Raw genomic sequence first — 72,089 nt, 5'->3', positions numbered from 1 at the left:
TGTGCCACTATAATCTTTTTGAAGGCAGACTGAGAAAACTGGTAAGATGAGACCAGGTACAAATTATTACTTGCTGTCTTTCACAGCAAGTGAACATACTCACTTAATTCAACTTGCCTTCATGTATTAATACAAAATATTGAACAGTTTATCCTTCCCCACATCTTATTTGACTTAAACAAAATAAATACCTCCTGCATTCTCCTTTCAATCTTAGCCAAAACATTTCCTCGAAGGTTGCTGCTTTAAAAATCCGACATTCAATCAGTGTTTCTGCTTTTTTATCTCCCTGTGTTCACAGCAAGAAGGGAAGTCCTTGCCAAACACCCGACATCAGAGACTTCCCAACACAATGGGTGTGAGAAATTTATCAATTACCAAGGCAAGTTAACAATATGCTTATTGTCTACAGTCTTTGGGGAAAACAACTTCATTGTTTAACCACTAGTATATTAGCAATCTTTCATCTCAGTGCTTTTTTTATAAATTTGTGTGAATACACTTTGCTTTAACACCCCACCATTTAAAAGTGGCTCTTTTTTCAAATGCTATCTGTGCAAAATTGGTCAAAAAATTCCAAAATGTAATATCAGATAAACTGATTCCCTATATGTTCATGTGTCCTCAAGACACAGGGAAACCGATTTCAATTTTTCTACTAACTATTGAGTCTATAGACTATTGAGCACATTGTTATTCCTAGTTCTTGTAAAACATAAAAACCAGAGCAAGGTGTTGGTATCCTTGTTTATCATTCTTCACACTTGCTGCATCTGGTTAAAAAGGACTAAAGATGACCGACCTCATGAGAGTACTCTATATAGGCTAGTCATAAAACTAAATTTTAAGAGTCTCTTAAAGGGACAGATACCTCCATTTTGATTTGTGTAGCCTATGCATTGTGTGTGGAGAGTAACTTAATTTGAAGAATTGAGAATAGTACACCTAAAGCTGAATTTCCTTTTTAAGTGGTCTATTTTACTAGCAGTAATTCAGACCACTGCGTTGCCTCTAAGTTCTGTAGCTCTTTTTTCAGGGAAAGTCTGTTATAAAATGCCTTGCCTTTGAGGATCTATATTATTAAATGTCATTGAGACTGTTAAATACTTTATTTGATCAGTCCTTCTGGCACTGCAAATCTTGTAGTCCACTCCAGTTAAGTCCCAGTCTTTTCCAGCCACAGACTCTCAAACTTTAGTCGTGAGGAATGTTCTGCAAAGCAGCACCCACACTATAGTATACTCATGAATATTAACGCAGGTCAGTCTATTCTTTAGCTCTGAATATTTTCAACAAATACCACACATAGTTTGTGTATTTATCCATTTGCTTAATATGCATATACTTTGCAATAAACATATAAGTATGCTTCAACTCTTCTTTGACTTGAGATATGACAGCCACTCTCTTCTACATTAAGTGGGGACATTTGATGATAGTCTTTCCAGCTACAACGACATTGCTTAAAAACTAGAATGTGCATTAAATGTTTGTATTTTACGTCAAATGATGTAAGTGTGACAAAAATATACTGAGGTCTACAGATATTATGAGTGTAAATGTATGTAAATTGAAGGTTAAGCTATTAACCAAATTGCTATATGTTATCTCACAGCTCTGTTGTGCTAAAATGCTTCGCCCCCCCTCCCCCCCCGTTTTACTCAAACTGCTAAAGCAGCTACCCCAGTAATGAGTGTTGATCTCCATTTCAGTGGAGGCATTAGCCTTTCGTGAATCCTTATTAAACAAATTAACAAAATTGCTTATTCCTTGCCGTACCTCCTTGTTTAAACATTCAGTACATCCCTGCTAAATATTATACCTGGGCAACATTCCCAGTGTTTACAATTAAATGGGCAGCACTTAAAAAGCACCTAAAATCAGTCAAACGAATTTGCAGTAAAGACAGGAAATGCTGACGATAGTTTTGCTTCTCTATACAGTAATCACAGACGAGAAAGACTAATGATACAACACAGCTTATAGCGATCAAAGGTGGATCAATCCGCTTTGAGGAGTAATTAACTATTTGCTAAACTTGCAGAATTGATTTCCAGTTAAAGTAAAGAGAGTGGCTCTAAATGAAGACCAATTTCACGGCTCTTATTAGGGGAGTGGAGAGTCGAAGTCAGTAGATACATTGCATGATAAATTGGGAGCTTTTAATTGGGAGGCAAAAAATGGAACAAGAAATAGATATGTAAAACCCAGTTCTGCTTACCACATCCGACATCTGATTGCTTACTAATGTAATTATATACATAATACAGGCAAATTGATTCCTACTTTGGAGGGAAATAGATTCTCTGCAACACAATAACTGAAAGCCACTAACCAGAAAAGCATTTTGAATTAAAGTCAGAGCCAATGTGCCAAGCAAATGGCATAAACTCTGATCTCCCTTGAACACCAGTGTGTAAATGTATCAGTTGAAGTAAGTGACTCATTGGTGGCGTAATTACGTTAGGGACCAATAAGGCTGGTTGAAAATCAATTCTAAGAGGCCAATGTATTTGGTAGAAATCCATGCAGCCAATTCAGTACTACATTAGTCTAGAGGGTCTCTCACTGACCTCTGGGGGATTAGGGTTGACACTCCAGTAAGGGGTTCGTCCAGGAAAGGACAGAAGTAACAGAAGACTGTTATCTCTTCTAAATTGGATTACCACTATCCACTATTTCAGTTTGAAGATGTTTGTGGTCAAGGATTTCTTGTCCCCGTCTCTCTCTCACTCTTAGCCTTTTACCCATCATTTCCCATTGCTTGCTGTGCTTATGGTTTTAACTAATGCTGTGTGGACAAGTGTATTTGTCCACACAACAAACGTTCCATTTACACGGAGGGTTTAATTTGGATCAAATCCAAAATATGCGCAGGTGTGTTTTGTGTAAATAGTATCAATACCGTTGATTTTAATCCAGTCTAATTAATCCTGTAAGAACCGCACTGATATTTTTGCATGAAACCAGGAAATACAACAAAGGTTAAAATTTTTGACTTCATTCAGATAATATTATGACTGAAGAAATGTTCTGAGGTTTCATAAGTAAATATAACATATCTAAAAGCTTTCAGACATTGAAATAGTGGGTAGTTAAACTTCCCAGGCCACTACGAGCTCTGCATTGCACTGCCTTTGTTTACTGTGGCAGAGAAAAAGTACTCAAATGAACTTACTCTGCAATCGGTTGGCCTAATGGACAAAGAAGTTAGTTCTTTTGAATTATGCCCTCTTTTACTTTTGAGTTGAGTTTGATATTGTCATATGAAAACATACTAAATGATGTAAAAAAATAAATAGGGTATGTTAGAAAAACCACATTGATGTTTGTACAGTGACTTTGGAGACTTTGCTAAATTATGGAAAAACCTTTCTACATTCAGCTCAAAAATCCAGTCTATCCTCTGGTTCAAATAGAAACACTGGCAGGTATCTATTACTTTTATAATATTCAACAATAAAGTCCATTCAGAAAACCCTTAGCGGACATAAAGTAAAAAATGCATGTAGTTTGTAAGCTGCTACAAAACGTTATACAAAAAGAATTAGATTAGATAAACATGTTTCATCGAAGCCACTTCAATGCCCAAAGCGATCCAAAATGGGCCAAACTGGTTCTATTTGCAATTAGCCAAATTTCCCTGTTTTGGAACAATTAGGGCTCTTCAAGGCATATGCTGTAGTTCAGGTAAATGCAGTTTTTGTTTTTTAGCAGATAGCAGCCCGAAAAATGCATAGCTCAGCTTTGGTGAAGGATTCCAAATCTGACTCCAAATTTCAACGAAGTTGAACCTAATTCTTTGCATCCCTGTTGCAAAGTTAGTGTTGAATCATTTCACTTCATTTCAATCATCAAATGAGTCAAACCAAAACAATATGGCGTAGAAATTCAATGGAGCTTCACCTATTTTTAGAAGCAAAACGGGTGCCTAAGCAGACCATATTGAGGACAGGGCATGCACACTCATTATGTGGTGAAAATGCAAGGCCCACCATATTGGACTAGCTGTTGCATAGGCACCCAGGGTGCATGCCAGGACTATTTAAAATAATGAATGACCATAATATCACCATCCTATTACCTTCCTTCAGTCCTGCCTTATGGGTCTTGCCATCACTTCCCTACAAATAGAACCACCAACACCAAATCCATACTAGAAAATAATTCATCCAACAACTCAATTCCTTCTGTGTATAATTTTTAACAGGAATTATTAATAATCACCCTTGTGCAACCCCTTAGTGCTTGTGTTGTGTTCTCCTTTTCCTATCCTAGTGCTCCTACAGCTATCCCCAGTGGCTACAGCTTGGAAGGTGGAAGGTTGCTGAGCTTCCATTGAGAACACTTCAGATGGCCATGGTGGGTGATCTCATGCAGCTCTTGGCCTTGAGAGTTTGACTCTAGACTGCAGCATCTGCAGGCCTAGGGCAGGGTGGACCAGCTGGTTGTCTGGCACTATCAAAGGCACTGGCAGAGTGGGTGCTTTGGGAGCAGGCATGCTGTCGTCCAGAGAGAGGACAGCAGGTGCGAAGGCCACTCTCCTGGGACTGCATCTCATTACTCCTACAGCTCTGCATGAGAACAGAGTGTAGGAGTGATGTGACGCTCTGTAAGACTCTGTCAACACTGGCCCCCAGAGCTAAGATGCCAGCCATCCGAGTTGCCATGGAAGCTGTCCGAGCTGTCACCAGAGGCTCCATCGTGGTGGCCGCCACAGTCATGTTCATGGAGCTGACCACTCTCTCAATGCTATACAGCATGGTCTCTATGCTCTGTGTGAAGCCCCGACACACGTTGGAGCTGGACTGCTCCATGCTCTGAGCGATTGCACGCAAGCTCGCTGGCAGGCTGCCAGTGTACCTAGCATTTCCTCGTGTATGACCACCGGCCTTCTTCAGTAACCTGGGCCCTCGTGGTCAGCGTCCGAGTCTTCCACTGCAGAGCTAGTAAGCGATCTCACCCTACGGCGAGCTGACACATGTAGCATCCACTTCCCCAGCCCTAACTCCTACACATTTGTGGCCGGTGATTCACCATGTGAAGACCCCTCCTCTATCCTACCCTCTAAAGTATGCGTGGTGCCAATCTGTGAACTGGTGCTTTGTAGGGTGAGATCAAGTGACGCTGCATCTTCAGGAAGGCTGGCCTCCTCTTCCTGAAGAAGCACAGAGACCTCAACATTTTCAGCACCTGAAATGAAAGCGAGGGACAAGGGTTAGCTTTTAGTGCGAAGGGAGAGCAGGGAGAGATTAGTGGCTGCTGAAAGCAGCTGCAGGTTGTCATGTAGAGTGTGTAGGGTGAGACAGAAGTGAGAAGGGGAAAAGAGGATAAGGTGTGAAGAAACCCTGTACAACATCTCCTCCAGTCACCCTCCCCGTGATGGCCAGCACGTCTTCCTCTGGAGACGAAAGTGTGTAGAGGCGGGCTGTGCCTCCTCTAGTGGCAGCCTCTTGTCTCAGGTTGTGGGCAACCTTCTCCTGCAAGAAAGAAGGATGTGTGTTCGTGAGAGCCTTGTGAGCTGTTTTGAGAATGTGCCTGTCATGGTAGAATAGCTAATCTGCAATATGTCAGGTGTTAGTTGTGGGAAGTGAGGGAGTGGGAGTGAAATAGTGGAGAGAGTATCAACTGCAAAGCGGATGAGTATGAGGAGAAGAAGAGTATTGAAGTGTAGTGCAGTCATTGTAGCAGAGGTAAGGGAAGCAGGTGAGGGGAGTATTGTGAGTAGTGAGGCTGGAGGTAGTGGAGGTGTGAGCAGAGAGTAAGAGCAGGTATTGTTACTTTGACAACTCTGGTCAGGTCATTGAACTTCTTTTGGCATTGCAGCCACATCCTGCGAGCTAAGCTCTTGGCATTCACTAGCTCAGCCACCTCTTCCCATTGATGGCACAGGTGTTGTCTGGACAGCGTTCTGCCCTCAGAGGGGGAAGACAATCTCCCTCCTGTTGTCCACCGCCGGTACCAGGGCCTCCAAGGTGGCGTCACAGAATCTGGGTGCCCTGTTAGTGCATCTTCCAGCCATCTATTTGTTCTGAAGTGTTCCTTCCTTCTGCAGTCAGAGTGCACCTCCACTTTAAGAAGTGCTGGCTGCCTTTAAGTGGCATCAATTGAGCCGAATATCTGCCCCCCACCCCCCACAAACAGGCATGCAGCCAATGAATAATGCGGGAAGCACTGACTGCACGCCTGCCACATTATAATGAGGTCCCAGCATAATTGCACGTACTGGTTGGGACCAGACAAACAGGTGCGTGAATCGCAAACCCTACCCCCTGCATGCCCGTTTCTGAGTGTAATCGAATTCCTAGGCTTATGACTCTTTTAACACTCATATTGATCATTGCAGTTTGGTCATCTCTTGTTATCATATTCAGTCTGTCAAACATATAAAGCTGGCAGCAGCATTAGAAATATCCTTTTTTTAAACAAAAGAAAGACAAAACCAAAAAATAAAACAAAAGGAAAGGGATCAAAGAAATGAGGAAGGGATATTCCTATGGCAAAGAGAAAAAAAAAGAAGTTAGAAAGGGTGGGTGTCGCAAAGTTTCAACACAGATGAGAAGGAATTTAAGGATTAACTCAAAAGTCAGGGCTATTCACATCAGCAGCGTTCTCATTACTCTATTCACACTGAGGTTTAGTACGAAATGCTTGAGGTGTGTTTGCTGTCCCCTTTATATCACAGAACTACTTCAACTACAAGTGGTTCTGTAATACTCTAGAGCTCCTGGTGCTATAGAATCTGCCCAATTATATCATGGGGTGCATTCCACAGCACCAGCAGCAACAGAAAAATAATTGTGTGTGTCTGCTATTAATGCAGCCCTGTAATGTAAAGGGACCATTAAATGCAGCTTAGTATTGGTTGGGTGCAGTATTTTAATGTAGAATTTGTATGACATAAAAGTGAGTTCTGTTATGGTCTGGTGTAGGAATGTGCATATTTGATACTAATATAGATTACTAAGAATTGATTAAAGCATAAATGGCAACTAAATAATTAAAACTTCTATTATACTTAGTTGTCAGTATGAAATTGGCACTTCATGCCAGTTGCCTGTATTAAGGTATTTATTGGAATGGCATCTTGACCCCAGTTTCAGCAGCTATGCTGTGGTGTAAACAGTTCAAGTCCTTTTGTTTTCAACTTATGAATCCTCTTGTAGTCAATACATTTAATGGCCCTTGAATTTAGTTATTAGTTTATCAGGCATGTTAACATATATAAAAAGCAAATTGTTTGAATATCATAGATAATGTACTCACTTACTTGACTTTGCAATAACTATTGTTGCTGTTTTCCATAGACTTCTCATAAGTCAGCTGGCTGATATCTTGCCAAATTGCTGGTTATATTGCACTACAAGTCTAAGACTGGTAACTATGAAGTGAGAAATGCACTTGGCATCACCCGAATTATATCGTGGACTGTGAATCGCAATCTGCCACTAGGAGAGCGCTCTGCTGATATAGACTGGCAATGAACTGCCTGAGCAATTTTTAGACCGAGCTTTACACTGGAATTAGATTTCAAACTGTGGTCAGTGAAAGACAGCGTTCCAGAGACAGGGTTGCACTCCTTGACTTTAATACTTTCTGCAGTAGAGCAAAACTTTTGCAGCCAAAACCCCTTAGTATCAACCCAAAAATGGTTGGATAATAGCAACACAAAAGTTTAGCTCCAGCCAGCTTAAACAAATATGGGGGTGGCACTGGGGCCTTTGTAGTATATTTCTGACCCTGGTTTTCAGAGCAGCTTGGTGCAAACATTGATACTAAGTCTGCTTTAACGGGTTTATTAGTCATCTGGAGGTCTCCATTCCAGTAGTGAACTTTATAAACCTCTAAAATCATGAACACCAAATTGTGTAATGGTAGAAAAGAGGGCCACATTAAGGGTTGATTTCGCATGCAGACTGAGTCAAATGAATGCAGCATAATTGGTGTAGATCCACTAATCCACTCTCAGTATTTCCATATATTGAACCTAAGTCTCAGTATAATTGACGTATGGAGTTATTACTATGTAGTTCAGACTTTCATGACATGTGGTCCCTTTAAGAATTCATGGAGTACCACTTTGATATTTAAATTAAGTTTTAAGAACACAGGGCTCCATAAGAATTACTGCCCACTGGCTAGCCAATCAGATCAGCAAGTTTTAATTAAGTATGTAGCAACATGACATAAGACAGGATAAAATGCATAGAAATGAAAAGGAGATAGTTTGGTGTTTTGGATAAGTGGAATGTGACAAACTGCCATGATGATAAGCAGGTTACATTGCACCAGTTAAATTAAATAAAGCTATATCTTTAGAAATGGCAGAAGTTGATCTGCCTGAAAAGTGTCTTTGTTATTCCGGTGACATCATTGCTCCACCAGCAGAACAAAACTGATGGGGTTTCACTTCCAATTACTTTCCATAGGAGGTAAACCTCATTCACAATTATTCTCAAGGTACAGTACTTGCAGCAACTGTTTTTTGCAGTATAGCTACTGTACCAGGTAACCTCATGGAATTACTTAAAACTACATTGTAACTTTACTTAATAGGCACGTGTGATTGTTTAGTATATTTCAGGCAACAGAGTTGTGACCTTATCTGGAAAGCTCGAGCAAAAAAAAACTTGGCACTGAAAACTGCAATAGTGAATGTCAAGTTGGCTGAAAACACTTTGAAATTTTTATACAACAAAAGAGCAGAATTAATCACAAAGGTCCTTAAAAAAAAACATCCATGGTTATCACCAGGAGCGGACTGGCTATATGGGAAATTATCAGGTTTCCCGAGTGTCCCCAGGAATGGTTCCATAGCGATATATTATCGGTGCCCCCTCTTTACCTGTGAGAATCCCGAATAATCCTGCACCCTTCCGGGGGAGCCAGTCTGCCCCTGGGTATCACTCCATATAGAATGAAATAAAAACAGAAAATGATGCAGGATGTACACCTGTAACATTAATTTATCTCTTCTCGAGTCAGATATTGACATATTTCCAGCATTTTCTGTTTTGATTTCAGACTTCCAACATTAATGTTTTTTTCTTTTCATCATTATCTACAAAACAGTTTGTTTCCTTGGTGTGTTACATTGTATCTGTGTGATCTTCAGATCTTCCAAAACTATAGCAAAGATGCCTGCAATGTAAGCAAAAGGATGGCTGTGGCTTTAATTGTTTACCCAGCACATTCTCGTATATGTGTTTTATAGATACTGGAAGCCTGGTTTCATTCTATTTATTTAGGCTGCTGTGTCTTCAAGTTTGTTTGTTTTTGAATTTTTCCTCACCCACATGTTGTTGTCTTTTTTTAACTTCTATTTTATTGATCTCATTAACTGCTATTATTATCATATTATAATTTCCATCAGAATACCAGCTGATGCTGTGTGTTTAATTATATGTTTTACAGGTGCATAATTTCCTCATACAAAAAAAAGTGAATAGTTTTCAAGTAAAGCGATATCTGATTTAAAAAATATGTAGTCTGGCAGCATTTTTGTGTGTAGGGAAAATAGCAAAGTATTTTCCAGTTTATTTGATTTTTAAAAATGCACACACAATATTCTACATCCAAGAGATTGTCCATAAAATCAGAATGCCTAATGTAGACTGTCAGCTCACCCTCAATAATAGGGGTCTGCTTTTAAATTCATTCAGCTCTGACCTGGAGGTTTATTTTATACTCTTATTTCTAACATCTGAATATATTGCACGGCTAGTTTGGGATGAGAATTCCTCCCAATCTAAGGTTGTTAATGTTCTATATTTTTTTAAGTATGTAAACAAGGCCACTTTGCCCATTGTCCTTTTGTACCTATTAGGTGTAGCTTTACAGCCCAATCTTGTAGGATTACAAGAAGCCAAGGAGTCATTAATTTTTATCTGTGACTGTCTGTAGGTTTTAATGCATCCTCACTGCTTATGGTGCTACCAATTACATGTCATAAGTGGTTGTATATGCTGGAGCAGCAGTGGGGCTGATGAATCACTGCTGCACCCATGATTAGTATGCACAAGGCTGCACGCCACTAAAACATCTGGCATTCCAATGACCCTGGGCCTGCCTGGTCAAGAGGACTGGACAAGAATTCAATATGGATTGCTTTAATTAAGCGCCTAAGCACACAAATGCCAAGAAACAACTCCATCATTTAGACAAACTCTGAAAAAAATGAAGTCTGCACGGCAAGAAGCATTGAAAAATAGAAATTGAGTGAGAGAGAGAGACAGCAGGAAAATAATTTCATAGGCGATTCCCCTTGAACCCTTGGAATCTATTTTAATACAGGTCTTGTTACTTCCTTTGATGGTTACTGCTGTAATCCCTTTAACTAGGAACAAACTAAATTATTTAAGTAGACAATGCTATTTCTGTAACATCTTGTACATATTTATAATACCTATAATTTAAGCTTGTTTCCTTAAATGCTTTGAAACATTATGATATTTAAGGCTGAGAAACCAAAAGTCAGACAGCTCCAGCCTGGACTTGTGGGAGTTCGATTTTCTCCTGTACATCTGAATTTAGCGTCTGTCAGTTACAAAGGCACTGAACTTGTCTTTAAACATGGGTAGAATCCAGTTAGTGGGTAATACACTATAATAGGCTGATCAATACTCATTATGACCTAAATGTCTGACCAAAGATACAACTGTATATATTGGGAATACAGCAGCCAAAGCTAGGTGGCTTATTTCACCTGCTATTCTTTATTTTGTGCTGCAGGCCCCTATCAATGAGTGGTCATTCTTCATTAACTCATTACTAACATGCAGCGTTTGGGTTGTCCGTACCTTTACAACCACTGCCTTTCCTTGAATGGAGCCAGTTCCATATTTTCATATAGTCTGAAGTGCCTGCCTGTTCCATCTGTAGCCCATTTAAGTGTATCGATTTTTAAAAGCCAAAATATCCCCTTTTCATTGCTGTGGAAGCCTGTTCTGTTAAGTGCATCACAAAAGGATCATCTTGATTTAAGTGTATAGTTTTGCAGTAAATACACACAATGCACATTCAAGCAGCAGATTAATGGGCCACATTCCCACCTTTGCTAACACTAATCCTCTTATTGTTTGTCAAAATGCGTCACTTTCCCAGTGCTTATGTCACTTAACCCTAGAGGCTATGCAATGTTAAATTCTTTAATATCCTGCGTATACTTGTGCTGAAAACTTGCATTCATTTTGATTTTCCAGCAAGGTCCCAACAACAGTAGAAAAATAAACACTGGGGTCTTATTTATTCTCATCATATTTCAGAGTAAAAGGTCCTGCCTCTTCCCCTCAGCATGGTTTGGGTGCTGTGAAAGAAGGAAGTTTGCATAATTCTAGTATGGAAACAAATTATATGAATCTTGTGGGTTTAAACTAGAAATTAAAATTCAGTACATGTGTCAAGCAGGCAATTCAATAAAATTTAATATCTCCCCACACACAAACTGAGGGCTCAGAGCAGAACTCATAGACCAAATTGAATGCAATCTCTGGGGTTTGTAAAGTATAAACAGGACTTAGAATGTCCTAAAAGGGGCATATTTTAAAATAAACAATGTTGTTTTTTGTAGTCTGTATTTTTCATATAGATTTTGCTGGTGGATACTGAAGCATTACCATAGCACAGTGGTATTCTAATTCCAGCCCTAGGGTCACACACAGTCTCGGAGCCTGGTAATTGACCCTCAAAGCTCAGATCTATTTACACTTATATCTGTATTTCGCTTCTTTGTCTTGGTTGAATTTAGTGGGCGTGGAGATTTGGAAAGGGCTGTTTGTAACATTGTAAATGAAATTGGCGGATGAAATCTAAATCTGAAAACTAAGATCTGTTAATATATCTCTTGAGATATATGCAAATTAATTGGAACATGGATTAAACTTCAAATATGGTTCCGTGGGCTCCATGAGACATACCTAAGTAACAACAACAACTTGCCTTTATATGGTGCCTTTAACGTAGTAAAACGTCCCAAGACTGGAGCGTTATCAGCCAAAATTTGACACCGAACCACAAAGGAGATATGAGGACAGGGGACTAAAAGCTTGGTCAAAGAGGTAGGTTTTAAGGAGCTTCTTAAAAGAGGAGAGAGAGGCAGAGAGGTTTAGGGAGGGAATTCCTAAACCAACAAAGACAAATAGTTTTGAGACCCCTTCACAGAATATAGATTCTAGAATATTCGTTTAATGAGTGCATAAAACAAGAGGAACAATCAGCGATACACTTAAGAGCAGCTCAATAGATAGGTGTGCCATACAGTATGGTACTCAACCATGCAGATCTGCAAGATCCCAGATTCGATCCCTGATTTGTGCTGAGTTAGCTGATTTTTTTTCAACTGCGAAAACCATATGGACACGCATGTTGACTTCAACACCCCTGGGCTAGGGAGGGAGAAAATTAAATCAACAATGGTTTCTGAACCTGATTGCTATCCATTGACCCTCCCAACCCCCCCCCCCCCCCAAAGAGATTGAGAGAGGCCAGGATTGAGCTCTCCTATGATTATCCATACAGTCAAACAACCTGAGGACACTATCTGTATGGACTCTTGCATGAAGAATGGCCATTTGGGTGATGTGCCAGAGGGATGCCAACATCTGTGGGACTCTATCTCAAGAAGAGCAACATATTTGAAGAGGAGCAGGAAAAAGTCAGAATGCAGTGTCTTTTAAAGATTCCAAGTAAACCTTTTAGAAGCAGTAAATAATCTCAGGAATAAAATGCAAAATGCAACAATGCTTATTTTCTATTTTCTATACCCTGGTGTATTACCAGTGATGTTACTAGTATTCCAAAATCTGTCTTTATAGAATGGGGGAGGGGAGTGTCTGGCAGACATTTATTATGTATGAGGACAGTATCTCATCAAATTCCATAATGTGTTTTTACATTTTCTATATGGAAGTCATATTTCCATACACTGAGTTATTGGTGGCAGGACACTGTTTCAATAAAACATTTTCCATGTGCAATAAAATTCAACTGGTCACCTTCAAGAAAGCTGTTAGTGGCGATGCAGTTATGTCTTAATTCTGCACAGGGAAGTAATATCATAGTACTGCACAGGAAACTGTTAAGATAGAACCTTTCACTAAAACCACCATGGATTTATCTTATTTCACTTTTGCCTTGGTTATTAGGGCCTTACTGCTCCTTAATAAGGGTACTTTCCTCTAAAAATTATACTGAACAATGGCTTTTATAGGATTCTTTTCACAGCTATTTCATTAGTATTAAAAACATGGAGGGTTACCGGTTGGGAACCCTTTCATCCCTACTACAGACAGGTATATATAGGATAATCTGCATGAGGAGCTCAGTGACGAACAGGAACTGATTGAAGGGAGCAGCCTGAGTGTCGCTGTGGCAGCGTACTGGCTGTGTCCTAATTGCAGGGATATCATGTGCTTCATACTGGAGCATTACACAGTTTAAGATTAGTGTCTAATACTGAGGTATAGAATGCCTTGGGTATATGATGTGAAATTCAATTTCTGCATTCTGTCTTGACTAATCTACTACAGCAGCATAACATTTCAGGATTTTTTTTACTATTTTCACAACAATCCTCCAAAACTAATCAAAAATTTCTATAAATCATTTTTTTCTTTGTTTATTTTCAAAAGAAAATCTTTTGGATTGATAAAAGAATTAATTTGTGCAGCTATCCCCAGAGATGCAGAAATCCTGTTGTGAATGCAACAACTCTTCGGCCGCAAAACCCAGGGCTCATTCGGTGGGAAAAAAATGTTCTTCCCATATTTAAGTTGATATAAAAAAGAACTTTATGAAAGCATTCCCAACAGAAGGATTAACATTTAGATCCATGCAGCCTGATGTGGATGTAACACATATGGTAAAAATTGACAGAAATAGGCAGTATGAGAGGAGGCCTATACAAACACTATGAAGCATTAAGTGTTGAAGGGCAGAGTGGAGTTCTAGGTCATTTGTGAAACATACCAATGTTTTTATACCAAAAGATTTTGTTGCACACCGTATTTGTACGTCGAGGTGCACTCAAACAATTTAACCTCTCCTGTCGTTTCAATAGATGTTTTATTTTAATATTAAGCTGATACATGTTCTTTTGTTCAAATATGTGGAATACTTAGGACATTGCATGTTATGCGGTGGAATCTGGAATTTATTTCACCCATGAGTGCCTGTAGTCTTTCTGGCTCGTGAAATACATGCAGATTCCACTGCCTAATGTGCAATTTCCTATATCTATTGTCATTCAACAGGGATCCGCATATTCTCCTGCACTAGCTCTCAGAGGACAATAGAGGGGACAATTTGGGACACACAATTAGTAGATTCATCAAAGGGACGTGGGATCAATCACAACCGAGATTCTGAGCAGCAATTCAATCTTTGCCTATTTATTTGATTCTTTGTTGGCAAATTGAAAGCTACATTATATTTGATTTTAAAGTCTCATGCAAACATTTTTGCTGGCTATCCTAAATTGCTGAAATTAATGTGGCCTACATTCTTAAAAAAATTCTAAGGTTATGTCAGAGCAGGCCTATGTCTTCCACTAGCTTGCCGTGTGACATTCACAGAGCATTCCAGTTCACAGTCATCATTTTAATAGTGGACCTGAGATATGTTTCCATGTGAACCGACCATCACGTTTCTATAGCAACAGAGAAGTAGCACTACATGGATGAATTTTACAGCAAAGCCTTGCACCTAAGCACTAATGATAAGATTCAGCAGTTTTATTGCATAAAATTAATGTAAACAAGCATCAAATAACCCAAGACACTTTCATAATTGATTAATGCAGCCTGCAGAAAGTTCCATTACCTTTTGTTTAGCTCAGGGGATCTGACTAGCTGGAATCCATTGCTGAAACTAATTACAACATATAATTAAACTGTGACATGAAGATATTATACCGTTAGTTTACTAATGACACTAGTAAACCATACAGCAGCTCAGGACAGTAATTATGCCTCATATATTATTTATCCTTTTGCTAAATGAGACCCTGACATTTTCAAAAATTACTTTAGGCTTGTTAATTGCTAGAAGCCGTCCTTATGCTAAGAGTCGCATAGTTATTTACTCCCTAAAAAAATCCCATATGCTTTCAGAGACTTGCAAAGCCCACCTTTTCCTAATTAAGTTCACACTTATACTAAACAGTCATTTTAACACTCCTTTTATATGACTTTTTTTTTTCGTTCACCCATGATTTTAATCCATTACAACAGGTGCATTTTACCCAGGACAGAGCCATAACCTTTCAATAACCCCAACAGTAATGTTATCTGCCAACAGTCATCAGATGCACTGGAAGTCCACTTGAGACGTATTTTAATTTCTTATGAGTGTAATGGCATCCAGGTTTCATAATTATGTTTTTCTCCTGTACTGATCAAATACAGCTTTAACAGCTTGCTGATGAATATTCTAATGCTGAGTGCTCAGCCAAACTCTGTAACAATAGAAGGGACAAAAAGCCAATGTCACCAAGTGAGAGTTGAAACTTTATTCTAATGCCTTTGATTTTTCATACAGTGCTAAGGATGCTTAAAGTAGGTTTTCTTTACTGACATGCATTTTCTTGCCTAAAATTACAAAAAACTAGATAAAAAAATAGCAATAATTTTACCCACGCATATTTGATGCATTGAAGTCAATGGGAGGCTGTGGTATAAAGGTCCCCTATATTGTCATCCCCACACACAGCATGGAGGAGGGACATGACTATGGCACCAGTTTAGCAATTCCAAACTTGCCCTTTATTCATAAATATTAATTTCTTGCTTGCAAACAGGAAATTCTCAACAGCGCTAATATTTTAAAAGGTAAACTAACCCCATTTTTTTATTATTTGTAATCTGCTTCTGTTTGGCTCACATTCTCTTTCTTGATCTTGGGATACGTAATCACGTACAGCAACTTCTGGTTCAGCCCAATTACATCAATCTCTGCTGCGTGAACCTTGCAAGAAGGTTGTTTTTGGAAGACATGCATTGTTCACGCAGAATGCTCCATATAGCTGCAGGTAGAGGCACAATCACAGAAAAAATGCAGGGTGATGGAAAGAGGGAATAAAAGGCAGGGAGGTTTAAATTATAAGTTATTGTTAGGTATACAGTTGTTGCTTTTTTAATAAGCTGTGCTTCTCATTGAATTGAATGGAAAGTGGAGGCTCATCAGTTTTCAAGTGGTAGTGTCTTGCTGATGTGACAAGCACACAGAATTCACATTCCAACCAGTGTTTATTTACAGCCATTTGCGGCCACTGATTTGTGATGTATAGACTCTGGAAAGTCTATGCAGCAATAACCTATTACAATCATTTCAAACTAGCTCAAAAATACAAGCACTTTGCTTCTTGTTGAAAAGGATGAGGAGTAGATTCTCATAAACACTAAAGCAGCGGTAGCATACTGATATCACCAGTATACTAAAGAACAGCCCCATTTCTCACTCAGAAATCTCATCATTTATCTTTCAACTTCAACAGTTACTAGGAAAGTGAACCAACTTAGATCAAATGTTCTGTTGAGTCGGAAACATACTATCTTAAACCCATTGAACCAAATATTAAAACCAAGTCATCAAAATTCCCTTTCCTTTGTTTATTAATGAATGGGGAAATTATAGGTTTTTAGTTGTAGATAGCAAGATGATGCCGATGCTTGTTTAAAAGTCACTGTTGTCCACCCGCCCCCTCCCCCCCCCCACCCCACCTCAGCTACATACAATGCCTTCCATCAATTATAGCAGTTTTTCATCACTGGTCATAAGGCATTCCAGCTGGCAGTTGAGTAATGGTGCTGAAATGAAGCAAACTGTAGAATAGGGCTACAATATTACAGGAGTGTTATTGACTGTGAAAAATGCACACAGACACAGGATAACCTGTGCTCAATAACGTGGAGAAACAGTTCATTTTCAAATCGTAGAGTGAGTGGCACTTAGTTATGAGCTGGGCGAAAACTATAATCTGCCAGTGGTTAAGAGAAACAGTATATTGTAGAATGGCATATCGAAATTGTGTATTATTACTGACAGACCAAGAAAACACATAAACATAGAGCTAACTTATACTTAGCAATGCAGAAAAATGTTTTCTTTTTAGAGAGCAATGATAAGTGATATTGGCAGCTATGTGACAGCAAACAATGAACATTGATAAGGAATGGAATATTGGATACTAATTTATAATTCTCTTTTTTATGTATTAAAACTTTTTGTACATGTGCGAACGCTATTATTGTAAGCAACTACCTGCATAGTTCTCAATATGTTAACAATGATACCTTTTGGTACCAGTGGTAATGGCATTGTGTTAAACTCCTGTTCCTCATTTCAGTACATTTCTTAGTATCATCAGCCACAACTCTAAGATGATAGCAACATAAACTGGGCATTTTTATTTCAATATAATAATCAATAATGAAAAGGTACTGGACAATAGATCTCTTTTGGTTCTAAAACCCGATTCATAACCAGTATTCTTCACAGAGGATACAATATAAAATAGTGCAGGAAGGAGATGTGGTCTTTGTTGCAGTACAAGGGGACTGGGTAGTAATGGTGGCGGATGGGACAGTAGTAACGGATATAGCTGAGGTATAAGACGAGTTTAATAGTCAGAGGAGGGAGTTGGAAATATCCTGAAAGATAGCAGCCTCACAAGAAGCAGCATAAATAGACTCAGGTAAAATGCTCAGTAGATATAACAAGAGTATCCATGAAAGAAATGGTAACAAGAGACACAGCAGTACTGCTGCATGACTTTACTTTGGGACTCCAATAGTATTAGCCTTAGGATCATCAGTAGTGGAAGTAATTTTTGATGTGTCAGTTTGCAATTGTATTTTTGATTGAAAAAAGATTTATGAGGAGGTGGTTCTGGCAGATGTACTATTTTTCTTAGTGGAGCTGGAGGGGTTGGGTGGGAGTAGCAGTGGTACTGGGACATTTTGATCTTTATAGGTGAGGTTAAGAGATTTTGTCTTTTACTACATGACCTGCTCTGGTCTGTGCCCCTTTGGCTGCTCTCAGGATTGCAGATTCATCAATACTGCTGCTTAGAGGGGTGGGGGAGGGGAGAGAGTGGGGTAGCTGTTCCATGTCTCTTGCTTATTTGTCAGTGTTTGTATTAAATAAAATGCAAAGTCTGCACTTCATAAGGCTTTGGCTAGCTAACCAAGTGATTTAAATAAAATCCAAGCAGCTTGTATTTCATAGCCAGTCAGGTTAAAACAAACTAAATTTAAAATAAGTACAAGCTACTTGGATTTCATGTCAATCAAGCTAAATAATACTACTGTTAAAATAAAACCCATATAGCCTGTACCCAGCAATCAGGCAAGCAAAAACACACCCATTTTAAAATAAAATCCAAGTAGTTCTTTGTTATCTATCAGGCAGGATGAAGCATACTATCTCAATCTAAAAAGTCTGTAATTCACACCATTTGAAAAGAAAAGGTGAGATTTTAATTCCCTCCGCCTGGCAGATATGGGGCAATAGCAGCGTTAAAACCGAGATGGTCTACTTACCCGCCCTGCTCCCATTCTGCTGCCATCTTTCCCGGGGCCTTCCGCTGGATGGCCCAGGCTCCCATCTGATTCCTCAATCCATGCAAATCGGGGTCCTATGATGTATATGAGACCCTGATACAATTTTAACAGCCTACTGGGCAAACCGTGTGCTGTGGACGCCCTGCTCAGCAAAACCTGGCGGGCAAGAGAAGGTGCCCAAAAAGGTAAGTGTTGCAATTATTTTTGTAGGGCCAGGAGGTATGCCCCTCCAGGCTCCACACGAATAACGTGGACTCCTGCCTCCCACCCCCGCCACAACAATCGGCCCCCTCCCCCAAGACCTACCTTCTTACCGGCTGAGGCTCAATATTGCAACAGCCTGGAGCTGGCAAGCTGCAACGGGATGCCTTTTGAGGGTGTGCAGCTTGCTGGCAGTGTGTCAATGGGGCCAAGCTATCAAAATGCATCTGGCTTCTCGCTAGAGGGATCGGGCGACCGATAGTTAAAATCTACCCTAAATGCCTTTTTTTTTCTGCCCCCAACTGGAATTGTTAATAATTTCGAGAACAAGTTCAAACTCAAATAAAGGAGACTCTTATCAGTTTTGCACTCCAGACAGCAGAAATAGCTCCATTTTCTTGTCAGGGCAGGTCTATTTGGCCAGTCAGGGATTTGCACAAGATTTATCTTCAAAAATCCAGGAAAATCTTTTTTAAAAAGTAAATAATTTCAAGAATGTGCACTGCTTGATTACAACATGCAATACTAGAAAAGAATGATTATCTGACTACGTATGATTCCTTGTCACTGTACACATCAGGGTGGGATGTGGGAATGAAAAGCAGGGAAATCGAACAAATTTTTAAAAGGAATATATTGCAGACTCATAGGAACATAGGAACAGGAGTAGGCCATTCAGCCCCTCAAGCCTGCTCAGCCATTTGATAAGATCATGGCTGATCTGTGATCTAACTCCATATACCTGCCTTTGGCCCATATCCTTTAATACCTTTGATTGCCAAAGAGCTATCTGTCTCAGATTTAAATTTAGCAATTGAGCTGGTATCAATTGCCATTTGCGGAAGAGAGTTCCAAACTTCTACCACCCTTTGTGTGTAGAAATGTTTTCTAATCTCACTCCTGAAAGGTCTGGCTCTAATTTTTAGACTGTGCCCCCTACTCCTAGAATCCCCAACCAGCGGAAATAGTTTCTCTCTATCCACCCTATCCGTTCCCCTTAATACCTTATAAACTTCGATCAGATCACCCCATAACCTTCTAAACTCTAGAGAATACAACCCCAATTTGTGTAATCTCTCCTCGTAACTTAATCCTTGAAGTCCAGGTATCATTCTAGTAAACCTACGCTGCACTCCCTCCAAGGCTAATATGTCCTTCCAAAAGTGTGGTGCCCAGAACTGCTCACAGTACTCCAGGTGCGGTCTAACCAGGGTTTTGTACAGCTATCATACATAACCTAACATACATAGTTTTTGCAGTGCAGATGCCAGTAATCTTTTTTAATAAAAAAGCATTATTATTATTCATTCTCGGGAGATGGGTGTTGCCCATCCTTAGTTGCCTCGAGAAGATGGTGGTGGTGGTCGGCCATCTTCTTGAGCCGCTGCAAGCGATTAGCGACACTGTGTGGCTTGCTAGGCCAATTCAGAGGACATTTAATAGCCAACCACAGGACTGGGACATATAGGCCAGACCGGGTAAGTACAACAAGTTCCCTTCCCTAAAGAATATTAGTTGAACCAGTTACGTTTTTTCGACAATCCAACAGTTTCCTTTTTTTTATTCGTTCATGGGATGTGAGCATCGCTGGCGAGGCCGGTGTTTATTGCCCATCCCTAATTGCCTTTGAGAAGGTGGTGGTGAGCCACCTGCTCTTGTAGCCACAGTATTTATGTGGCTGGTCCAGATAAGTTTCTGGTCAATAGTGACCCCCAGGATGTTGATGGTGGGGGATTCAGCAATGGTAATGCCGTTGAATGTCAAGGGGAGGTGGTTAGATTCTCTCTTGTTGGAGATGGTCATTGCCTGGCACTTGTCTGGCGCAAATGTTACTTGCCACTTATCAGCCCAAGCCTGGATCCTGTCCAGGTCTTGCTGCATGCGGGCACAGACTGCTTCATTATCTGAGGAGTTGCGAATGGAACTGAACACTATGCAATCATCAGCGAACATCCCCATTTCTGACCTTGTGATGGAGGGAAGATCATTGATGAAGCAGCTGAAGATGGTTGGGCCTAGGACACTGACTTGAGGAACTCCTGCAGCAATGTCCTGGGGCTGAGATGATTGGCCTCCAGCAACCACTACCATCTTCCTTTGTGCTAGTTATGACTCCAGCCACTGGAGAGTTTTCCCCTGATTCCCATTGACTTCAATTTTACTAGGGCTCCTTGGTGCCACACTCGGTCAAATGCTGCCTTGATGTCAAGGGCAGTCACTCTCACCTCACCTCATGGTCACTTTTACTGATACCAGCTTTTTATTTCAGGTTTTTAAAAACTGAATTCAAATTCCTGGTGAGATTTGAACTCACAATCTCTGAATTATTAGTCCAATAGCATAACCACTGCTCTACTGTACCCTGTAGGTAGCTAATCCTGTTAAATATACTGGGCAATGAAATTGCTTGGTCCTCAATCACACTATAATAATGGGTAAACTAGTCAAAAAAAGAAAATAAAGACTTGCATTTATATAGCGCCTTTCACGACCTCAGGATACCCCAAAGTGCTTTACAGCCAATGAAGTATAGTCACTATAGGAAACATGGTTGCTCGAATGGAACAGTTATGAGGAGAATCTTATTGAAGAGGCATCAGACCATCCCCGCTCACCCCATTTGGATAAACTATTCCACTGTTGTACTTAGCTTGTTGGCCTTGGAGAGGTACATTAGATAACATTACTTCACTTATGCAAGCTTGGTTACTCAAGAATAACAGCAACTTGCATTTATTTAGCACCTTTAACTTAGTAAAAATAAAGATGCTTCACAGGAGCGATTGTCAAATAAAATTTAACACCGAGCCACATAAAGAGATATTAGGATCTTGGTCAAAGAGGTAGGTTTCAAGGTACGTCTTAAAGGACGAGAGAGAGGTAGAGAGGTGGAGAGGTTTAAGGAGGGAATTCCAGAGCTTAGGGCCTAGGCAGCTGAAAGCATGACCACCAATGGTGGAGCGATTAAAATCGGGGATGTGCAAGAGGCAAGAATTGGACGAGCACAGACATTTCAGAGAGGTTACAGAGATAGGGAGGGACGAGACCATGGACAGATTTGAAAACAAGGATGAGAATTTTAAAACCGAGGCGTTATCGGACCGGGAGCCAACGTAGGTCAGCGAGCGCAGGGGCGGTGGGTGAACGGGACTTGGTGCGAGTTAGAATATAGGCAGCAGAGTTTTGGATGAGCTCAAGTTTATGGAGGGTAGAAGATGGGAGGCTGGACAGGAAAGCATTGGAATAGTCAAGTCTAGAGGTAACAAAGGCATGGATGAGGGTTTCAGCAGCAGATGAGCTGAGGCAGGGGCAGAGATTGGTGATGCTACAGAGGTGGAAGTAGGCAGTCTTGGTGATGGAGTGCATATGTGGTCGGAAGCTCATCTCAGGGTCAAATAGGACCCCAAGGTTGCGAACGGTCTGGTTCAACCTCAGACAGTGGCAAGGGAGAGGGATGGAGTCGGTGGTTAGGGAACAGAGTTTGTGTACTCTCACTGTACACAAGCACTTTTGATTTGCTCCAAAACTCACATTGCCCCACTGTATTCACAGTCACATATGCCTTCCCCTGTAGCATCCATCATGTATGTGCCTATTCATGTGCAGCTGGACTCTAACTTTTGGAGGAAACATTACTGGGGCAATCAGTATTATTGGTATTATTATAGCAGAGCAGGCTCGAGGGGCCGAATGGTCTACTCCTGCTCTTAATTCATATGTTCGATTGTATGTTAGCACAAGTTGTTGATGGTATGTTCAATATTCATATTGATGTAAACTGAGAAAAATTAGAAAAGTATAATTGGCTCTGGTCAGGTCAGTTGGAATTGGAGAGCCATTCCCAAGCTTTTCAATTGAATTGCCTCTCCCTGTTTCTCACCATGGATTCCCTTGGTGGGCCTATTCATTACAAGGAAATTCCTACCTAAAATAATGCCGAGGCCATAAATACAACACAATCTAAAAAGCTTTCTTGTACACGTTATTATTTCAAGATGATTCTAAAGGAACATGTAAGTTTACCAGATGAGGATTTACTAGCAGTGGTTTATGACTGGCAGGTGTCTTTGGTGCTATTGATGAAACTCTTTTAGCACCAGTCACATCATAGCCTCTGATAGTCAGGCAAGCACCTCTTGATATTCCTTGCTCCTCTCTATTTCTCTGTTCTGGCTTTTCTCTTCTCAGTGGTGCTCTATATTCCACTTCCTCTTCTATGAAGCTCTCCGGCGGAACCAATGAACTCAAATTGAGTTTGCAGTGAGACTGACCACGCTGCCAATGGGATCAAGCCATTTCTAGACAGCAGTTAAAAAAGAACAAATAAAGGAAACAATTTAAATGTTTTAGAAATTGCAACATTCTCTGATGTCTGGGGAGAACAGATTAGCAGTGAATAATGGAAAAAAGTCACTTATGATGCAACCAATGTAGTTAGATTTACAGTTCTTGAGAGTTACTGGGTCTGTCCCATTCATGGGTATATTTTCTGTAACTTACCCTTTCCCAATGTACAGCCTCTATAATCCAAACTTTTCTTTGAGAAGAAAGTGGTAGTACTGGCTGATGTTCCAGTGAGGTCTGAATATTGCCATGTGCAGGAAACCTTAGATTGAAGAGATAAAAGTTCAGAAATTTCAGTATTGATAATAAAAGGCTTAACACGTCTATTGAAATAATAGACAATGCAATGTCATACAAATGCATGAAACATTCGTGCACCAATATCGCAGTGCAATTTCAAGGCTAAAAGCCCTGTTTATGTGGCAGGTGAAAATTAACACCAAGGGTGCAATTTTCATGTAGCGCCTAGACTTAATTGCACTAGCGGGAGACCCGAGCTATTTTCACACCCGGGCTTCATCTGTTTAATACTGACAAGCTGCAAGCACTAGACCAGCTCTCTCAGGGAATTGGCTGATTGGGGTGGGTGGGCAGTGGGAAATCTGGCAGCTCGTTTAAGGGGAGGGAGAAGCAGTCGTGGGGGTGGAGAGCGGACGATACAATAGCGGGGTGAAAGATTTTTATGGGGCCAGGAGCAGCTTTAATGGTTTTCGTGGCACCACAAAAATCTTAAGAAAAATTAAGACTTACCTGTTTCCAGAGTGACCTCCAGCAGCCCCTTTAAGAACCCCTGGTTAGGTCAGGGGACCACACCCTCTGCCCTTTGGTACATGAAAGTGGCATTGAGGTCCAAAAGTGGCATCAGACCCCGCTAAGGCTCCTGGATGTTTCGGTGGGAGCGCTGACTGCCCATTCCCAAGTCTGTTTGAATATCAAGTCGGCTGGGACTCAGATGGGAGCTTTTTTTTAAATAAGATTTAGTCTGCTGACCACCCCAATTTTCACCATGAGCGGAGCAGTAGGCAGATGAAAATTGCCCTCAAATATCATATTTCCCACTGATTCTTCCTTAACTCTCTACTAAATGCTACAGAGATAAAATATCTGCAGACATGTGAAAACCCCTCTTCTTACCATGACCTGCATTTGCAGCCGCTCTGCTGCAATTTGATTCAGCCTCTGGCTGTGTAAACCCTCCTGCTCACAGATTAAATCTAAGGCCCAGAAACCACAGCCAACTGATTGAGAGGTCATGATATAAAAGAGATTCGTAAATCTAGTGAAATCTTCTTAATCCTAGGCCTAAACAAATTGGGGAACAGAATGCAGGTTAAAGGAATGAAGTGTTTTTCCAGACATATTACCTTGTGCAGATGGAAGGTGTATCAAGAGTAGAGGAGTAAGCATCACCAGCAATGAAATTACATCATCATATTGAATACATTTGGCATTTTTTTTGAAAATCTTAATCAAAGGTCAGATTTTTTTTCATTGGAAGGGTTTGCAGCGAAGTAGATTCCGTGCCTCTTGTACTCCAACTTGCTGTGGTGGCCAACGTTCTGTTGCAAACCGTTGAGTTTCCAAGCAGACATTTTCTGGATGTCCCAGGAACTGAGCTTGTTAAAAAGACTTAAAACTTCACTAGCTTGAAGCCCTTGGTACTTTGGAGTGCAAACTATTTCATTTAGATTTGTTTGGGTCTGACCTTAGAATAACTATATCATATGCAATCATAGAATCATACAGTACAGGATGCCTTTCGGTTCATCATGCTTGTGCTGGCTCTTTGAAAGAGCTATCCAATTAGTTCCAATCCCCAGCTCTTTCTCCATAGCCCTACAAATTTTTCCTTTTCAAGTATTTATCCAATTCCCTTTTGAAAATTACTTTTGAATCTACTTCCATCACCCTTTCAGGCAGTGCATTCCAGATCATAACAACTCTCTGCATAAAAGAATTTCTCCTCATCTCCTCTCTGGTTCTTTTGCCAATTACCTTAAATCTGTGTCCTCTGGTTACCGACCCTCCTGCCAGTGATGCAGAACCGAAGTGACTGTTTTAGTGTGCTGTAAGAGAATAATGAACGCCCATATTTATCAGTGAGTTTGGGGGACATTCTTTTCTATAATATAAGAATGTATGTATCATTTTAAAACCTTCTAAGATGATTTTAAGTATGCTTGTCCCATTGGCAAAATAATCTTTTGACTGGACCTCCCACAACATGGTCTTATTCACAATATCCAGTGAGAATAATAACCACCGTCTAACAAGTGCAGATTAGAATCAGCACAATATGTTTTTTTGGGATTCTTTACATTTTAAAATACGAAAGCCCTGAATTTAAACTGGAGCAGGATTCAGGCAAGCCGAGTGCAAGGCGAGCGCCAAACCTCCTCCCCACCGCTCCCCCCAGCCCTCGACCCCCGACCTCGGCAACGCAAAGCAATATTAACTGTATTATTGGGAGATATTTTGGGATGCAGGAGGCCACCTGAGCTGACACAAAAGGGAGGCTTGCCGGCCTAAAGGTAAATCACGGGGAGGAAGTTTTGGGAGGATCTTGTGAGAGGGAGGGGGGAGCCCTAGGGCAGGGGAGGCCGAAACCTTCCTTGTGGGGCATCTTTTGGTCCTGGATCCTCTTCCTGCTGCTGTCTTCACATGATGAGAAAGCCACAACAGCATCCCCATTCAGGCCACCAGTTAGAATTGGAGTTGGGGCCCCTTGGCATCATCGAACTCAAATCTGCATATTTTTTTAAAAACCCAGTGGTTTCAGGCAAGTGTCCTTGCTGCCTGCTCAGAAGATCAGGTTAAAATTGAAGACAGCGGAGTCCATGCAAGATGTCAGCGGGTAAGTCACACAACCGATTTTAACTGCCAGCTTCAGCCAGCCGGGAACAGTTAAAATCGCTGAAGTTTTTAATGCATGCAGGTCGCTTTCTCTGGTCATGATGTAGTTAATGAATTCAAAGATATTTCTATCCAATGAAAGGCATTGCCTTCATTTTGAGACTAGAGCAGAGACTATATGAGCAGTATTGTTGGTGGAATAAATATGTAGCAACAAAGACAAATAATTTGCTTATCCCTGTTGTTATACAACAGGGCACCACTTTGCCACAGTCAGTTGTAACAGTTAACAGTTTAACTGTTCTCTACAGAGTAGGGATGTCACTGTAGCTAATTTGGAATGCTTTTTTTAGATATTCAGCAGGCAGCTTGCCCAGTTTCCAAATTAGTTTTCATGTGATATGACATGTAGTCTCACTTAATAAGATTGACACAGTGTCTGTGTTCAGAGATGCATTATTTAAAGTGTAGAGATATCAGAGATCTGTAACACTAATTACTTCTAAAGGTATATTAATCACATGACGCTTTAATATGCAATCAATACATTAATTTGTCATTGACCTTGAAAAACTTCTTGACTTTAACCCTCTATTTACTGGAAGATCAGCGACATGATTTGCACTAAATAAAAGCTGGAAAGAACTATGCAAAGGAGTAATATCATAAACATGTTGACGTTACACCTGTAGGATTGTAGGTTTCAATCCAGGTGGGGGAATGAGACCTCAATTTGCATATCTTATTGAACATACTCAGTTAGTTTAAGGCTGACTGCTTGAGGAAGACTCTGGATCTTCTTAATTTGAGAAAGCTAATGTAAGTCCAACTGATCCACAGCCGGTTCCATCTTTCATTCAGTGAGCCTTTATAGTCTTGTTTGCTAATATTGTTCTGCAAGTTTTACAGGTTGTGAGATAGTTGCAAAATCATCTGTTGTGGAAATGGTATCTGACTGCTAAGATTTTGCTGAATATTGACAGTGGAGATGGCAATATGGACCTGTAGATTGTGCTGTGCAAGTGTTATTCACTAAACTTTAACGATTGGCAAAGGGACACTTTGCGGAGAATCGAATTAAAGGAACTTCAACCTTCTTTTATTGACCCACAAACAGTATAAGTACCACAGTGCATTGCTATTGATTTCCTTTCGCACAGCATGGCTGTTCTTTCCTTAATGCCCACATGACAGCAAGTAGTGAGATGTCATTCCCCCTCCCCCACTTGACACAGAGTTCTTTTTGGGTTATTTTCCAGAACCAGAAGGATACCTGTCCTAAGGAGGAAATTAGGATCAGTAAAAGCAATGTGTTGGATCTTTGCACATGGGGTTCCTGAGCTCAACACTGCCAGATATAATATTCTACATGCCCTATAAACACTTCTGGGTAGACGTCCCCTGGGAGCTTGTGCCCATCTGGCATGTTATGCCACCTTTTCCTTTGTGACCGCATTCAAGTGTATGGTGGACTTCTTTGCTTCAGTCAGATCTTTGACTTTGCATCTGATCTACCATCAGACCTTACAACAATCTACCCAGGATAGTCTGAGGGAGGCATGGCCAAAGGACTTGTCATGGTGGCTGGTGGGGTATGGAGATTACATTCCCAGCTTCAGAACTGTTTCTTGGCTGCCGTGATAACTCAGCAAGTTTATCCAATGAGTAGCTGAGCTATACAGACTAAGAAGGCCCCAAGCTTGATTCTTGTTTTATGTTGGGTTAACTGATCTCAGTTGGTGCAGTGGTAGGAGCATAACAGATTACTTCCATGGACTGAGGTTTGGGTGAGGAAAATCAGCCAGGGTTGCTATCCAATGAGATCTTCTCAAAGCGCAATCCATGAATGTCAGGTGATGACAAGATTGGACTGAGCTGTGATGCCCCCTACAGTTGAGTAACTGCAGGCTCATAGTCAAGGCTCACACATGAAAGACCATTTGCATGAGGATCCAGAAGGTGACCAGTGCCCATGAAACTGTACCATATCAAGAGAGAATAAAAAACTGGTGGAGAAAATTGGCAAGAGGAGGAGAGGGGGTGGGGATGGAGAGGAGAAGAGAGAGCTGTTCTGAATGATTTGTGCTGTAGTTTGCTTTGTGTGTAGGGCCCAGTCTTGTGGTGAAATATATTGCATGGTAGGCTATCTACCAGACTTGGTGCAGAGGAGTCTGCAACGTTATGATGATTTTGTCAAGTCACCAATCACGCCTGCCACTATGTAGTTGGAGTAAATACTTAAATAAAAATCCACAGACTGCACTGCAGATGTTGTGCTGCTGCAGTCACTGCAGCTGTTGCAACTCAAACATATTCCAGCAGCAAACATTGAGGCATGTGAATCAAATTTTCAGAACAGGCTATTCCTGGCTGTTATTCAGTAAAGCTTGCTCAATGCAAATGATGCTTGCTGGTAACGAAAATCTTCAGATGTGTGACAGGTTTCAACATTTACAGCTTGGGAAACGCTCACGTCAAAGACATGTTTGTAAAATTGAAAATGAGAACTTTAGTGCAAGATTGATGTTCTGCCATTTCTCATCAATAGGGCACTTAACGCATGCTTTGGCCATTTAATGGTACTGAAAGGGGACAGTATACTGAGCATGAGCTGTGGCTTTAACAGTACTAATACTATAAATATCTGTTAAAATAATTTCCTGCTTTGTTCTCATTAATTGGCATGTTAAGCAAGTCTTGTTGTAGGACATCCTAATTATCTCATTCATTTTCTTTGGGAAACAAAAGGCATAATAGGGTTTCATTGTATCTTTCCATTATTGTATAAGTCACTGTCTCACTGCTATATGAGAGTGAGCCTTTGAACTGGAGTGTTTTTTTATTATTATTGGCTAGTCCAAAAAGGAAACACAATTACAGCAGTCAGAAGATTGTCACTTGCCTTCTACATGTACTCATCTTACATACCTTTCCTTCTGATTGAACATATAGACAACCTCAGAGAACGAGTCTAACAATAGGAAAAAAATGGAAGCAAATCTGTGGTTTGAAGAACTGTTGTAACCATGATTAAATGTGAGCTATTCATAAAGGAGGGCTGTGGTAAAACCCCTATAAACAGTTATCCTTCACACCTGCAGTGCTTTTGAACAAAGCTCAATATGCAGTTTGATTGTAATGATGGATGAGTAGGTTGTGCATTTACTGTGGGATTTTGCAGTCCACTATCAGTCAGAGCGCTCAGGTTTGCCTCATAACACCAGTGTGCTAAAACTCACAATGTATTCACACCTTCTCATTCATTACTGTCCTAATGTCTCAGATTAACACTAGTATTTATTTTTTTATTTATTAAACTTATTTCTGCAGCACAATCAATCATATAGCTCTCAGCACACCCACCATCAATTGCAAATAGTACAGTGACAATAACTGCAGAGCTTCCTGATTTAGCTCAATTATCTCATTTTCAGCAGGACCCTGTGGTGAGGTTAAACAACTGCTTAAATTTCCAGTAAAATGTAAAATATGACCGAGAGTCTACATACCTAAAATTAATACCTGCTATCTGGCTGTCATACATCTCATTTAGATATTCCTATTTTTCCTTCACTTAATGACCATGCATTCATTTATTTGGCAAATGTTCTGCCATTGTTTCTTAAAATGGTAATTAAGGTAGTGCGGTGTCACAGTGTGTAGGTACTGCACAAGCAGCAAGTTTCTGATCTTGGCTGTGCTGTGAAGCAGGTTTGCAGAACTGAGACAGTGACTTATACAATAATGGGAAGATGCAATGAAACCTTTTTATGCACAATTTTTCATGGTGAGGTAGGGGTATAAATTTGTCTGAGGGGGTAGCCTAAAACGGGCGGGAGCGAATCGGCAGCTCATTTCACACTCGGCCCGATTTTTTTTCCATTAAGGCGACTCGCTATTGCCCCTTTTGCACTCCTGCCCAAAACAGATTTATACCCCGTAGAATCAGAGGGTGAGTCACTCGAATTTGCTCTTGTGTGCCTCCTGGTGGATGGATTGAGAATAACACTGACAGAGGATTGGGACCAGATCTCCTATCCATCTTCAGTGCTGAGAAACTGTACGCATTGAGGTGATTCATAATGGGGAAAGAAAATAGAAACTAGCTTAAATTGGGGAAGAATGGAAGGCTTTTCATTTAAAATTGCCCAAATTATTTCGGAGGATTCTGTCCTTGTGGTTCCAGCAAAAGATGTTTTGTACAGTCTGGTTTTGACAAGAATTAAGTAGCACACCCACTTCATAGTTAATTTTGGATAGGGGCTCAAGCCTCTAACAGTTATCAGTCTTTCAATAGTTTTTTTTAACAATGGTGCAGCAGTTGACCATTGTTGGGAGCACACAGCATTTCAAAGGAATCAAATACAAGTCTAAATGGAGCTTCCCTCCACGGCTCTGTGGTTGAGTAGAATGGGCCTATACTCTCTGGAGTTTAGAAAAATGAGAGGTGACCTCATTGAAACATATAAGATTCTGGGAGGGCTTGACAAGGGAGGCTGAGAGGTTGTTTCCCCTGGCTGGAGAGTCTAGAACTAGAAGGCATAGTTGCAGGATAAGGGGTTGGCCATTTAAGACAGAGAGGAGGAGGAATTTCTTAACTCAGAGGGTTGTGAATCTTTGGAATTCTCTACGCCAGAGGGCTGTGGATGCTGAGTCGTTGAGTATATTCAAGGATGAGATAGATAGATTTTTGGATTCTAGGGATATGGGGATCGGGCAGGAAAGTGGAATTGAGGTGACAGATCAGCCATGATCTGATTGAATGGCACAGCAGGCTCGAGGGGCCGTATGGCCTACTCTTGCTCCTATTTCTTATGTTATTATGTTCTTAACTGCACTGTGCAGTGTGATACAGAGCCATGGAGAATAGTACAGTCCTAGGCTCAGTCTCTGATCAGTGTTGGCTAGGGAGTGGGGGAAAATCAGTCAGGGTTCTCATTCGTTAATCCAACGAGTCCTGCTGGAAGTGCAAGTAGGTAGACATTAGGGGGCGAGATGAATTTTGTCTTGGACATTAGAGCTAAACGGGCGATAGCGAATCGGCAGCCCATTTGACACTCCCTGGGTGATTGAAGGATGGAGCTCAGTTCTTCGGTCACTTCCAGTTGAGTCGTCCACAGACCGTTGCTATCCGAGCTCACAGGAAAGAATGACCTTCTGTGAGGTACCAGAGCTTGCTGCCATCCCATGGAACCATATCCCAACAAAGTAACTGCCTTTATGGCAGAAAGGTTAAAGGGAGATGATTGAGAAAAAGTAAATAAATTTAAGTAATGAATACTTATTGTTTTATTAATTTGGCAATATTAATGATGATTCTGATTATCAGGAAAGAGTGGCAAGACCCACAATAAATTCATAATTATTCTATGAATTTGTACTTTTGTGAAAAGTTTCCATTTTTTTTGTTTCTAAACAAAAATTTTGCTTTTTGTGACAAGCTGCAATGGCTGCTGTCGCCTTGAAATAAACCCCCCAGAAATGTGCAACAGATTTAGTGACATTCTTATACTGTTGGTGTGCTGCAAGTTCCTTTCCTATTTATTTCGATATGACATAGTGATCACCCTTTCTAAATAACTGGTCTTCGCCACTAATGACTATAAGAGGTGTTTTGTGCCTTGTTGGTTCTTCTTAATAAAAATAACGTACCAAAATATATGTGAGAACAACGTAAAACAGAACCCTATCCTTTTAGTTGTGTTATTGGCACGACAATGTCACATGTGCACTAAAGTTATGATCCAGGGAAAGGAGTCGCTCCTTTTGTGGTCCAGACAGGCCTTTTTATTGAAGCACTTACATGGGGAAAAAAAGATGATGATAATGGGCAAACACTGCAGCATTTTCATATGCTGCTGTCTCTGCAGAATTTAAATTGTCAACAAAATGGCTCAGTTCATTTAACCCTTTGATGCCAGTGGTAGCTTTTATGCACCAGCATGAAAAATGAAATCGTGCTGCATTATCTATCGTCAGTCAGCAATGACATGATCTGTGGTTCCACAGGCCTGTTTAATTCATAGGATGTTTGCAACAATTCATCTTTCCACCAGTTAAACATGATTGTAGAAAACGACCGTGTTTCAAACACTGCTGAGGATCTTTGGTACTTAAAGCGTTAAATGGTGATTTATTCATGGGTGATTTTGTATGACACTTTTTAATGTTTTTAAAATTGGACTACGCAGGCTGCCAAAGAGAATTGCTACAGTTGTAATGAAATGCATAGAGCGCTTCATTTTGCAACCAGTACAAAATCAGGAAGACCTTCACAAGCTGCAGTTTATACCAATTGAAAATTTATACACAGTCTAGCCTCTCTTTTCCATGAGTTTGCCACTATTTTGTTTGTAATAAAATTAATATTAGCCTGTAGTTAACATTATTCTGCAGTTAATATTATTCTGCTAGTGTTTTTGAGATTCCTGTAATATTGTCCTCATTTTTGCCCTCCCTTTTCCTTTTATTCTTCCAAACTATCTGGGGATTGTACTTTGACGGGAGATGAGCACAGCATATATTAATGGTTGGCTGATTCTGAATTCATGAAATGGACAAACAGATCATTGGGGAGCAATACTCCAGCTTTAAGAAGAGGATATTTGAGTCAGTAGAGCCTTTGCATTTTTGTCACTGGCTATCATCATAAGATTATCATTTTTAATTACATAACAGACAAGCTCGAACAAAAGATACTTTATTTTGCTCCACTGGAAGCATGATTTGAACAGAAAATTAATTTTATTAGAGGATGTTAACATTTGATTTTAACTTTTCTATGTATAAAATCCTATATTAGCTACACTCCACTAGTCTGAGACCAGTAGATATTTGGAAAAAGACCAGTGACAGTGGGAGTGTGACTGGTCCAATGGTTCCATGCACATATTCCAAAGACAAGACAGGTTTGTAGCATTCTGCTGCCATATGCAGTCAACCTTTTGAGCAGGGCTTTTTTTAAAACAAACTGCTTCACCCACGACTTGTGCACCTATAAGGCAGAGTAAGTGCATCATTGGTTTCTGTTGTGTTTATAGACCACCAGTCTGTGCCACTGTAAACCAGTGGCTCTTGTCAGCTACTAGTCTTACTGCCTAATGTAGCTACAGCTTTAATTTCAAGGCTTGCCCTTTACTCTACTTAGTCAATGTGAACTCAGCCTGATTATCAGAATAAATGTGTTTAACTCTTTCAGTGAGAATCTGTTCTGTTTTAAATGGCTCCTCCAAATTTATTTTGCAGTTTAAAATGTTTTCAATACGAGTTGACAGCACTTGCGCTTCTGATACTAGTCTATAGTAGACTAAGTGGTGACCCCTTAAGGCTCTAAATGCAAGGCACCATTCTGGCTACATTAAATGTGAACTTCAATGAGCCACACACCATATTGAGGTCACACCCAAGTAGTGCGCTTACATTTTTTGCAATACAACTGATGTCATTACATCAGGGTTCATCAAAAAAACAAGAAACTTTCCCAATTACTTTACAAAAGCAACAATAGTCCTTTGAAGAAATATATTTAACAGCACTCAGAGAGTTGTGAATCTTTGGAATTCTATACCTCAGAGGGCTCTGGATCCTCGGTCATTGAGTATATACTGAGATCGATGGATATTTGGACACTAAAGGAATCAAGGGATATGGGGATAGGACGGGAAAGTAGAGTTGAGGTAGAAGATCAGTCATGATCTTATTGAATGGTGGAGCAGGCTCGAGGGGCCGCATGGCCTACTCCTGCTCCTATTTCTTATGTAAAGATATCTGGATTTCCAGTTTCACTATGGATTTGTACGATGTGACTGGTTTTCCACTTCCCCTGTTATATTTTACTGGTGTCCAAACCGTTTTAAATTTATGTTTGGTGTTTTCTCGGGTTATTTCCAAAATCTATCACAGCCTAGCATGACGGGTTTATTTAAGTAGCGGCATATTATTCAAAAGGTACAGCAACAGCGTTTAAATTGAGCATACCAACCTCATACACTAATTGAATCAGGTTTCTGGAGAGTAAATTTCTTTTGCCAAAACACCATCACAGAGGGCTATCGGAGAACTAATACACAGAGCGCTCTTGTTTAAATAGAGAGGGAAATTTAAAGATTGTTCCATTTGGAGATATGGCACAGAAGAAGCCAGAGAGGAGCAGGTAGCAGAATTAAGGTAGGAAAAGATCAAAATGGAACAAGAGGCTGAAGAAAAAAGATTACTTCAGAGGCGCAAAATGAGAGAGACAAGAGAAAAAATAAACAGATTAAAACTGTGAGACAGGGTTGTGAAAGAGAAATACAAAAGAGACAGAAAGAAAATGCTATCAGAGAATGACAAAAGAATCATGAAAAGAGGGAGGAAGAGAAATGAATAGAGGAAGATCAAAATGACAAGTAAGAGAGAAGTTTACCTTCTGTTTCCACTTTAAGAATTGAAAAGTAATTAGATCCTCTTTAATGCAATGTTGCTGTTATTTCAAACTATTATACTGGAAAAAATGCTGTAATTTTAATAGGTGATTTTGAATGTGAGGAGATTTTTAAATACTCTTCTTAGTGTTCTATCTGAGTGGATTATTTAATAAATAATAGTACATGTTAATCACTATAGACGTAATATATTCATTGCATTTGAACTGGTTCTTGACGTTGCTCGTAGGTTAAAAGGCACACTGCAGTTTTTCAATAAGCCTTTCGCTGTCCCCCGTTTTGTCTTAATAACTTTTATTTGAATAACTTTTAGCCCAGTACCGTAACCACTACACTACAGTACCTGTTGAACTCTTGGGTCTTTTCCCAATGCAACTCCCTCTTTCATATAGAAATGCAAATAGCGATGGTGTTCTACACTAACATAGAGCGCCTGAGTTCAGTAGGTGTGATTGAGTCACAGGGCACATACAATAGGTACTTCTGCTACAACTTTACATAAGAAAGTTTCAGATGCATGTCCCAAGGCTCAGGACTCTCAGTTCTGCTGGTGTGGTCTAGTAATGGGTTAATATCATCTATTACAATTTTGTTCACACATATCCTGCTTTAAATATTGGTATAAACTTTACAACATTCTTGTCTCTTCCTCTTCTCTCCTGTGCTTAGCCGTACATGAGGCAACACATTTCTTCCACTACTTTTACATTCAGCACATAGTGCTCTGGGTTGTTTCTGTAACAAAGGCCCCTTTTTATGTGACCAGGTCATTAACCTGACCAGGGGAGACCGGCCAGATGTGATGGGGGGGGGGGTTGCCACTCCACTTTCATTGGATGCGACTACCCCGCTAGATGTCTACCCAGTATTCAGAGGCTGGACCGCTGGTCTCCTGCTTGCCGGGAGCTTTTACTGCATTGAGAATGTAAAATAATTTTTATATAAGGGATGAAAGTGTAACAACATTTACCATTTTGTCATCAGTATATCTCTAAAGTTTATATTTTTTTATTGTTATTTGGACATGGAATAATTAATGCAAGCTGACAATAATGTAATTAGAAAATAACAGCAACCTAACCTTAGTAACATATTTCACATTAGAGCCAAAGCTTTTCAAAATTGAAGAATAAAACTTCTCATTCGTGTAATATATATTCTTTGTGATTCATTAGAACTATTAATAACAGGAAATAATATGATAAAATGGAAACCTACTGAATAAGTAAGATTATCATTTACAGTGTTGTGAGTACTATTTTTAGGGGCACAATCATATATTTCATGAGCCATCTGATTCATATTTGGACCCAGCTTCTACATTTCAGCCTTCAGTCTTTCATATTGCAGGATCTGAGAGAAATCCAGCCACAGTGACGTGCTTGGAATTCATCTCCTCAATGATAAAATAAAAATTCATGGCAGGAGAGCGAGACTTGACACTCTTCCAAAGACATATTACAGGTAGTGTTATTTATTGTGCCAGAGTTCATAGAAGTGTTTCCTTAAAGAACAGTCAGAGCTTCTAAAAAGCCCATCTCCTATCAGGTGGAGCAGATTTATGTCGTAGACAGAAGGAAGGTCAGGCAGAGAAGCAAAGGGAGACAGTTCCTCTGAGGAAAACCTCCATTCTCACTCGTTTCCCCTGCAGTTTGGTCTATTATGGCCACCATCCATTTGCACAGAAATAAATGCTGAGCTGCTTGCTTATTACTTGGAGATGATACAAATGGATGTCTGTTAGGTGCATTTGGAAAAGACATATTCTACCAGCACTACTAAAATGCCCTATATTGAGTATGTTGTCAATATTTTAAGACTTATTTGAATGGATATCAAGTAATTAATGTTTGCATTTGACCAAAGAATTGAATTATCTCTGGCAGAAGGAGTTGCTGGGAGTACTTTGTTAGCACATATTACATAAAGAAGAGTATAATATTTCATAAAACCTTCTTATGATGATTTCATCTAGTATTTGCCTTGTTTAATTGGGATTTTTTTTCAGCAGCAAATATATTTGTAACTGTAGTATCTACTTGGTTCCAATTCAGCTGTTAATTTTGTTTTCTTTTTTAGGAAATGATTGCCCTTTGCTGGTAAACAGCGAGTACTGACATCATACTGCTGCTCAGAAAAGTGACAATATCATATTGCCGCACAGAGAAGCTGGGGCAAGGGGTTACATTTTAAATAAGCGTTTCCGGTCAATATTATTTAACGCCTATTGATTTTAAAATTAGCCAAATATATGTCTGCAGAATAATGGTCAATAATAACAGAGCTGTGGCATGTTTACAGAATATCACATGCATTTCATTTATTTAAGAGATGTACAGTTCCATCACAAGTAGTGAGAGGACATTTCCTCTAACAGTTTAATTGTACAAGTCCTGAGTAAAACTGAGAGTATTCCTATTCATCCCATGTGAATCGCCACATTTAGTTAATCAACAACTTGTTAGTCATAACCTGTAATGCTCTTGTAGCTAATTTCCCAATGGGTGATTTGTGTTATTGGTCAGCGTATGATCCTTCCAAAAAATTGGTTTAACCATTCTCTGGCCGGCACTCTTTTTAATTCGATGCATGAGAAAGCACTGATTATATTAATATTATAATACATACAAGGCTACAAGAATGACTGTTATGAATGCACACAGCGAGCTGTACTTTTGATGCATAGCAACTCAGGAAATTTGAAGCTGTTGCCATTAAGCACTGCCTCACTACTGTTTGAAAATCAGTTCTTAACCATTGCCAACCGCTAAGACCATTTGAAAATTGCTTGACTGGACAGGGTTAAATAGATGCTTGTGTTATTATTGCTGATTAGAGACGAACAAAAGGTTCAAATGTAGTGGCTCTCTTTGAGAGGAAGCATTCACCACTTTTAGAAATCATTATTATTTCAGGCATGTCATTAACATTTCCATTTTGAGATTTATTGTGCTCTGTTATCGTACAATAGCATACCTTGACGTAACGGCATTTTTAAATTCACACCAAAAGTAAGTCACTCTTAAATGATAAAAGTGCAAGAGATCTGTAGGAGATTGAGGATCTGCTTAAACTATTTTTTTAAATACCACAGGCAGTAAATACAGGGCCCATTACATCTGAACTTCTCACACTGCGCAAAACTTGAAATGTGTTATTTTTAATTCTATCTTCAGCTGAACACTCATTGCCTGAACTGCCATGATGTGCTTGGAAGTAGTCGTAACTACATCCCACTAATTGATGTCAGCATGCAATAGTCTTCAGAGAAGGATGCTGCCAAGCAATAGAACAGAGACTATTGCCAGCTGACATCTCAAAGGGCAGGCCTGTGCAAAGGTTTCCTGTTTTTACAAATAAATTCAGTCCAAGAGTATAATAAATCAAATATTGCCTGCAGTGCTCAAGCTATAAAGTAAACCATTGTCCCTCGGGTTACAGAAGTGATGTTTAGTGCACAATAATGCCCTCAGCCTTCAGCATTATAATGTGCTCCCAGGCATTTCTGTCAATAATTTATTGGTATAGCCCTCAAATGCAGTCAATATTTGTATACTGTAAATACAGATTCTAGTTAAGGTTTGTTAAGTGTAGAATAATAAATATGTGAGAAGGAGTTACGAGGTTGTAATGCAATCAAGGGATTCAGATGATGTTATAAACTACAAAAGTGCAGCTTAAATAGTGCAAACGTCGCCCAAATCCTGAGCTTAGATTGCAATTTTTAATATTCTTGCATATATTACTAGCTTCATAAAATGCATAGTTCTAGTGATTAAACAATGGTTTCTTATCCTTGTGTGCTACAATGCATTGAGCCTAAGTTGTGGTGCTGAGATGCTGTTAGAGTAATGTTCATCTTCACCGCTTGGGCAGTAAACTGGTGAAGCGGATTGCCCACTCGTTATAGACTCGCCCGATTTTCCTTTCTATTGAAATCAATGGAAATGAAAACTGGGCAGACTCAATAATGGACGGTCAATCCAGTCCACTGATTTACTGCCAAGCAGTGAAGGTGAACATTATCTCCTGTGACTCAGGAAGTAATTTGGGTTATGATCATTATGTAACATATACCTGGTAGTATAATATGTATTCCAATTTTACATTGTAAGTTTACTGCTATTTATTGGAGAAAAGGGTTGTTTTTTATCTTTTATGTCCTTCTACAGTATACACCATTTCCACATTGAGTCGGCAAGCAGTCAGCCTACTGCTGTACTCCTGCTAATGTTGCTTTTCAGTTAAGCAATAGGGAGGTTCACAACAGTGGGGTAGGTATGTCTCCACCCACTGATCTTCTTTTCCCCTTTCCTGAGGGGAAGGACCTGGTGTCCACCGACAGCCCAGCTGAGATTCAGAGCCCACCTTATGGGAAATTCGTAATGCAGCAGTTTTCAATTGTATTATATTTTCATATTGTAGGCTGTAAAATTTATTAGAAACAATAGCATAGATATATTTATAACTTTCACAGTTTAATACGTGTTTGAACTGCAAATATTGGTTTGGGCAGATTCCACCAAATTACATAATTAGTTCAAACAAGAATTACATAAAACACTGTGCAAAGTTTGTGCTGTGAAATCCATCCACAGTACTCTTTCTGAGGGCATTGTATGGTGCAGTGTTAAATTGGAAAATTCAGAATAACCTAAAAGCATTCCTCATAAGCCTTTTTGAAAAGGACACTTTTTCAAAAGGAGCTTGACAAAAGATTTTTTTTGTTTTGGGATGAACCAATGGAGCTGTGTATCATTTTCATTAGCATGACATTGCATACAACATTAGTGTTGTATCATGATTTGTGCCATTGTTGTAAACAAACAAGAAAACTTTGTCAAGTAGTTTGCCATCAAGACAGTGCCCCTTTAAGTTTCAAAGTAAAATGTTTATAATTGTAGATAAAATTCCCCAAAATTCCCAAATTAGGTGATTTAAATTTTCTCTTGCTTAGATTTTTATTATTCCAAGAGAAAATTTAAATCACCTAATTTGGGTTTGTGAATCTAATTTTGACATTGTTTGGTTGCAGTAATTATCTTTATGAAGGCTTTGATTGAGGAAGGCTGCTTAGTGATACTTCTGTATTAACTTGGTAATTGGGGATCAAATCCCTCTAAAACCTGTAACTTTTCTACATGCTGCACTTAATAGGGGCAAAGTAGCATTTTTGTTGTAGTTTATTCAAGAAATACCATCAACACAGAAGCATCTGCATTTGCTGCCTTGATCATAGGACTGGCATGCAGTTTAATCCTTTGAAAGTTCTTCAGTCACATGAGCTGCAAATCTTTGAACTTTTTAGTCATATCAGAAGCAGGCAACGTTCCACTTCTGCTCGTTCTCCTGCTATGGTGGTCCTGTCCTGCAGCCATTTAGGAGTCTTGTGTGCAGGTACTTGGTGGTCCATTCAGAAAGACTTTGCAGCAGGACATATTGTGTGTATTGAGAGAAAGTAGTGAAACCAGAAAGAAGAAAGTTGCAAGAAGTGGTGGCTTTTATCAAATTTTTAAAAAATTTACAATACTACTTTTTAAAGAATACATTTATTTCTGTAAAAATTTGAAGATCTCTCTCCTAAAGAAGAGTCCTGCCTTCAAGATATTTAAATCTACACTACTTTCTTTGTTTTCATTCAATATTGTTGTGAGAAATAATGTAGGCCTCTTCTGAACTTTGCTTTGTGTGCATTCTCTTATTCTTCTGATGATAATTCATATATCACTAGGGTAGAACAGAACAGCTCCTTTTACAATTGTAATGCCTAATTTTGTAACTATGCGCCTCTTTACAAGAATGCAGCTTTGACACAAGTGTTCAAGAGCACCTACTTGTTCCCACTTTACAGTATTATATAGCAGGCTAATAGATTTTTGCATGACATCTTGGTTTTGCTAACAAGTTATAATGTATTTCACAGAATTTAATATTATTATAATATTGATGAGAGCCTGGATTAAATTAGTAGCTAATTTCCTAATACAGAACAGACGGTGACTAAAAGCATTGACAAAAGTGGCCCGAGACCCGGCAGCAGGTTAAGGGTGGATACTTTGGAAATCTAATAGTCTCCAGGTTAAAATGTCATACTATTGCCAAAAGCCTTTTCACTTCTAGTCATCCGGCTGCTATAACACAAAAGTCCCAAATGATTTAGATGTAGCCAAATTTGATCCCCTTTAGGCCTCTGAGCACAGCTGAATAAAAATACAAATTTGATGTTTCCACAGTATCTGGTTCACTGGGCAAGTGGAGGTTATCTGGGCTGGATCATTGCCAGACCTACAGACCTGTTAGGGTATTCTCAGTCATGACTTTCTTATCCATCTGCCTGTGCTTTCCTGGGATGTCTAATCTCTCTATATGCCTCGTGGAAGCCATGCTATTGATTTCTGTGTCTCTATAAACCTCAGTCGTGTTCAATGCTTGTTAGACATCTGAAGGAATATACACTCAGCTCCCAGGGCAATTTGACTGAGAAGCTTGATAGCTACTTGTAGAAAGTTTTGAAAGGTTAGTGGGCAATCTAATCAAAAAGATGTTACATTTATGGCAACAATTTTAGCATTTGTGCTCAACATAGTCTCCTCTAAAATTACTTTTATAACGGTAACGGTCCACAAAACTGAAACAAAAAGGGTCAAAATATTGTTCTATACTCTGGTATGCAAAACATTTGTCCTACTAGAACCAGATGACTTTGTCAGCCAAGACACTGCTCCAAGTTTTCCTTTTATGTTTCTCACCTGGGTCTGGAGAGGGGAGGTGAAGATTTTGCCTGTCAATATTACCAGCTATGTGTCAAATGTAGTCTTCCAGTCTTCGCCTAGTGCATGATTAACTTGAGCCCACAGCGTAGAAATTGACAGCCTCTACTCAGGAGACCCAAGATTAAGAATATGTAGAATTGAGATGTCATGTGATGTAGTGGGACTTGAGGCACTCTGTCAGGATAGTGTAGGTAAGCCCAGTTTAGCACTGGACTCCTGCTGGAATATATCCCATGTTCCAGCACTACATTGCCTATCTTAATAGATTAAATTCCATTTTCAACTTGTGTAAGTTCATTATATTTCTTCACTAAATTTAATTGCCAAAAGTATGATTTTAAAACTAATCAGTGATACTTTTAGGTGTTCAATTTCATGTGTCTATCTGCAGAACTATGATAAAGCTAATTGAACACATTAAAAAAGCTGAAATAAAATATACAAATACATTATAACCAACAAAGTGTTGTATAAATTAGACAATTTTGCCAAATAACTGATTATTCTTTTTGGTGTGTATCAATATTTTCACTGTTCAAAAAATTACTTTTAACCAATAGTACTTTGTAGCAGATATTAAACAAATTGATTGGTATTTGGGGGAATGACTAAAATTACTGATATGCACTATTTTCAAATATTGTGGTTTCTTTTCCTCACAGTGAATTACAACCTGAATTCACCGGCAAAACGTAAATCTATATCTGGATGTCATGCATAAAATATCACTCACACGCATGCTTTATTATTTTTCTTACTAATGTTATATTGTGATTTCATGTTTTAGCTAATTATGTTTAATCTGTTGTGTTTCAGCTTGACTGGGGCAATTGTTTCACATTAAAGGGTAATTTCCTTTAAATAAAATTGCCTCTGGGCAGTTAAGCATTAGGGAATAAAAATACTGGCAGAAGGAAAAGTGGAAATTATTTTGACAAAGGAATTAGGTCTTTGGATGAACCCTTTGGCATAACGTTGCACCATCTGGGTTTTTCCTTTAATTTTAGACAAAAGATCTATATCCACGGGTCCTGGAGGAAACAAATGAATGTATGAGCAGACATCAGGTTTGTGCCACTATATCCAATACAGAGCAAAAAGCAGCAAAGATTGATATATTAATGTATGACAGGAACGTACATAGCATGAGAGGCCTCTAATTGGATTCATGAAGAACGCATGCAAGGCCCCTGTGGTACAAACTGCGTGCCACAAGTGGCCTGATCTCAGAGCCCACAAGTCACGGTTGGTGGGGATGAGGGGTGAATCTAGAGTGGTAGGCAGCTTTATTGCTGTACAAATGCGACTTGTGGGCTCTCAGATTAGGCTACTTGTGGCACGCAGTTCGTACCACAGGGGCCTTGCATGTGTTTTTCATCTATCCGATTAGAGGCCTCTCATGCTACGTATATTTCTGTCATGCATTAATATATCAATCTTTGTTGCTCTTGTCCTGTATTGGGTAGTGGCACAAACCTGATGTCTGCTTATACATCCATTTGGTGTGCATTCTCTTTACGTAGCATGTTTCCAAATCAGTTTGAAGATAGGCTTTTTATGAAAATGATAAATTTCTTGAAACTATTCAGATCCCGGAGGAGATGTTGTCAGACAATTGTCATCAGCCCGTCTCCGAGAAACATAACTGTGGCATAAATATACAAAAGTGCCATCACTCATGAGTTTTGTTAACAATTTATTGACTATTTTAATGCATGAAATTCACAAGGATGGAAGAGAGATTTATTTCCCCTCTCCTTTCTAACTCTGAATCACCAGCATTTAAACAATAATGCTAAATTAGTAAATTGTTAATGATATCGCGAGCGTTGGCAATTCTAAGTATATACAGGCCAGTGTGACTACAAACAGCCTGATAATATCTTCATACGGAGGCAGGTTACTTCACACTGGGTGCTATGTACTCATGCCACTGGTTGCAGAACAGTGCTAAGATGTCAATGGTGTATCATAATCCATCCCTTTATTTCTGAGGAGTATATGGGAATGTCCCACTTCACACCAGTTAAGTACACACATTACTCAAGTGCCCACTCGGGCTCATTGTTTTCTTCCACTCAAGTACACGCCTCACATCCAGTAGATTCCATTCATCTGGGGAAGAGTGAAAGAAAAACAGAGAGTTGGCACTCTCTGCCCTACAGACCATAAACCTTAGACTGCTGGCAGGGCCAAGGACACTCCTGTCCCCCTGGCTGGCCAGTTTTGTAAACAAACGTTAATATTACAGTAATAGTTACATAAATGTTAGGAGTAACTATATTGTGATATTGGCATTCAACTACAAAACAGAACAGTTAAAGTACACTTTTAGTTAAAAAATAAAAAAGTGATATACTTTATTTCTGCTCACCCCTTGTCCCTTACACCCAGCCCGTCCCCACCCTCTCAATTTTCCCTTCTTTCTCACTCATTTTCTGCTTTATTTTTCTCAATAACAATTTTTCTCAATTAAGTGATTATAGATGGGATTATTTCAATCTTTGTCACCTACAACACAGCAAACTGGGAAAAGACTTCACCAAACATTACTGCCAGAAATCATGTGTATAATTAATTCATTCATAGCACTGTAAGGGTTAAGCTCCCTTCAAAACGCCAACATTCCTCATTTCGAACTGAACATAAGTATATGAATGGAACAGAACACAAGTAAGTACAACTGATGATCAACACTTTTCTATTTACAGGGTGCTTTCAGATTGTCTGGGATGGCTTGTAATTATTAGTAATTTGGGTTATGTGCTCATGGGAACAGTGAAACAAAGATTTTTCATGAATACATTTGGAAAGCAAAGTGTTATTTGAAAAATCTTGTTTCATTGAACAATGGGTGCTAATTTTGTGGGACTTACAAATGCCCATCCGAGATTTTTCTTCACTCATTAATGCCTATTACCAGGCCCTAAAAATGAAGGAATGTGAGCGTAAAAATTTGATTGAAAAAAATGTCTTGATCTGAATTGTAAATTCTCATTGTTGTAACAGTAAACAGTTGTATTTACTGTGAGCGTTAACACATGAAGAATCATTTTGGATGATGACAAAGTTTAGTGTTAGAGCAGGCAGGGGTCAAGTAAAAGCTCTCAATAAGTGCACACTATTGATCTTAGCATTGTTATTAAATGAAAAGTTTTGTTATATTTTGCATTTTGTTAAAAATTATGAAATATAGGGATGACACATTTTATTATGGGTTTCAGCTCGGTTATCAGACCCTTAGGGTTCTGCTTTATGTAGACCCACAATTTAATGCCTGTGTTTATCTCTGTAGAGAAACATACTGTAGTCGCTGAAAGCTATGGAGGTGTCTGGTATTTGTCTGCTGTTTTAGCTAATCTATAGGTAGGCTGCAAGCCGAAGAGCGGAAATGTATCAGACTCTTCTGAAATGAGGCCTGTATCATAGTTACTGAGCTGATTTCATAACAGGGCTTTCTTGGTTGCTAAGTTACTTGTATAATTATGGCATGAACTTGCAGGGTTTTTACACCTGATGTAATAAAGGTCTGAAAAATGGGCTAGATTCTGCCCATTCATAGTCAATGAGCAGAAAATGCAGCTTAACACTCTAACCCATTTATACTGGCAATTGTAAATTGGGATGCTCCAGATTTTGAGCACAGTCTAGTTTGCAGTATTCAGTCGTAACAGTTCTGGGTTTTCTGGGGCAGACCTACAATCACTCGTGGTCCAGAGAATCTGCTTCTGATGGATGGAATCATCCCAGATACACTTACATTAGGAGCGATAGGTTTTTGAAATGCACAGTAGGATTACTAATATAGCTGAAATTTGGCATCTCCAGAGAGACACAGAGGGAGAACTTAAAACACAGAATCTGCTCCCCATGTGAGGAAGGCCATATAACTTATCAATGCTAATTTAATCAAATGGATTATGAGTTTTATGTTTTACCACTGTAGAATACTGTTCACTCCCACAGAACATAAACCCGAGTTCTTCTTTAATTGCGTCTGACAGAGAAACTGCCTGACTTTGCACCGTAACTTTTTGTTCGTGAAACATTAATATTCTGAACACGTTGAAGAGAAACTCCCCCGGTGCTCAGTTGTTAAAGGTAACTGTGCCACACAAACCAGATGGTCCCAGTTCGATTCCCAGTCTGCTGAGTTAGCTGAGCAGCTGTAAGCATACTACAGTTGGCCTCAGCATTCCTGGATTAAAGGGAGAAAAAACAGCCACAGCTCCTGTTCAAGACTGCAATCCAGTGAACGCATATATGGACATCAGATGAAGATAGAATCAGTGTTAGTTGTAATCCTCCCACAGTCAAGCAGCCAATACTGACACCTGAAGAATGGTGACTTGAATGATATACTAGAGGGCGACTGATGTTTCTGTAACTGTACCCTAGGATAAGTCAGCACTTTCAGGAAAGAAGGGAAGAAAAATAAACACATCAAATATACTATATGAATAATTATGTACAAAGCAATCAATATTTAAACAGTAGTGTGTAATATGCAGTATGAGTCACGTGGCGTCACATTATTCCAGTAAGGATGTCACAGCGCAATGACAGTCAGTCTTATCCAGGTTGCAATGGAGCCTCATTTACTCTGTCAGTTCCCATTCATTAATAAACTCCTCAGAGCAATTTCTCTAAACCGTGTCTTTAACAAAATGTTAGAAGTCAGCATCGAAAGTCTTGTAGATACTATCACCAGGAATTTCCTCGGACACTTTCCTATTCAGCCGCCATAACTTTTTGTGGAAGATCGATAGAAACCCCAGATAGATGCGGAAACGGGTTTACGCCGATCTCCCACTGAAGTTACATCGGCCGATCAGGAGAAGCCTCAAGGAAATTCCTAGCGGATATAAAAAACGCAGCAGTCTATATCAAGGCTTCAAGAAATTTCGGCCATGTTCATAAATTAAGAGTTTTAGCCTCTGAGTTTATGGTGTCCTCTGAAACCTTTGATGTTTTAAAGCCTTGTAAAACTCCTAGGTATCTGTTATCCTTCACGTCTCATATACAAACATACATACTTATTTTTTATTGAGAAACCAAAGTCAATAGCCACAATACAGGATGCCACCAAGGTTAAAACGAGTAAAATAAATGAGGAAAACAGTAAGTAGTGATTAGATGATATTATATGGATGTGTATACATAAGCAATGCAAGCAAATGAACATTGTGCTGGTGACTTACTGCAGGCCTCAGAAGAAAATAGACATTTGCTAACATCCATATAGAAATCTTATCCACGACACTGAAGACTTTATTTTAAACTTCTTTAGACCACTAATGACAAGACCCAAATGCTTCATTTACACTGAAAAATCCCATTGATAAGATGTGAATCAGATCAGGATGATCTGAAGTGAATGCACTGTACTTTATTGAAATTGACATGGATGGTATTCTCTGACGTGTATACATTAGCATAAAAAAGTACTGCAGGAGTCTCATTTAGTTTCCCCACCCCACTACTAGTTTGAGAAATTTTATTTACAACTATGCCTGCATTAAACATTTAAGTACTATTTCCATTGTCAATTGTTACTACAATTACAGTAAATATAAACTTAAAACTTTGGATCCAAGAAAGACAAAAGCCAAGGCAATGTTGGCCTTTATCTCAAGGGTGTTGGAATACAAAGTGAGGAAATGGTGCTTCAGTTGTACAGAGCCTTGGTCAGACCCCATCTGGAATACTGGGCACAGCACCTCAGGAAATATATATTGGCCTTGGAGGGGGTACGGTGCTGATTCAGCAGAATTATACTAAAGGGTTAAATTATGAGGACAGGTTACATTAACTTGATTTGTATTCCCTTGAGTTTATAAGGTTGAGGGGGATCTAAATGAGGTCTTTAAATTGATAAAGGGATTCAATAGGATAAAGGGATTCAAGGGATTCAGAGAAACTATTTCCTCTAGTGAGCAAATACAGAAAAATCTTAAAATTGGAGCTAGGCCATTCAGGGGTGAAATCAGGAAGCACTTTTTCACACGAAGTGTACTGGAAATCTGGAATTCGAGCCCCCAAAAAGACTTTATGCTGGCTCAATTAAAATGTTCAAGACAGATAGATTTTTGTTAGGTAAGGGTGTCAATGAAAATGGTTCAAAGGCGGATAAATGGAGTAAAGGTACAGAGATCAGCCATGATCTGATTGAATGCAGAACGGACTTGAGGGACTGAAAGGCCTACTCCTGTGCCTGTGTTCCTAAATGGAGACAACAGCCTGGATAAGGTAGCAATGTATAAGTACAGGCATTCGCCTGGTTAAGGTAGATGTTTAGATGTTGGAGGCAGCAGGCCATGTACTTCCGACCACATATCCACTCCATCACCAAGACCGTCTACTTCCACCTCCGTAACATCACCCGTCTCCGCTCCTGCCTCAGCTCGTCTGCTGCTCAAACCCTCATCCATGCCTTTGTTACTTCGAAACTTGACTGTTCCAATGTTCTCCTGGCCGGCCTCCCATCTTCCACCCTCCACAAACTTGAGTTCATCCAAAACTCTGCTGCTCGTATCCTAACTCAAACCAAGTCCCGTTTACCCATCACCCCTGTGCTCGCTAACCTACATTGGCTACCAGTCCGGTAACACCTCGATTTTAAAATTCTCATCCTTGTTTTCAAATCCTTCCATTGCCTCGCCGCTCCCTATGTCTGTAACCTCCTCCAGTCCTACAACCCTCCGAGATCTCTGCACTCCTCCAATTCTGGCCTCTTGCACATCCCTGATTTTCACCGATCCACCAATGGCGACCGTGCCTTCAGCTGCCTAAGTGCTGGAATTCCATCCCTAAACCTCTCCGCCTCTCTATCTCTCTCTCCTCCTTTAAGGTGCTCCTTAAAACCTTCCTCTTTGACCAAGCTTTTAGTCACCAGTCCTAATATCTCCCTACGTGGCTCAGTGTCAAATTTTGTTTGATAACACTTCTGTAAAGTGCTTTGTTGTACTATATTAAAGGTGCTATGTGAATGCAAGTTTTTGTTGTTGTTATAAGATGGCAGTGACAGAGGCACATGCCTGGATGTGATGCAGTGAATTCAAGATATTACAATCTAGTTTGATTCAGATTGGCTATTTTTGTAGTTGTAATGACTGCTGCAGGCAGATTGAAGGACAATTATGTTTTTATAGTGATCATAGCTTTTACCAGGTATCCAGTGTGCATCATGGGACATTGTTGGGACTATAAATATTCCATTGATGACTATTCTGTGAAAAGGAAAACAGGCCAGTCAGTAATTATAAGATGGGCTGAAGGTAATTTTTTTAGGTTTATTTTAAACCAAGGAAAATTGACCATTTTCACACCACATTAAACAATATAAGAAACTTCAGGTTTTGTTTAATTTGCATTCATTTTTATAACACTCTGTTTTACACTTTGGTCTTATTTCTTTGCATGTCAGGGGCAGGATCGTGTTCATCATCTCCAATCCAATGTAATGGGGTGTCGACATTGTTGGGTCCATTTTCCAGCGCAAAAGGATTCCAGGAAATTATGGCATAAGTGAGTCCTGGGACTCTTGCGCAGCCCCACCACAGACCTTGCCGAAACCATGAAAAGTTATTTATCGTAGCACCATTCCACATTCAAGGAATTTTCTGGATTAACATTAGTTTTCTTGCTGCAGCCACTTAGACTGAAAAATAACAGCGCGGATGGGCCTTTGGTCACCTGGTATTGACGTGATTTATGGCTCTCATGATTCTCCACCTGGGAGAACCATTATTCATAGATATATATTGCAAATGCATGGTTAAAAGACTTACTTTGGATAATGCACAGGTTTCAGAGGGCTGTCTTGTGGACATATATCCCTGCTGGTTTCTATTTAAATCCTAGCTGTGTTCTAAGTGTTCAGATAGTTATATCAACAATGTAGTTCAGTACATTCCCGCAAATTTACAGTTTCATCAAGAGCTACAAGATTAAAACAGTTTGTACAGTGACATTTATATTTATAAAGGTGACAGTCGGTGTAAGTGGGAACTGAATGATGGGCTTTTTTGTGTCTGAATTCACTTTTTTAGTTCAGTGAAAAATATTGCAGGGTTTTTTTTTCCAATTCTGACTGAGAAAAGTGCCAGAAAACGGGACAATTTTAACTTAGTACATGAATTAGATAGTGAATTGTAGATGGCCTCTTTTTCCTTAGACTTTTGGAAGTGCCGTTTTCCCACGCAGAGACTCAAAACAAGTGCATTGGTGCAAACAGGATACTTAACAGAAGCTGTGCCAATTCTGAGTTCCCTGACTCACTGCGAGATATTCAAATTACTTTTCGCAGAAATTTTGGCGTAACTTCACAACGGGAAGATTGGCGCACGATAAGGCGTAAATTATGGCGTGCTTTGCAGATCGGGCCCTTCGAGGAAATTCTGGACCATTCCGTTTTAAACCCCTTGTATATTTTCTCCATATGGTTCAAAAAATAATCCTGGGAGATCCTGCACTTTAGACAATCTAATAGAATCCTGTCGGACAATTTGAAAATCCCAAATGATTTTTGGCAACACACGCTTACAAATAGCATTTTACAATATAAGGACTTGGCCTTTAACCCACTATTTATTCTGATTAGGTCAAGACCAATTTGAAGAAAGCCCTACCTCTACATAAAGACAAAAATCAGAACATTATTACTGAGACTCCCTGCTTTCCTCTTTTTCCAGCCAAACCCTTTCCACAACTGTAGTCTTTTGCACGTAAATAAAAATATACAGCCAGTTTGTGGAACAATGGTTATTTTTCTTTTATGGAAGCTGTCCAGGGGATTTTTTTTTTGTTCAGCGGTATTTCAGACTGCCAAGCTTGTTCTTCAGTACACGTCCGAACCCGATGGCATCAAAATCAAGCCGCCATCTATAGACTTATTTAACATTAGTTGGGATTATTATTAATTTTAAAAACAATCCTTGAGCCTTTGAACAAATAAAGTGTGACATTTACCATTTGTGTTTTACATGACTGCTATATTACAGCTCTGGAAAAAATCAATACCGGGGCCCGAGCGCTGAGACAGTGATGAGGTGCGAAGCTGGCAGGGTTTTCTTTTTTTTTGTTCGCCTTGTTTGCCTCCTAACACTCCACACTTCATTTCTTTCCTTTTGTCATCTGGCCTCCCTTAGAGTCCTTGTCATCTCTGCGCACAGGAAAGTCATTAAAAAACCCTTGCAAAGTCATTTCCTTTTTTTGTTGTCCACAGGCACCAGGGGAGGGAAGCCGTCTGGTGGCTTTGGAATCACTTTGACCTCAGTGTCCTCATTTTATTTATCCTTTTTTTTGCCGCCTCCTTTCTTCCTTCAGCATCTCCCACCCAACCCCCCACTCCCCGTGAATCTTAATAACCAAAGCACTTTAGTTAGTACAATTCTAAAATTGCTCTTCTTCACAATTTGCTCAAATTAGGTAAATAAATGCCGAACAATCTGCAGTCTGATGGGGATGACCCGATGTATCCTCCTTATTAATATTACATTCGTGCAGTTCTCCTTGTGTCCAGCTGTCTCGATTGGTCGCTTTGACACAAGGCACACATTTAACCGAGTCTTGTTAATCCCAGGGAAAGTGGTGTGATAGCATTGTGTGCGGAGAAATAGGAAGGAAATGACCATATCTAGTATAAATTTTATTTTAAAACCATTACCTGCGCTGCTCTGTCCTATCATTTAGTAATTAAATATATGGTCTGTGACAGGTAATTTTTATTTTAATTTTTAGCCATTTGAACAAAATGAAACTTCAGCTCCTGCCAGTACCAAAGGTCACTCAAGAATTAAATTTAAAAAAAACGCAATTACGTTTTGAATAATTTAGTATATAGTCAAGTAAGTCTTTTAGTAATAATGCAGTCATATGTTTTACCATTGTAAGCAAACAAATATACATATACATGTACATACATACACACAAACCTTCACACATACAAAGCATGCACACCAATCGGGGTAATGCTTGAATTAAACATAATTGTTCTATTCAAATTGTTTAACTTCACTTGTTTTTCATAACAGAACCAAAAATACCTTTTGCCTTTCTATTTTAGCTGTTAACCTAATGGCTTTGACTGTTTTGTTTAAGAAAATGATCCAAATAACTTGAAATAAAGTGAACATCTCACTCATTTAGTTCCAATTTTAGTAAAAACTAATATCTATAAGTATGGAAGGACTAGTTGGAAGAAGTTGCTGATTATTTGACTGTGTGGAATGTTTCCCAAAAAAAAACCTGTTCATAATGATGCAGTTATGTTTAGAGTCACAGAATTATATTTGTCGTTCAGAAGTTTCTAGAAATCCTTTACTTGCAGTTATTGTTTGCTATGTAGACTGAGTAATGTTTTCAGGATAAATCAAATGCAGTTGGTACAGTATCATTGGTATTGGGTGGTTAATGAGTTACTTCCTAAAACAAAAGGCTCAAACAATATATCAGTATTTAACTTGAGACAATGTTTAAGAAAGAGCTTATCGTGACCTTGGCATTCTTCATTTTTACATCTGGAAAATTGTGTGGGGATGGTAGGCATTAGTGTAAATGTGAATTAATTGCCCTTTTTTTTACCTTGTTGAAGCTAAGTATGGATACCTGTCTGGTGATGAGCTGATTTCGGCCCACTACACACGGGTTTCTCACCTCATTTGTGTGCTTTCTAGTTAAAGGGAACACGATTCTCCACATTAGCTTCTCTTTTACCGAACCTATTCAATAAATCATGCCCATGGTATTTTGCAAATAAATATTGAAAGCTTATTGTAAAATTTTAAAAATTACTTTTTTAAATAAAAGCATATTGTTTTAAATAAAGAGCAGTTGCATGTCACAGGAAGAGCTTGATATGTTAAATACTTAGCCATCCAAATCAGCTCTCTCAAACCTTGACATCTACTATTTTGAATTCTATCATTTTATCTCTTTATTGTATAAGTGTCATTCATTTTTGAATGTTATCTTCACATTTTTTAAATGGCTGATAAAATAAGCGTCTAGTGGCTTTTTCTTGCAGATGATAGCAGTCATACTAAAGTAGCAAAGTGCAAAGGTCGCCTCAGCTGCACACTGATTGGCTATCTGCCGGCTGCACTGACATTTCTGCAGTTTCATCAGAAATTCTAAATCCTGTATGTGTACCCCATCGGTTTATTTACAGATGATGCAGGCACTGCATGCATTGTTAGCATGAATATATTACACGTAATTCTCTCCTCATTCTTCTTATGGTGAGAAATGATAGCGTCAGCCCCAAAGACATGCCTATTACTGCACTGTAGAGTTACCTGAATTCATTTCATTCAGAGATTATTATTAACACAGTTACATTCTGCGTATTCTGTTCATCTTTGCGTTTCCTGAGTGGAAGGAATTGTTTCTTTGTAAAGCCCGCCGGTATATCATTTACCATACTACTGTGAATCATAACAAATGATCATTTGGTAAGAGTCAGTGTAGAATTATTGTTGTTTGGAATACCTTTGAACCTGTTAACTAACTTGAGAAAAAAAATTAAGCAGTTAAAACACAGATAATTCCATCGGAATCACGTGACCGTCTATGGTGACAGATTTCTGATGCACAGCGCAGTGCAAATAAGGGAGATTACAGTTTCAACTAATTTAATTTTTAATGAGAATGTACTGGTTTAAAGATTTGGGGTAATAAATTAGACGTTATGGGGTAGAGTTTCCACTTTGGACGCAATCAGTAATTGGGCGCAAATTGCTTAAAATCTTCCATGAACCAATGCAATCAGGCAGCTTAACAGAGCGTAATTGTTTGTTCTTTTTTCTTTACAATAAAAAATATTCCTTAATGTATTTAAGAGTGGTCACCTAGTACAGTTTTATTAATACAGCTGAAAATGAGTTTATCACAAAAAATAAGGATTTTTAATAAGTGTCCAGTCCTCCACCTGTGAGTAACTTGATTTTAAATCACTGAAAATGACTTAAAAAAAACTATACTGCACCATTTATTACTTTCATTGCTGTATACTAGTCAGTTTCTTAGTAAATCAAATATTTTTTAACATGTAAAAACGTTTAAAATGCGCCTACTAGTGCCTGTGGGCCTAAGAAAATGAGTTTAATTTGAAGACTCCCCCCTCGAACGGCCACAGATGGGCACAATCACTGGAAACTTGCCATCCTCGTTATTTTGTTTGGGGGGGACGTGGCCAGTTTTGTGGGCGGGGCCGGCTTCAGCGCAATGATTTTTGAATTCGTGCAAAAGATCACGGAAACTCGAATTACACTGGGTGTAAATTGAAATTCTTTGATCTTTTGCGCTGATAAAACCAGCACAATCTAGCGGAAACTCTACCGCACAGTGTTTTGTGGTTATGTGTTGATCTCTCATTTAATAGCAGCCACTTGGCAGGAGCCTGATTTTTTTTCACATGTTAACAATGATTAGGGGGCAGAGTAATGGATAGGTTTAAGTTGCAATTATACTGCAGCTGGTGCAATGTCGAACTGGTGTAAGACAATCTCCTGGAGGCGATCTCACATCACCTGCCCAAATACAATTTTGAGGTGCATTCACACTACAACTGTTCTGTTGGTGCAAAGGGGTTTAGCACCAAGGCTGCAGTTAGCTGTAAATACACTCTGAACCCAGAGTTAGGCCCTAATCTGGCACTGAAGTGGAGAGGTGTGGGTATCCATGAAGGAGGTGGTTTCACTCTGCTTTGCTTGAGAGCCATTTTGGGCTTTGACACCTGAATTTTACTCCAAGTTTCATTTTGGTGCTTCGCATCAAGATAAATGTATAAGCCTCGATTTTTACCTCAGGAGAGGGCAGAATCAGGAGGGCAGGATCCAAGGCAAACAGCAAACGCTCTTGAACTCGGCGGTGAGAGGTCTGGGCAAGTTTAACTCCCAGACCTCATCTGCATGCACTTGGCCTTCTGAAACCAGTGGGATGCGGCACCTGGCCGGTGGGCTGGAGTGGAATATCCGGCAGCAGGAGGCTGCCAGCGGGGACCAAAGCAACGATCCCCAGCACTATGGTAAGTCATGAGGAAGGGTAGGGTCTAACAATCAGGAAGGGGGGTAGCCTGGAGCAGGGGAGACCTAAACTTTTCTTGTGGATTCCAGTGGAGCATTCCTGCTGTTCCAGGCCCCACAAGGAAAGTTTATTTAAAAATTATAAACTTACCACTTTGGGCCTATCTGGCACTGATCCTTCTTCCTGACAGCTTCACCTGATGGGAAAGCCTTTTCTTAAAATACTTTTAAAAGAAAATTAGATAGTTGCTTGAAAAAATTGAATATTAATAGTGAAGATTTGATGGATTAAATGGCCTGTAACCGTGCTGTAACATTCTATGATTCTATGCACCACAAAAAACAACTGACAAATTTGTCCTTCTTATCTGATAAACACAAATTCCCTGCTGAGTGAATGTAGCACAAGGGTGGGAAGTGAATATCCATAGCTGGAAAATAGCAGTTTTAAAGGAAAGAGGAAAAGCTGGGCAAACATCTAAACATGGATCAGAATCTGAAGTAGTCAACAGTTAATCCTTCAGTACCCAGATAGCAACATAAAGCATGGAGAGTTTCTTTGTTATGTTGGAAAGCCTGTGTTGTGGAGCACAAAATACAAGGGCAATATTTTTTTAAATAACGTAAACATCCAGAAACAAAGTGATGCTGAAAAGCATCCTTCCTTTTAGTCACATCAACCTGAGCCTGATGAATGCAGTGTATGGCTAATTATATGGTGGCCCCATGGCTGCCAGATGATGTTTAGACCACAAGTGGACTCAGGAGCATAAGTGCCGAGTGGCAAAGGCTTAAGCTGATTGTTGTAAGCAGGTTATGAGTGATACCCATGGCTGGTAAGCTGTACCTTCTCTTTTCTTGTCATGGTTCTTATTTAAGTTTTTAAAAAATCAATTTTGGTGGATCAAAGATCTTACCTACAGTATGTGAGTTTTCTGTGACAACTCTATAAAGCAAGAGGACCACTTTATAAAACCCAAAATGACTGTAAATGCAGTGAAATAGTCATCATTTTAAGCATCTTTAACTGGAAGATTTTGGATTGTGCTCTGGCTAACAATGGAGCAGTTACTATTGGTACAACTGAATGAAACAGCTGTTAGAGAGGGTTACCTCTCATTTTATTGACACCCCCATACTTCTTAAATTGAGATAGATTAAATTCCAAGCATGTGTCTGTTTTACTTTTTACGTCGTACATTATTCTAGATGTCATTGATGCACTAAAATGTCCTCTATTTATTATTAAAATGTTGCATTGCTATAGAAGGCAGGGAGTGAGTTGCTGTCTCAAGCAGTTTACAGATTGACCCCAAGATTAGCACAACTGCCTTTAGTTAACTAATTTTATGAAATGTATATGCTAAAAGCTGAAAAAAACTAAAAAAGATAATTACCAGCTGCTTACTTAAACAGAAGCATATCTGTTCATGCCATTTATGTGGTCATCTTACCAAAACAACAAATATTCCTCATTGCCCCCTTTTCTTCCCTCCCCTATTTTTCTTTTGCTTTTTTTTTCCTACACTAAGCTCGGAAGTTCCTCCCAAAAGCTCTCCCACCTCTCTTCCTCCTTTTCCTTAAAACCCACCTCTTTGACCAAGATTCTTGTCACATGTCCTAATATTTCCTTATGTGGCTCGGTGTCAAATTTTGTTTGATAATGCTCCTGTGAAGCGCCTTGGGATGTTTTAATACATTAAAGGCGCTATATAAATGCAAGTTGTTGTTCTTTTAGATTCCCCCAGGTGACACCATCCCAATGTCCCACTTCTCTAGCTCAGAGACGTACAGTGTCGGCCAATGGCAACTGCATGTGCCCACTCAGAGATTATGAAGAATCTGAGATTGACTTGTCCAAAGTGAGAATATAAATCCACCTTCCTCTGTCCTAATACTGTCCATCAGTTCAGCAGTGGGGTGTTTTTGGTATAAGCAAATTAAGTTACCAAACACATGACTGATTCAAATACATTTTTTCAGCTGAGAGACAGGATGATTTATGTATTATTAACACCTTCATCGGTAAAGTGCATCTGCATCATTGAAACTGCAACAAAAAATTATTCTACACTTTAGAAGCGAAAGCAAATATCACAATGAAGCAATTTGTGTGATTGTTAGAATAATATATTTTAATGTAAATGCTATTGGCAAGTCCCATGGAACGTCGTGGATTTTCACAATCTCACAAGGTTCCCTGGATCTCACATCATTTTCAGCTGTCACCACTAACTTCAAAATGTGACGACAGCTTCTACTGTATTCCCCTCACCCAAAGAGCCTCTATGCTCCCTTCTTGCTAAATGTGCAACCAATTGTCCTATATGTGTTCGATACAAATGATTGCAAAAAAATTCAATTGCACCTAGCACAAGCACAGAGCAGAGTCTTGCCCATTTTCCACATTTCCACCCCAACCTGGAGGCACTAGGAAATTATTTAATTGATTGTCAAAAGATTGTCAGCTGAAAATAGGGCAACACTCATTCGAACTATACACCCGACATTGAAATTCTCACCAGCAAATGTATTCAAGGTAATAAGCAAACTGTGAGATGATGGACATTTACCCAAAGGATGGAATAGTCCTCCAGTCCTGCCATAACACATTTCTACAAGTAAGTATCTAAGCAAGTTTCTGCAAATGCTCAATGAAAAGATAAATCATTTTTAAAATATTATTAAATTAACATGTGGTCCTTCTGACATCAGTGTTACTATTCATCCTCCCTCAATGGCAGAGTGGTCTGAGACACCAACTGGGTCACTACTTTTGGACTCGGATGCCCATGGCCAGTGAGGAGAACATTTTGCAAGTCTCCCACTTCTGATCACTTTCATGTGAACCCAGCTCTCCCCCACCCCCCACCCCCACCCCCACCCCCGATTCCTCCTCCGCCCAGGTGGAAAATGTTTGTGTGTGATGTTGAGTGAGGTCAGGATTGAGCACAGCTGCGATGCATCCCACAGTTGAATAACTCACAATGTTCACTGTCCAGACTCTCAGATAAAAAATGGACACTTGGGTGATGTACCAGACGATGGCTGACGCTATGGAGCCATACTCCAACATGAGTCAGCACCTTCAGGAGTGGAGGAGAGAAAACTGTAAATAAAAAGTTATTGCAGGCAGTATTATTTTTAACTTTCCATAAATGGAGGATTATGCTGTACTTAATTAGTATGAGCAAACCACTGCCTGCTCACAACGCCCTGCATTAGCCAAGCTGTAAAATGAACAGTGGGTCAAAATCCATTTCAGAGGAAAACTTTTAATTCCCTTTTTATAACATAAATGTAAGCGGCTCTCAGAAGCTGATCGAGTCCATTATAGAATGACACCAACAATGTTTTAAGAAGACACAAAGAAATCTAGAAAACAGTACAAAAACTGTGCACAATTTTACCTCCTGAATTACTTGTTTCTTCAATAAGTATCTTGCAATATAAATGAATTTTCTTCTATTTATGTCACTTTATGTTATCCAGAATATTCCGAAATCCTTTAAGGAGAATCACTGGGAAGACCACAAGTTGGCTTTATCAATGGTATTTAAATCCCAAAGAGTAGAAGAATTTGAATGATGGAATATTTTTCTTATGTTTCCAAAAATAGTAAGAACTGATACATATATTACAATATAATTTCAAATGATTGAGATGTAAAAGTGAATGAAACTTATCAGTCTGCTCTAAAAGCTCAAATAACAGATTTCATGACTTTTGGTGAAATTCCCTTTCTAATAAATGAATCCCCCTCAATATCAGATTTGCTCTAAATCTTTTGATATACATTTGCTTACTAACTTTTTTATTTGAACAAAATGAGGCCTTTGGGAAATCCAACTTAAACAGAAAAGTAGGGTCTTGGTTCTTTCCCATTCTAAGGGGTTGTTAAAGATCTTGAAATATATTGTACCGGTCTCAGTCAAGTTCCCAGTGGATGTAAGTCCACAGCTCAAGTATGTTCCCACATTTGTCACTGCTTGGTAGAATGCATGATTCGCATCTGGAGGGAAAAATAAACTTTCTGTAAAGTTTTGGTGGTGAGTACAGTACTCCTCATAAAGTCTCACTCCAATTACATGTGGAATTAGATAACTTGGTTTAGGTTCGAGTGACTCTCTTTTGGTTATACTATATTTAAGGGGAAACATATTCTTTTAGTTTAATTGAATTATGTAATGAAATTCATCCCTCAGCCTCATTGTTTCTTCTTTCTTTGCACTTACATTAAGAAGTGTTTTTTTACATTCACGGGTTGCCAGGTTTCTGTGCATAACCCGCACAGTTCCATGAAATACAGCATACAGAATGACGGCAACCTTTGTAAGTCAGACCACAGGGTCAACCTGGGAGATGAAAAAAAGTTTAATTGTTAATTTTCTTGAATGTTAACTTTATTAATATTCTCTTCCCTCCTGCGTATCCACCATTGATGGCCATGGCTTCAGCTTCCTAGGCCCTAAACCTCTGCGCCTCTCTACCTCTCTCTCCTCCTGCCTTAAAACCTACCTCTTGGTCACCTGCCCCAATATCTCCTTTTGTGGCTCGGTGTCATTTTTTTCTAGTAACGCTCCTATGAAGCGCCTTGGAACGTTTTGCTATGTTAAAGGCGCTATATAAATGCAAGTAATTGTTATAAAAAGTAAGGGAGCCAGCTGAGAGATTGATGTACAATTAGAAAAAGCTACCAAATGAGGACAAGTACAAACCTTTAGGTAGGGAGCCTTCCAGATCCAAAAATGTTTTGTAAGCTCTGACCCTCCCTTCAACCTATCCAAAAGAGACAGTATATTACAGAAGGTATGAAAGCATTAAACATTACTAAAATACAGTATTCCCTGTGGAAGCAACTTTGGACTGGATTTTCCACTCCATTGACTACGTGTGAGCAGAACATCTAATATATTTATTGTTGTATAGATAATTCTATAGTTTTTTTTCATTTTTAATGTTTCCTATTTCAGATTGGTTTCCTATTTGTCGGCACTGCAAGTTTCATTCTACAGCAAGTTACTTATTCCTGCTTGCATAGATTGTACAAAATAACAATTAAAGACTTGGGCTAATGTACTCATAATTCAAACACAGTAAGGACCAATTGCACGCAACTCTGGAGTAAACGTTTTCCCCATTAGTTCTTTCACTGCAATGTACAGCCAGTCCTTTGATATGCTGGTCTTTGCCAATCTTGACCTTTTGTGTATATTTATGTTTCTTCACTAAATTCAAAATGAAAATAATATAGACAACTTGTGTTTAGGAACGATTGGGTCTGATCTTCCTTAGTCTTTAGATGTGTCACTGAGCTTGTTGTGCTCCCTGAATTTTTTGTGAACTAAAACCTTCTGTTGAAAAGGGGGCTTAAAGCTGAAACCACAGTTTCCCTCTTCTAGCAATTTACCTGTCTGTTTTCAGTCCAATGAGGATAAGAGCAAATCGAGGCCCAAAATCCAGGTTTATCTAAACTTTGGAGATTTGACAGAACCAAACTAAGATCAAGCTGCAGGCCTGCTTTATTTTTAATACATAATTTTAATGGCAAAGTGGAAAATTCAAGCTGAGCTGAGTTCTGACTTTGGCATTGAGCTAGAGGAAGGAATAGCAATTTTAGCAGTTTGAATCTGGCCTGGATTTGACTCCTGATTTTGGCCGGATTTGGTTCAGATTCAGTAGGAGGCAATTTGCTCATCTCTAACAGCCAGTAATCTGTGTTCTCAGACTGATTTTGGAAATAGATTGTTATAATGACATTTAATTAACTTCACGAAAAGTAAGGTCAGCCAGTTCAGACAGCGCATCTCATGAAATCAGTACTTCTGAGTCTGAGAATAGTGTAAAAATGATGAAATTCAAGACCAATTTGCTGACTAGACCAAAATCATCAGTATTGCTGTCCATTATATGACCGTCTCAGTCTGACGAAAAGAAGGCATCAGAATTTTTATTCAACTTTGGTTTTACAAAAACGGCACTAATTTGTATCAGAAAAGTACAAAAGAAATCACAGTTTAAAAAAAAATCAGTCCCCAGCAAAATTGGACTATTTCATTATTGCATTATTAATGCAAGTCTTTCTTTCATTCTCTTATGAGAATTGAAAATGTTGTTTCTCACACGTTCCCCATTTACTTATTATTCCCCTCCTTAATCTTGAAATGGCTCTTTCCTCTTAAAATTCCGATAGCTAGACTTTTATTTCTGCTGACTACAGGAACATTTTTCAAACAGGTCTAAACTATTGGGGTTTGCCTGCACTGAAACGAAAGACAGCTGAACTTGAGCATTAGGATAAAACTGTTTCCGAGATCTAAACAAAGAAGCCCAAAGTTACAAGGTTCCAGGAATGAGTTTGTGAATTTGCACTTGATGGTAACTTTTAAAAGGTGAAATGTTAGTTGAAGACTGTTGAAGGAATGTTGCCATGTAAAAAGTATTTCGAAAGGTGTTCTGCAAGTAAAATAGAACTGCAGGAAACAACAGGGAGCTTGAACAGCACATGCCACTTTGAAGGTGGGGACACTGGCTCACACTGACAGCGTAATTATACTCTATTGGACTGGACAAAATACATTTTCCATGGTACTAATTGTGCTAGGATGAAAACAATGAGGCACAGCATGAAAGCACAGAGGGGAAAAAAGGCATTACTAGGCACATTATTGTTGCAAATCAGAACCCTGCCAAATCAGATCACCCCTGGATATATATTCTATATAAAGATGTTTTGCATCATCAAGCATATTAGATCAAAGCTGCAGTAACCCTTTTCAAATAGACCTGCTTGAAAATTTCAAAGACACCATCAGCCAGCACCCTCCAAATACAGTACTTAAGCTGATCATTTAGCTGCTCCATCAGTAAGTAAATGACTTAAATAGCAATTAAATAATTTTGAAATGAAAAAAGAGAACAATAATGGCAAAGGATGGAGTGCATCTTGTTCCCATTTTTAGTTTTGGTCTGTATAATTTCTGGGAGGACAATTTAGAAAGATTGGAAAGATAAGTTTTTTTTGTGTGCATATTTGAACATATGATCAAAAATGTGAAATTATAATGAAGTATTAGAACTGGATACATTACCAGTTTTTCTAATGTAGGTTATTGATTATCTGTGAAATACACATTGGACCAATGGCACAGTTGCTCATGGTTGGCCAGTCCAGATAACATATGTCACGTGGTATAAACCTTAGGGGGGAAAACTGCATCATAACTCAGTGCTTTCTTATTTTCTCCATTTTTTTTCATCAGTGGAGATAACTCTATCATTATTAGGGCTTTCCTCTGATCATTTAAGAAACAATCAGAGTTCACGTTGCATATGGTCTCCACTGAAGCATCATTCCACTACTGTGTGATTTGCTTAACTGGATCCATTAACGACTGGAAATGAACATTGATGAAGACTTCTCTGACTACTTTCTTTTTCATACAAAAGTTTGTTGCCATCTTGATTGTAAAAAAATTTAAGCTCGGCTCTAAACATGTTTCATAAAAATTTGAGTAAACGAGTTCTTTCATTTAATGAATAATCACAATATTTATGTTGGTTGATTCCTGCAGATTTGTAAACATAACAATAATGATTAGCCAGTAATTATAGAATAATAGAACATTTACGGCACAGAAGGAGGCTATTTGGCCCATCATGTCCATGCCGGCCGAAAATGAGCCACCCAGCCTAATCCCACTTTCCAGCACTTGGTCCGTAGCCCTGCAGGTCACAGCACTTTAGGTGCACATCCAGGAACTTTTTTAATGAGTTGAGGGTTTCAGGCAGTGAGTTCCAGACCCCTACAACCCTCTGGGTGAAAAGAGTTTTCCTCAGCACCCCTCCAATCCCTCTACCAAACACTTTAAATCTATGCCCCCTGATTATTGACCTTTCCTATCCACTCTATCTCGGCTCCTCATAATTTTGTACGCCTCAATTAAATCACCCTTCAGCCTCCTCTGTTCAAAAGAGAACACCACCAGCCTATCCAATCTTTCCTCATAGCTAAAATTCTCCAGTCCTGGCAACATTCTTGTAAATCTCCTCTGTACGCTCTCTAGTGCAATTACATCCTTCTTGTAATGTGGTGACCAGAACTGTACACAATACTCAAGCTGTGGCCGAACCAATGTTTTATACAGTTCCCTGTTCTTATATTCTATGCCTCGGCTAATAAAGGAAAGTATCCCGTATGCCTTCTTAACCACCTTATCTACCTGTCCTGCTATCCTCAGGGATCTGTGGACATGCACTCCAAGGTCCTTCACTTCCTCTACACCTCTCAGTATCCTCCCATTTATTGTTTACTCCATTGCCTTGTTTGCCCTCCCCAAATGCATTACCTCACACCTCTCTGGATTGAATTCCATTTGCCACGTTTCTGCCCACCTGACCAGTCCATTGATATCTTCCTGCGGTCTACAGCTTTCCTCCTCACTATCAACCACACGGCCAATTTTAGTATCATCTGCAAGCTTTTTAATCATGCCTCCTACATTTAAGTCCAAATCATTAATATATAACATAAAAAGCAAGGGACCTAGTACTGAGCCCTGAGGAACCCCACTGGAAACAGCCTTCCAGTCACAAAAACACCTGTCGACCATGACCCTTTGCTTCCTGCCACTGAGTCAATTTTGGATCCAACTTGCCACTCTCCCTTGGATCCCATGGGCTTGTACTTTTTTGACCAGTCTGCCATGTGGGACCTTGTCAAAAGCCATGCTAAAATCCATGTAGACTACATCAAATGCACTACCCTCATCGACCCTCCTTGTTACCCCCTCAAAAAATTCAATCAAATTAGTCAGACACGACCTTCCCTTAACAAATCCATGCCGACTGTCCTTGATTACTCCATGCCTTTCTAAGTGACTCTTTAATCCTGTCCCTCAGAATTGATTCCAATAATTTGCCCACCACCGAGGTTAGACTGACTGGCCTATAATTACTCGGTCTATCCCTCACTCCCTTTTTAAACAATGATACAATGTTAGCAGTCCTCCAATCCTCTGGCACCACGCCTATATACAGTAAGGATTGAAAAATGATGGTCAGAGCCTCCACTATTTCCTCCCTGGCTTCTTTTAACAGCCTGGGATACATTTCATCTGGCCCTGGTGATTTATCTATTTTCAAAGATGCTAATCCCCTTAGCACTTCCTCTCTCACTCTGTTTATCCCATCCAATATTTCACACTCCTCCTCCTTAACTACAATGTCTGCATCGTCCCTCTCTTTTGTGAAGACAGATGCAAAGTATTCATTAAGAACCAGACCAACATCTTCCACCTCCACACATAGATTTCCTTTTTGGTCTCTAATGGTCTCTTAATGTATTTATAAAACATCTTTGGGTTTTCCTTGATTTTACTTGCCAATATTTTTTATGCCCTCTTTTTGCTTTCCTAATTTCCTTTTTAATTTCACCCCTGCACTTTTTATACTCCTTTAGGCCTTCTGTAGTATTGTGTTCTCGATGTCTGACATAAGCTTTCCTTTTCTGCCGTACCTTACCCTGTATGCTCCTTGACATCCTGGGGGCTCTAGATTTGGCAGCCCCACCCTTTATCTTTGTGGGAACATGTTTACTCTGCACCCCTTCAATCTTCCCCTTGAATGCCTCCCACTGCGCTGACACTGATTTACCTTCAAGTAGCTGTTTCCAGTCCACTTTTGCGAAATCACTTCTTAGCTTAGTAAAATTGGCCTTTCCCCAATTTAGAACTTCAACTCCTATTGTATCTTTGTCCTTTTCCATAATTATATAAAACAGCCTCCTCAAACAATGGGAGCTGGTCAGGGCAGCAAAAATATAGCTTGAAGCAGGGCAGATGACTGTCGGTCCCTGTATGTACTCACAGTGCCATTGTTTTCAATGGCGGAGACAAGTAACAATGTGAGCCCCAGTACAATCAGAGTTGCCACCAGTTCAGCAAACTGGGGAAATAATTCTGTTTGTATTTTTGCATCAAGTACATTAATGTTATTCTTCAAAACAATCATGCATCATGCGAAAAATAAACCAGCAGTGGCATGATGCTATTGCACTTAATGGTGTTTTGGGAGTGAAATCATCTAACAGAAGGACCTTTGTGCACTCAGGCCTAACACGATGATCTGCTCTCAATCTCGAGCACGGTTCAGTTTAGTAATCTATTAGATTATCTATTTTCCATTTTCCAAACCTATTTGAACCATCCATTCTGATAAACAAAACGCATTAGTTCTTAACTTGCTGTTTTAATGTGAGTTAGCTTATTTTCAAAGCATTGCTAAAGCAATCATGGTCATCATGATCTGGAAGGATTTGTTCCAGTTTGTAGAGCAGACCATGTTTTAAAAACTATGGGAGAAAGAGCAATTCTGGAGTTTTTAGTTTTGAACAAACCTTTTATGATCTGGTAAGTCAGTATGAAGGGGATGGCCGAGGTACTAAATTAATACTTTGCATCTGTCTTTACCAAGGAAGAAGATGCTACCAGAATCTCAGTGAAGGAAGATATAGTTGAGATACTAGATGGGCTAAAAATTGATAAAGAAGAGGTACTTGAAAGGCTAGCTGTACTTAAAGTAGATAAGTCACCCAGTCCGGATGAGATGCATCCTCGGTTGCTGAGGGAAGTAAGGGTGAAATTGCAGAGGTACTGGCCATAATCTTCCAAACATCCGTAGATACGGGGGTGGTGCCAGAGGACTGGAGAATTGCAAATCTTAAACCCTTGATCAAAAAAGGGTGTAAGGATAAACCCAGCAACTATAGGCCAGTCAGTTTAACCTCAGTGGTGGGGAAACTTTTAGAAATGATAATCCAGGACAGAATTAAAAATTCACTTGGATGAGTGTGAATTGATTAGGGAAAGCCAGCATGGATTTGTTAAAGGCAAATCGTGTTCAACGAACTTGATAGATTTTTTGATGAGGTACAGAGAGGGTGGGTGAGGATAATGCAGTTGATGTGGTGTATATGGACTTTCAAAAGGCGTTTGATAAAGTGCCACATGGTAGGCTTATCATCAAGATTGCGGCCCATGGAATAAAAGGGGCAGTAGCAACATGGATATAGAATTGGCTAAGTGACAGGAAACAGAGAGTAGTGGTGAACAGTTGTTTTTCAGACTGGAGGGAGCTGTACAGTGATGTTCCCCAGGGGTCGGTGCTGGGACCACTGCTTTTCTTGATACATATTAATGACTTGGACTTGGGTGTCCAAGTCATTGCAGCACAATTTCAAAATTTGCAGAAGACACAAAACTTGGAAGGGTAGTAAACAGTGATAGGATAGTGATAGACTTCAAGAGGATATAGACAGGCTGGTGGCATAGACAGGCTGGTGGCATGGACAGACACGTGGCAGATGAAGTTTAATGCAGAAAAATGCAAGGTAATACATTTCGGTCGGAAGAACAGGGAGAGACAATATAAACTAGAGGGAACAACTCTAAAAGGGGTACAGGAACTGAGAGATCTGGGGGTATATGTGCACAAATTGTTGAAGGTGGCGGGCCAGGGTAAAAAAGCATACAGGATCCTGGGCTTTATAAATAGAAGCATAGAGTACAAAAGTATGGAAGTCCTGATAAACCTTTATAAAACACTGGTTCGGCCAAAACTGGAGTATAGTGTCCAGTTCTGGGCACCGCACTTTAGGAAAGATGGTCTTAGAGAGGGTGCAGAAGAGATTTACGAGAATGATTCCAGGAATGAGGACCTTTAGTTACGTGGATAGACTGGAGAAGCTGGGGTTGTTCTCCTTGAAACAGAGACGGTTGCGAGGAGATTTGATAGAGGTATTCAAAATCATGAAGGGTCTAGACTGAATAGTTGGAGAGAAACTGTTCCCATTGGCAGAAGGGTCAAGAACCATAGGACATAGATTTAAGGTGATTGGCAAAAGAACCAAAGGTGACATGAGGAAAAACTTTTTTACACAGTGAGTGGTTAGGATCTGGAATGCACTGCCCGAAGGGGTGGTGGAGGCAGATTCAATCAAGGCCTTCAAAAGGGAACTGGATAAGTACTTGAAAGGAAAAAATTTGCAGGGCTACAGGGATAAGACGGGAGAGTGGGACTAGCTGGATTGCTCTTGCATAGAGCCAGCTCAGACTCGAATGGCCTCCTTCCATGCTATGATTCTATGATTACAACTGTGCAGCTGAGTATGTTTTGTCCTGGAACACCATCATTATTACCTTTTTTTAACCTACCATTGATAAATGAGGGGAATGGTCCAGTATGTTGATGCTTCCACAGGCTGTACAACAAAGATATAGCACGCTGATTTGTACTTATAATTCATTGAACGTTAAAATATAATGCTTAATGAGACAGTAACTCTGAGTAAAGGCTGGGTGCAGGAGTGGATTAACATACGGGCCTATTGGGACTGCGCCTGAGGGCCCCCAACCAAATATGGGGACTCCGCCAGAGGACAGTTTCATTTAAGCATTGTATATTATGTTGCGATTTGCTTTATATCTGTAAATAGTCTATGGGCCTATTTCTTCACGCATGACCTGGTACAGTAGTGTAGTGGTGATGTTATTGGACTGGTAATACAGAGGCGTGGACGAATAATCCAGACAACGTGAGTCCGAATCCCGCCATTGCAGTTTGAGTATTTGAATTCAGTTTAAAAATTCAGGAAATAAAAAGCTGATATCAGTAAAAGTGACCATGAAGCTGTCGGTTTGTTGTAAAAACCCAACTGGTTCACTGTCCTTTAGAGATGAAAACTTGCCGTTCTTACCCAGTCTGGCCTATATCTGACTCCAGTCCTACTACTAATTTGGTTGACTCTCAACTACCCTCTGAAGTAGCCTAGCAAGCAACTCAGTTGTATCAAACCAAATGCAACGGTTCACGAAGGCGGCTTCCCATCACCTTCTCAGGGCAACTAGGGATGGGCAATAAATGTCGGCCTTGCCAGCGATGCCCACATCCCAAGAATTTAAAAAAACATTTACGACACGTTTATTTTTTAATGGATGGTGGGAGGTAGGAGGACAGAGGGGTCCTGAATGTTCTTGGTGCCCAGGGCCCCAAGAATTCTTAATCCGGCTGTGGCTGGTTGCTACAGAATGAGTTACACAGGGCGGCTTTCACACACCTGAGTTAAGAGCAATTCTGACAGACATAAGGGAGTGGTTGGCAATCAGCCCCTTTGGGACAGGAAGTGATGCATGATGTGAGAAACCCAAGGGATGGGGAGAGAACAAGATACAAAACCAGTGGAGAAACTTTTAAGAATAAATTATAAAAACTTGTATGAAATTAGACATATAATTCAAGATGGTACTGTTCAAATTTCATAATGTGAAACAGAAGGAGAAAAAACTATAGTTAATGAAGAAAGCCTTTCGGTTCACAGGTGCAGCTGTAGTGTGAGATCATCGTATAGCAAAGAGAGGACCGCTGTTACATTCCAGTTATCCTGCAGCCCTGTGCTTCCTTCAGACCGTTTGTATTCCTCTTCTGTGCTTCGACTTGAAGGTATGTTATCTTATGTTGTTATGTTATGTTACAAACGCAGCACCACATTCTGCATGTCTACTGTATGGATTCAGTGACTGTAAACACCAGCTAGAACATTACGGTTACCCATGTAAAGTTCAATTGCCACCTTTTTACAGAACATTGCTAGAAACTGTTTCAATACAAAAATGATCCATTTGTTTTAGTAAATGAGAACCCGAGGAATATGTCATGTTCTCACTTGCAGCCAACCTTTTTGGCATAACTTATTCTAGTGCAAGTTCGACAAAAATTCTTCGCTTGCTCTTGCTGAAATAATGAAAATATAGTTTCAATGATGCCTGTACTTTCAATAGAATTTCCAAGGGGTTCTTCTCAGAAATGTTTAATACATGTTACCTTATTGTTTGCCTTTGTGTCCTGTTCAACATTTAACGGAACACTGACATCATAAAAACTGTTTGCAAATCATTTTTGTTTGTGGTGGGTGGGTGGGAGGGGAGGGGAGCAGAGACAGAAATGGCCTGTGTAATCTTTGACAGAATGATGATACATGCAAGTAACATAATGTGTTGAATCATGTGTGTTTGCAAAGAAATTTAATGAAAGTTCGCCAAACAACTTTTTCATGAATGTTGTAACCCATTAAGTACGTTCCCAAATACTCGATTAAAGAATCATGTGAATGTAACCTTCCAACTTTATATGTAATCCAATCATTATTATTATTTTAAAAGCTCCTTTTGCATAGAATTACATAGAATTTACAGCACAAAAACAGGCCATTCGCCCCAACCGGTTTATACTGGTGATTATGCACCACACGAGCCTCCTCCCACTCTATTTACTTCATCTCACCCTATCGACATATCCTTCTATTCCTTTGTCCCTCGTGTACTTATCCAGCTTCCCCTTGATAAGATTTTGATCATTTCTTGGAAAACCATTTCATATGAATGAACCCTGTTTAAAGCAAAGGTTATCATGTGTAGACAAATTCTTTAATCTAACTTCCAAATAAACTGGTAAAATAATAGATTTTTCTGAATGTAAATTTTACAAAGTAGAAGATCTGTTGCCAACAGCAGGGAGTCTGCCAGTTTTTCTCCACAATTAGCAAACTTTCATTAAATCTCTTTGCAAACACACATGATTCAACACATTATGTTACCTGCATGTATCATCATTCTGTCAAAGATTAAACAGGCCATTTGTGTCTCTGCTCCCCTTCCCTCCCACCCACCACAAACAAAAATGATTTGCAAACAGTTTTTATGATGTCAGTGTTCTGTTAAAAAGGTAAAGGTGGTGGGGTAGCTCTGTTAATAAAGGATGAAATTGGTGTAATAGTGAGAAATGATCTTGGCTCAGAAGATCAAGATGTTGAATCAATTTAGGTGGAGGTAAGAAATAGCAAGGGAAAGAAATCACTGGTGGGAGTAGTATATAGGCCCCCTAACAGTAGCTACACTGCAGGGCAAAATACTAATCAGGAAATAAGGGGGGTTTGTAAAAAAGGTAATGCAATAATCATGGGCGATTTTAACTTTCACATAGATTGGACAAATCAAATTGGCAAAAATAGCCCGGAGGAGGAGTTCATAAGAGTGTATTAGGGACTGTTTCTTAGACCAATACTTCGGGGAACCAACCAGGGAACAGGCCATTTTGGATCTGGTAATGGGTAATGAAACAGGATTAATTAATGATCTCAAAGTAAAGGATCCCCTGGGAAGCAGTGATCATAACATGATAGACTTTCATATCCAGTTTGAGAGCGAGGATCTTGGGTCTGAAACTAGTGTATTAAGCTTAAATAAGGGCAATTATAAAGGAATGAGGGCAGAATTGGCTAAAGTGGACAGGATAAACAGATTAGATGGTATTATGGTGGATAAGCAGTGCCAAATATTTAAAAAGATATTTTATGACTCGCAACAAAAATATATCCCTGTGAGGAGGAAAGATTCCACAAAAAGGCCGAACCAACCATGGCTCACTCAGGAGATGAAGGATGGTATCAGGTTAAAAGAAAAAACATACAACATGGCAAAGATTACTGGTAAGCCCGAAGATTGGGAAAACTTTAAAAACCAGCAAAGGATGACTAAAAGAATAATAAAGAGGGAGAAAATAAATTATGAGAGTAAACTAGCAAGAAATATAAAAACTGACAGTAAAAGTTTCTACAAGTATATAAAAAGGAAAAGGGTAGCTAAAGTAAACATTGGTCCCTTAGAGAATGAGACTGGGGAAATAATAATGGAAAACAAGGAAATGGCAGAGGAATTGAACAGATATTTTGTATCTGTCTTCACAGTAGAAGACACTAATAATATACCAATAATAGTAGAAAATCAAGGGGCAAAGGGGAGGGAGGAACTAAAAACAAACACTATCACTAGAGAAAAAGTATTAGGTAAACTAATGGGTCTAAAGGCTAACAAGTCCCCTGGACCTGATGGCTTGCATCCGAGGGCCTTAAAGGAATTGGCTACAGAGATAATGGATGCATTGGTTGTAATCTTCCAGAATTCACTAGATTCTGGAAAGGTCCCAGCGGATTGGAAAACCGCAAACGTAACACCCCTATTCAAGAAGGGAGTGAGACAGAAAGCAGGTAACTATAGATCAGTTAGCCTAACATCTGTCATTGGGAAAATGCTAGAATCCATTATTAAGGAAGTTGTAGCAGGACATTTGGAGACTCATAATACAATCAAGGAGAGTCAACATGGTTTTATGAAGGGGAAATCAAGTCTGGCAAATTTAGTAGAGTTCTTTGAGGAAGTAACGGGCAGGGTGGATAAAGGGGAACCAATGGATGCAGTATATTTGGATTTCCAAAAGGCATTCGATAAGGTGCCACATAAAAGATTACTGCACAAGATAAGAGCTCATGGTGTTGGGGGTAATATACTGGCAGGATTGAGGGTTGACTAACTAACAGAAAACAAAGAGTTGGGATAAAAGGGCCATTTTCAAGATGGCAATCTGTAACTAGTGGGCTGCCGCAGGGCTCAGTGCTGGGGCCTCAACTATTTACAATATATATCAATAACTTGGATGAAGGAACAGAGTGTCTTGTGGCCAAATTTGCTGATGATACAAAGGTAGGTGGAAAAGCAAGTTGCGATGAGAACACAAAGTGTCTGCAAAGGGATATTAACAGGTTAAGTGAATGGGCAAAAATTTGGCAGATGGAATATAACGTGGGGAAATGTGAAGTCATCCACTTTGGGAGGAAAAATAAAAAAGCAAAATATTATTTGAATGGAGAAATACTGCAAAATGCTGTGGTACAGAGGGAACTGGGTGTCCTCGTACATGAAAAACAAAAAGTCAACATATTGGTGCAGCAGGTAATCGGAAGGCAAACGGAATATTGGCCTTTATTTCTAGGGGATGGAGTATAAACGCAGGGAAGTCATGCTACAACTGTACAGGGTGCTGGTGAGACCACTCCTGGAGTACTGTGTACAGTTCTGGTGCCCTTATTTAAGGAAGGACATACTTGCATTGGAGGCAGTTTGGAGAAGGTTCACTAGGTTGATTCCGGGTATGGAAGGGTTGTCTTAAGAGGAAAGATTGAACAGGTTGGAGTTTCGAAGAATGAGAGGACACCTTATTGAAACATACAAGATTCTGAGGGGACTCGATAGGGTAGATGCTGAGAGGATGTTACCCCTCATGGGGGAATCGAAAACTAGGGGGCATAGTCTCAGAATAAGGAGTCGCCCGTTTAAGACGGAAATGAGGAGAAATTTCTTCTCCCAAAGGGTCGTGAATCTTTGGAATTCTTTACCCCAAAAAGCTGTGGAGGTTGAGTCATTGAATACATTCAAGGCTGAGTTAGACAAATTTTTGATCAGCAAGGGAGTCAAAGGACATGGGGAAAGGGCGGGAAAATGGAGTTGAGGTAAAAATCAGATCAGCCATGATCTCATTGAATGGTCGAGCAGGCTCGAGGGGCCGAATGGCCTACTCCTGCTCCTATCTCTTATGGTCTTATGGTCTCAATTTGCTAACAAAATTGTCCAAGCTCATGTTAATTGTATCCATGTGATTTATATGAATTAGTGTTAATTGTATTCAGGTGGTACATATGAACTGGGGACTATCTTGTATCCATATGTATGAGAGTTGATCTTGGATGTGGAGGTGTTTCATGTGGAGCTCAGTGAATAAAGGCTTGGAAGCAACTGAAGACCAGGCTGTAGTATTCTATCTTTCATCAACGGGCTATCCAGTTTACAACAACTCACTCCAATCAGGTTCCAATACCTGCCACAGCACTGAAACAGCTCTAATCAAAGTCACAAATTACATCCTCTATTGCTGTGACCGTGGTGCACTATTCCTCCCTATCTTTTTTGACCTCTATGCAACCTTTGACATGGTCAATCACACTGTCATCCCTTCAACGCCTCTCCT

This window comes from Heptranchias perlo, chromosome 16, assembly GCF_035084215.1.
Source record: "Heptranchias perlo isolate sHepPer1 chromosome 16, sHepPer1.hap1, whole genome shotgun sequence".
Lineage (NCBI taxonomy): Eukaryota > Metazoa > Chordata > Chondrichthyes > Hexanchiformes > Hexanchidae > Heptranchias > Heptranchias perlo.
This window is presented reverse-complemented; position numbering follows the sequence as displayed.